The sequence below is a fragment of the Coturnix japonica genome, chromosome 1, assembly GCF_054131305.1.
Source record: "Coturnix japonica strain WE chromosome 1, WE-NBRP24, whole genome shotgun sequence".
NCBI classification, from domain to species: Eukaryota; Metazoa; Chordata; class Aves; order Galliformes; family Phasianidae; genus Coturnix; species Coturnix japonica.
This window is the reverse complement of record NC_140663.1, coordinates 63,194,453-63,266,541: the sequence shown is the minus strand read 5'-3', so window position 1 is coordinate 63,266,541 and position 72,089 is coordinate 63,194,453. Positions and strand designations below refer to the sequence as shown.

The 72,089-nt window shown below is 38.4% G+C and overlaps 1 protein-coding gene and 1 long non-coding RNA gene across 3 annotated transcripts; both read left to right on the top strand.

The window, feature by feature from the left end:
- Positions 1–35,591: 35,591 nt before the first annotated feature.
- On the top strand, positions 35,592–47,902 carry LOC107316697 (uncharacterized). The gene is made up of 4 exons (XR_001556519.3): positions 35,592–37,603; positions 39,860–39,886; positions 40,950–41,004; positions 45,946–47,902. It is a non-coding gene; the product is annotated as an uncharacterized LOC107316697 (long non-coding RNA).
- A 6,108-nt stretch (positions 47,903–54,010) lies between these two features.
- Positions 54,011–57,501, top strand: LOC146762473 (E3 ubiquitin-protein ligase Topors-like). Of its 2 annotated transcripts, XM_085542888.1 has the most exons (2): positions 54,011–54,334; positions 55,562–57,501. In XM_085542888.1, the coding sequence occupies exon 2, from the start codon at positions 55,632–55,634 to the stop codon at positions 56,688–56,690; it is 1,059 nt and encodes a 352-aa protein (XP_085399014.1). In that variant the 5' UTR covers positions 54,011–54,334; positions 55,562–55,631; the 3' UTR covers positions 56,691–57,501. The 2 variants fall into 2 exon arrangements, with proteins under 2 accessions (XP_085399014.1, XP_085399006.1); XM_085542880.1 differs by having other exon boundaries at positions 54,011–57,501.
- The last annotated feature ends 14,588 nt before the right edge of the window (positions 57,502–72,089 follow it).

Genomic DNA, 72,089 nt, shown 5'->3' with positions numbered 1-72,089 from the left:
GTTACTCTGATAAAGTGATGAAAATGTGCTTTATTGCAAGAGAGACATGATTCAGCTTCTCTTACAAGCTAATCCAGAGTGTTGGAGTTGGTGACAGTCTCTTCAGGGATTTTTATTCTGTGAAATTTGCATGTGAGCTGACTTCTGTCTTGTATCCACTTAGGAAGAAGAAAAATTGAGTGCCAGCCCAAACATTCAAAGCACCTTTTGATACAACCTCTAGAGAGGCAAATAATATTTAAGTCTTTTAACAATTGTAATTTAATAACCTACTGCTGCTAAGATTGGCACTTGACAGCTTGCATCCACTCTGATTCTGGCAGATGAGGGACTTGGCAAGTGAAACATTAAAATTCTTTTCCTTTGAAGTCCACCGTGTCAGTGCTGTGCTTGGATACAAAATTTGTTTTAAATTTCATACCTGCCCTCCAGAATCTGGCCTTGTTAGCATTTGAGGTTTTGGGTTCAGGCTTACTGTTAGCGAGTGCATGCTCTGCCTTTATGAACCCCAAACCATCCTGCAATTAGGTAACTTCAGTTGTTCCTTTACTCTAACATCTTCCTCATCCCAGTCCTGGTCCTAAAAGTGAAGAAGTAGCGTATATTTCAGACCCACTAGAAAATAACTTTTGACATATGATAGTTAAAGTTCAAGATCACCATATCTCATCCCACTGTATATTTATATCTCTCTTGAATTCCAGCACATTTTGTTTTGACATTTTTCTCAAGAGTTACCAAGACAAATATGAGTAGTTTTAATCTATTCCAAAACTCTGATGCAAAATAAAAGACACCAAAGATTTAAATGATATAAACAGCTATGCAGTGAGTACTTAACCCTATAATAACAGTAGAGCTCAGGGACTTAGTTTTAAAATGAATCTTTCCTCTTCAATATCTGTTTAATGCACGAATTCGAACTATGAAGTGAAGCACAAAGTCTTGATTGTACAAGAAACCCTAAAGGTGTTATTTTAGAGCTTAAAGTCTAACTCTTGTGTGGAAGATCTGCTGGCAGAGCAAGTGCATTTGTGGAATGGTCCCTTCCCTCTTCTCTCTATGGCAGACTCTGCTGAGGATCCCACCTCACTCAGCTCTTATAAGACTTAAAACTGAAATTTGTTGCTTCCTGTTTAGATTGGGGAAGGGCAGCAGATGTCTTTCTCCACAAACTTCTCTGTAAGTGAAAACAGAAACTTTCTCCATACTACTGGCCAGTGCTCTTGACCTTTCCCTTACATGGTGACACAGACAGCGCAGATTAGATCAAAAAGTGTTTTTTTTTTAATTATTATTATTTTTTATTTTTTTTTCTACGTCTTTTTTTGCTTAGCTGTCCTAATCCTCCCCAGGTTGAACCATGGAAGAGGAAATGACTAAATAGCACTTCTCTTTCCAGTACTCAGGGCATGCCTGCAGCCCTGGTTCTTTGGGACATAGGCTATGTAGGAGAAAGCAGCTGTCTCTTCGCATTTGTTCATTCAGATGCATCTAAGTTTACTCTGCAGTAAGGGAAATGGTAAAATAACATGATTGCTTAATCTTTTGCAGCAACCCACCAATGTTTTCATCTGTTTGTCAATGAACCTGTAGAAAAAGCATCTCAAAAAATCTCAAGGCTACCAGGATCTGTAGCAAGTGAACAGTTAGGAGTGCCTTTTCCTAGCACTCGATACTAGGGTGCTTTTGTTCAGCTTCTCCATCAATTACCTGCATGGTGTGTCATTGTCTCAGCAACTTCTTGGGTAATATGACATGGAAGAGAGGCGTAATACAGATTGGAGGGGAAGAATGCTGCTATTCAGAAGGGTCTAGATGTGTTGGAATTATGGGCCAGCACAGAACACCTGAAACTCAACAAACAAAAATGCTTTCTGTTGAGTAGTAAGAACACATGCAACAGCATAGGCTAGAAACTGACTGGAGAACATGTTTGCTGAAAAGCATCTGGAAGTTCATTTAGACACAAATATGAAACTCTTTTATAGTGGGTCCAGTCAAGCACTGGAACAGGTTGCCCAAGGAGGCTGCAGAATCTCCTTCCATCATTGGAGATATTCAAAACCTGACTCCAGAAGATCCTGAACAAACTACTGCTCTACTACAAAATACTCTAGGTAGCCCTGTTTTAAGCTGAACCAGATGGCACACAGAGACCCCAGAATCTACTACTCTGTGATTTTTGCATCAGTGAAGAAACATTGCTGCGATGAAGTCTTACTGAGCTGCATTTGTGAGATCTAACCCAGCAAGTCAAAGGTATGTGATTATGCCCCCCTGCTTAGATCTAGTGTCACAGCCTCTAAGGCATCATATTCAGCTTAGGAATCCTCAAGTGTTAAACTGATATGATTGCTTTTATTTTTTTAGTCGTCTTACAATTAGAAGGGTTTGTGTGTGTTTGTGCATATATGTATAAACATATATTTAGCTATTTTTTTAAAGACATTTGGATCTACTGTGATCTTTGTTGGTCAAGTTGTGCTTTGCGCAAAACTTATTCACTTATCTCAGTCTTCTGGTGTTAGTGTTGTATAATTCGAGAGAATTTGCAGCCAAACTAAAATTAAAAGGCCAATGATTTGTCAGTATTAGGCATTTTTCCCCTATTTTTACAGAACTGTAGGATAAAATATCATTCTAAATTGAAAAATCCCTTCCTTTTAGGACAGATTACAAAAGGAAGAGCTCTTCCAAAAGGTCTAATTGTTGTTGTTTCTAATTTCTACCTGAGTAAATGAGGGCCCCAGTCAAAATAGCGTTCATGTTATCCCAGGCATTAGTTTAATACTTACAAGTAGTTATTGTCAAGTTCATTTATATTTAAAAGAGACAATGAAAATGGGTTAAGGGAAAGAAATTTTTATCTATTCTTTTGCAGGGAACTTGAACTTTGCATTAGAGAAGATTGCTAACAAATGAAAATTTTATTAAATTAAAGGAACAACAGTCACAGTTATCTAAACAGACGTAGCAGATATAGTGCTAGAGATGAGGTGGATAACCATAAAATGTGCTGTCCAGAATTCTACCTAGACCAAAATCACATGGTATAAAAGCACCATGCTTTTCATCTTCCCTACCATTCATTGTTTATACCTTAGCAAGGGATTTCAGTGCTACTCATCAAGCCTTTTTTAGTGACTATGAAATAATTCTTGTCTTTGGAAACCTAATTCAGTGATTTACCAACAAGATCACTCCTCTTTCTTTTAAAAAATAAAATAAAATAAATCAGGGTGAGTGCTTCATATTCATTTCATAAAGTAGCAGTTGGTACACATACTGAACAGAAGTGATAATTTAAATAGTAATTAAAAATAAATGCATCTTTGTTAACATCTTTCTTATGGTATGAAAAAGGTACTGCCTGATTTTGCTCTATGTTTTTATGAAAATGATCAGAAGGCATTTTTAAGAGGAAATGCAGTTAAGAACATCAATTAAGCTCTTATTCACTTTCTCTGTCTGATTTTAACCACATCTCCATATATTAACTGTCTGCTTAATTGCTATCTCCCAAGCTGAATATTGATTCTGATTTAGGTTAAGAGAGACTATCTCACATAGAACATCTATGTTCAAAACATGTAACAGATATTGTTGAGCTTCAAAACAAATTCATTATTCATATTTCAATTTGATTACAGGTCTTTATAATTTATTCTAATTCTATTCCAGTGGTTTCAATGGGGTGAACTTCATTGCTATCTCTGACCCACTTCCAATAGTGCATTAAGCTATGTGATTAACATCTGTCACATATTGTTTGTTCTCTCATTTTCTCCCCAGGGATGTAAGTGTGTGCAGTGAAGTGTCCTGTTAATTTGTTATTTTAAATATGCATGTTGCTGTGAAGAAAAAGACAGGGAAATGGGCCTTATATTTGGACCATAAAATAAGAAGTCTTCTAATGCATTTTTTCCTCATACCTGATGTAAAATAATATTGCGAGTAAAAGTAATGTAGAGATTTAATTTTATGAGAGTGATGAAATATCTGTTATTTTACAGGTTCTGTCAGTGTTCTGTTTTACTACATCAGTTGTCACAGAAATGCATGTCTACCAGTGAATTGTCCTGAATCTAATACACCTTTTGGATCATATATTTTTATTTATCTGCAGTAGCAATACTGAGGATACCATAAGCATTTATATATATATATATATCTCCTTCAAGGGTTTGAAATGCTGTCAGACAGTTCCACATATATATATGTATGTATGTATATGTATATATGCATGTATGTATGTATACAGTTCCATATACGTATACATATACATATATACATATATATATATATATATATATGGAACTGTCTGACAGTATTTCAAACCCTTGAAGGATTAGGAATGCAAGTGAAAAACAGTCCTCTGTTCTGAAGTGATGGGCACAGTTTAACAGCAATTTTGATTTTTATCATATTATTTCTCATTTGTGGTTTCTGAAGTGGTTCCTCTGTGCCTTGTCTTTGCTTTATTGATTTTCTGTCCAGTTTATTTCTGGTCTGCTTGGCCTATACAAAAAGCTAGGAATTATAAAGTATTTGATTTAAAAATGTAAAAGGTTGATTTTGTTTTTGTTGGGTTGTTTCAGACTGAAGTGTTAGAAACAGCTGGGAGGCTAATCAGTAACTTTCTGAGAAATTCTAATTAATGAAAAATCCAGTGGTCTGGAATGCTTTCAGAAATAGAGGCTTGTTCCTTGTCAGATTTCTGCATCCGTGGCATGTTTGCTTTGTTATCCAAAGATGGCTTTCAAGATGGAAAAGTTTGAAAGAGAATGCTCAATAATAGAAAATGAGAGTATTATAAATATGAACTCCAGCTTTTTTAAGCTGAGTGGCTGAACTTTAGTTAACCTTAATAGGGCCAAGATTTCATTCTAAAGATGTTTGTTAATGTTTTTCAAGCCAGAGTATGAATGCAAAGCAGTATTATCAGTGACTTTAAAGTGGAGCGTGATAATAATCACAATGTATTTTATGAAAGTGAGACATTTTTCTCTCTTTTTGCACTGTCACCAGAATTCCCTAGCGGATTTGATTTTCTCTGTCACATTGGCAACTCTTAGAAGCAATGATGATTGTAAATGTTGCACATCAGATGTGGGTACTGCTCTTCTTCAGTCTTCATTGCATGGTCTAATGTAATATTTCATCTTGTTCAGTTTTTCATTAAAATATCTCATGAACTACAAAAATATCAATCAATTGCAGAGTAAGTTAACTTTATGGTTCCCTTGTGTTTCATTTCCCAGTCTAAATAAGACCTCTCACCCACTGTTGAGTGCAAGGACAAGCTAACAATGACAGCTAGGATTATAACAAACAGGAGAGACTATTTGTCCCTGAAAATCAATTGCATTATTTACCAAGCTAGGCTGAGGTGCTGTCATTCATTAAGCTGCTTTAATAAGGTAAGTTTGATTGACTCTATCCTAGGGGAGAGTAAAAAAAGATTGAGCTATTCTGTCAGAAAGAAAGCCAGAACTGAGAAAAACTTTCAAAGTTAAAAAGAAAAATCACTTCCTGATGCTAAATAGAAAACCTGTCAAAACTTCAAGAACATACCTGAATTAATCATAGAATAACCGGGGTTGAAAAAGACCACAACATTCATCTAGTTTCAACCCCCTGCTATGTGCAGGGTTGCCAACCACCAGACCAGGCTGCCCAGAGCCACATCCAGCCTGGCCTTGAATGCCTCCAGGGATGGGGCATCCACAACCTCCTTGGACAACCTGTTCCAGTGTGTCACCACCCTCTGTGTGAAAACTTCCTCCTAATATCTCACCTAAACCTCTCCTGTCTCAGTTTAAAGCCATTCCCCCTTGTCCTAGAACAAATCACCCTCATTAACAGCTGTTGCCACTGCTGTTGATACTCTCCCTTCAAGTACTGGAAGGCTCCAATAAGATCTCCCTGGAGTCTTCTCTTCTCCAAGCTAAACAATCCCAGTTCCCTCATCGGGAAGGATGAGGGAGATAGGAGAGGAGCTCTGATCATCTTAGTGGCCCTCCTCTGGACTTGTTCCAAGAGCTTTGTGTCTTTCTTGTGCTGGGGGCCCCAGGCCTGGACGCTTTGCACTTGACCATGTTGAACCTCATTAGGTTCACTTCTTCAGCCTGGATGGCTCCCCTTCCCTCTAATGTATGAACTGCACCACTCAGCTTGGTTGTGTGCAGACTTGCCAAGGGCACACTCAATTCCATTTTCTTTGTCATTGATAAGGATGCTGAAGAGCACTGATCCCAAGACCAACCCTTGGGGACACCACTTGTGACTGGCCTCCACCCTGACATAGAACCATTGATCACAACCCTTTGGCTGCATCTGGCCAACCAATTCTTGATCCACTGAACAGTTCATCCTTCAAATTCATACCTCTCCAGTTTAGAGAGAAGGATGTGGTGAGAGACTATGTCAAAGGCTTTGCAGATGTCCAGATAGATGACATCTGTCTCCCTTCTCTGTCCTTCAATGCTGTTACTGCAGCACAGAGGAACACCAGATTGGTCAGGCAAGATCTACGCTTGGTGAAGCCAAGCTGACTGTCTTGAATCACCTCTTTGTCTCATATGTGTATTAATGTAGCTCCTAGGAGGATCTGCTCTGTGATGTTCCCAGGCACAGAGGTCTTTTCCATAATCCCTCCTCCATACCAGGCACTGAGGGAAGTGACCACAAACAAAGATCTAATTTGTGCCATTGGCTCTCTTCAGTCTGTGCATTAGCTGCATCTTCTGAATACTCTCATACTCACTAAGGGTGGAAAATGTTAGGCAAATAGTCTTTCACTTGCAGGAATCTAATACATAAAACCATAACCTAAGAATAAATATGACATAACCTAATAATAAAAACATAGGATACCCCCAAAAACTGTGAATGCTGGACCTTCAACTTTTGTGCTAGGTACGTAAACATTTAGCTCACAGGAATTTCGTGATTAAAGGTAATACTGAACACAAGTTGTCATTTCTTCCTGCTGAATATTATCATAGGGGTAATTTCTTATGTAGTTAATTATGCTGACTGTCAAATTAGAATTTGTCAGTGTTGATTATAATTGGTTGTGTTTTGCTGCACTTAGAAATTCTTAATTTGGCGTTGTTTAAATGATAGTTCTGGAGAACCAGTTAAAAAGGATTCTTCAGAGTGAAGAACTGGCAGCCATAATTGTATAATGAATTAATTGAAGCAGGTTAGGCAATTAAGGAATTCTATTTATAGCCAGAGCACATTTCTCACTCTTTTTACCCTTCTCCATATTTGTTTCCTTATGTACAAGAGAAGGAAAAAATGCATCCTGTGCTTTCACAGAAATTATGAGTGGCTTGTATAAAGATAAGTTTAAAAGGCAGTATTGAGATCTACATCAGACCTAGGTCAAAATTTGAGTTTGTTGCACAAGTCTGGACCAGGACACAGGTTCTTATTAATGAAAGTCAAAGGGTTTGACAAACTTCTTGATGAAAACTCACTTCAAAATGATAATGCTGTCCTTTCTGCTCATTTTCTTGGGACAGTCCTCACTTGTAGCAATATGGATCAGCTGCTGCTCCATGAAATTTTGAACTCTGATCTCCATCTCTGGAAGGTGACAAACTGTTCCTTAAAGATTTTGGCAGTAGCTGAACCTCACTGGAGGACGTGCCTTTGCGATGTTTGCATAGGATCCAGGGCCAAAGCCATGAATGTGGTTTATGACTTAGGGACCAGAGTCGGAATGACGTGGAGGAATTTGTATTTGGAGTTGAGTTCTGTTTTTGCCCTCTTAGAACAACTTTCTTAGTTTCATTTCTTATGAATGGATGGGGTGTCTGAGCAGTATAATTTACAGGGAATCAACAACAACTATATATATATAAATGCCAGCCTGGGACAAAGAATGTGGGTTTTTTTTTTTTTGTTGTTTTGTTTTTTTGTCTGAAGACTGCTACCTACTTGTTGGTACCTGTTTCATTGTTATAAGGAAGGAAGACAGAGTCCATGTTTCATGGGATGAGAGATTTTCCTCAGAGCAATTAATTATTTTTATTCTTTCCCACACCATTAAAATATGCAGGAAATAGAATTACTGTTGTGCCTTCGAGAAGCCCAGCTAACTTGTAACTTGGATAAAGGAATCAAAGGCTTGCGAAGGAATCACTGTGCACAAGAGAGCACCATTGTCCTGCGCTTTGGATACGTTTCCTGGGGAGGCAACCTTGTGCCCCTAAGAGATGCTATATTCTACTTTGCAGAGAGCTCATCTGGAATTTTCCACTCTTACATGGCTCCAGCAGACAAATTGTTACAGGATGACATTCTATCCTTGTGATTTCTGTCACACTACTGCTAAGACAGGCTCTTATGCTGTTGCCTGCTTGCACTCAACACTAGGTTTCCACCTTACGCAAGGTGTGATTGTGCTCTAAAAGTAGGAAGTCATTGCCTTGAGTATACCCGGTAGGTTTTCTGATACTAGATGAACTCTGGAGGTTCCCTCACACTGTACCCTCGCACTTAGACAATTTTACAAAGGGCCACTGATGGTGTCTCTGAACCAAAATCTAAATAAAGAACTCAAATGTTTGCAGAATTACTCTGGTTACTACAACTTTGTTTTGTAGAAGTCACTAATCATTAAAATGCCTTACTGCCTGTTGGCAGGGGAGGTCCTTAGAGAGGGATTTGCCAGCATATAAAGGTCTTTGAATATATCAGGCAACTGCAGTCCAGGTCTGCACTCATCTATTACAATGAATAGAGGATGCTGCTGACTATTAGCTGTGCATCTTTTTGAGGTTGTGATACCATTCTCAGCTATTTGTTCAGAGGTGGATTTGAAGCACCTTTTCTGTTCAGGAATGATGACATCAACTGAACAAAATACGAACTGATTAAGGGCTTGTCTCTTTTCAGGATTTATTTCAAAGGTAAGCCAACAATTCATTCATACTGCTGTGTATGCAGTGATAGAGTTGCTTGTATGCAGTAATTGAATGCTACACAAAGTGCTTATGATGGCACATTTTTTTGAGCCAGAAAAATATATTATAAATGCCAATGTGTAGAGATGACTGCCATTACATATGCCAGATTTTGCTTTTCCACCTGCAGCTGAATTTTCAGTGCTGGAATTCCTCCATGCCTTTTCAAGCCAACCATGTCATGAGGAATGTCTGCCAAGGATCTATCTAGATCTTGGCACTAGTCCTTGGCTGGGTGGGGAGGAAGAGGTTGGCCAACAGAGTAATTGGAATTGAAATAATTTTTAACTCAGCAATGTGATCTCTCTGCTTATGAAGAAAAGCTTCTACTTGTAGATATGTTGGAACATTCTTGTTCCTGCAGGAAATCAACATCTTATTTGGGTTTTAGCTATATTGTTTGGAGCAAATTCAGATTGCACCTGAAAATATTGAAAAGAAGTTGCATATGATGATCTGAAAACACTGTTACTATGGTCACAATTGAATTCGTCAGTCAACAATAATCATAGAATTTCCATAGGATAAATTTAAGATTCAAAATCCTGGCCTCTTCTTCTGAAAGATGTTCCAAAGTGATTAATGTCCTATACAAAATAGCTTGAACTGATTTTTACTCTCATCACGAGCATTCATTTAAACAGTCTCTGCTGGCTTTTTGCAGATCACAGTTACTGAAAGCATTTTATTTGACATCAGAACTGCCTGCAGTCATAGTAAGTTCAAGGACTTTCCCAAAACCAACCTGTTTTCAACTCTTACTGCATATCTTCTCCAGGGAAACAGTCAGAACAAATGGTTCACTCAGAGGTGAATCATAGAATCATCCAGTTTGGAAAATATCTTTAAGATTATCAAGTCCAAACATCCACATAAAGCTTCAAGTCCTGCATTTTCCTAAGTGCTGCATCCACAAGTCTCTTAAATACCTCTCAGGAAAGCAACTGCGCCACCTTCTTGGGCAGCCTTTTCCAATGCCTAGCCACTCTTTCTGTGAATAGTTATTTGCTGATATCCAGTCTAAGCCTCCCTTAGTGCAACCTGAGGCAACTGTCTCACATCCAATTTAAGACTAATCAAGCAAACAAGAATTTTCTTTACCCTATTCCGTCTGAAAATCGTGAAACAGATAAAAAACAAACTATGAATTTATCTCTGTCATTTTATGTTTTTTGTATTTGCAAAGCAGAAAAACCTGTAATTGCAAAAATCTGTGATGCTGGACCGAATTAATTTCCTTTAATCCTTGACTTCCAAAGTGTCAAGCGATATGCAGGAAAATCACAGCAGAAAAGAGGAAACATTGATGGTTGATTAAGTCATCTGTAAAGGTAAGTGATTTCACATATGGACAATTGAGATAATAAAGCTAGTGTTCACTTACGATGTCCCGTTGGCACACACAGCAGTGTTTTATCTTGATGCATAAAAAGTTCTCAAACTATTTCATTTTTGCCTCTCTCTACTGCTATAGCAGCAGTATGGGATATTAATGAGGACATCAGTCACGGTTTTTTTTTTTTAATTTAATTTTATTTTTTTTATTTACCTCATGCTAGTGATATTCCAAAGGCCATTTTCTCTTGCTGTTGCCTGCTTCAATTATAATTTATAATATAAATAATATAATTTTCTCAAGCACAACAGGGAAAGAGAAAATTTACATGAAACAGAGTTATGGTATGAAAACACTCTGTTAATTCAGTTATAATGTCAGCAGAAAGAGAAATGTGTACATAAATCTGGAAGAAGAAAGATGAGGTAGGACAGTCAGAAGGCAGGATAGACAGGATCTAGGTGACAAAAAAAGTGTGAATAGCATGTAACATATGACTAAGATGGCAAAAATATTATTTCTTGCTGTTGAGCTACCAGCTGAAAAAAAAATAAAAATAAAAATAGGTTACGCTGGCATTCAAAGACCTAACTGCTTACACAGAGATGGTATTTCTTTGCTGAGACTCCCATAAAGAATAGATGGCTGTGGCTGTTTCCTCTCAGGGGCAGAATGTTTCTGCTCACAACTACTGGAAATTCTTTACAGGTGTTTCTCTGTTCACCTTCTTTGCTTTGTTTACTAGACTTGCTAGAGCCCTTAGGTTCTCCCATTGGAACTTATGGGAGGGAGGAAGGGAGAACTGGATTACCTCTGTGCCTAGAGTAATAAGAGGATTTGTTGTTTCTGAAACTTCTCTGTCTACCTGTTAGTGACCCTGTACTGACTTCTTACTAAGTGTTAACTTCTGTTCCTAGCATGAACTAAACTTCCTTCTCTGAACTTAGCTTGGTAAATTAGTTTTGACATGGAATATTAGAAGCATAAACATTCTATAAAATTACAGCAAAATGGTCTCTTCTTGACATTAAATTAACAAAACTAAGCAAAACTACTGAATGCTGTGCAGCTGTATCTAAGCTGAAGAACATGAACTCCTGCAACAAGCTTCAGCATAGAAATGAAATAAAAATTTCTGTAAGAGTTTATTGATATTTCCCATTATGACATGGTGCATATAGTTCAGTTTGTTTAACAAAGTTTTATAGAAAAAGAAAATTGACCTATAATTCTGCCATTAACTGCCAATAATTAATATTAGCTCTATACAAGGAATGTCCTCGTAGTTTCATTCTTGACAACTCAAACACAGGAATCAGCAATTTATCTTTATTGCATCAGTTCACCTTAATCAAAACCAGAATGCAACTACTTAAAATTATATTCTATTTAAGAAGAATACTTCATATTGGTAATTGCTTATGATGGAGGGAAAAAAAAGTAATAATTCTGGTCCCATGTAGGAAACAACATACAGATAGCAAATCCCTTAATCACTTTTTTCTTTTGACTAAACTGTATTTCTGAAATATTTTGAAAATTAATACATGATTTTTCCATCTTAGTAGTGCCATGCTGGAAGTCTGTTTTATGTAACTTTGCCATGACATGCCTATGAAACCTCAGAAAATACTAGAAAATCTCTACTGACACTGCAAACATGAGCCAAGTTAATAATTTTTTTTTTCCTTCTGGCTATAAGCTACTTGTTCACTTACTTAAAGACTATAGAATTTGGAACAGATGAAATCAAGAGAGGAAAAATGAAGCCAGAAAGTTCACCAGGAAAGAAGTGCCCCAAAATCTTTTTGACTTTGCAGGAGAAAATGAAAATAGACTTAGCTTTTTACTGTTTTTCCTTTCAAAAACCATGATGCAAAATTTCCTGCAATTAAGGATATTTATAAAACCTTCTTTTCTGTCTACAGTAAAGCACATACGCTACAAATAATGTCTCGCCTATAGTGGGTAAGACATGAGAAATCATAAACCAAAGAAAAAATAAAAACAATTTCTAAATATTGTGAAGTTTATGTGTGCTGTAGATGAGTTTTGTATTAAAGAGATTCAAAGTATGTTTGTACATTTTTGCCACTGTCTCGCTGGGGGTGATAAGAGGTGTAGATAGTCAGAAACACCGCCCCAGTGCCAGGCCTGCCATCCATCTGATGTATTACTCAAGGTTGGCCATATATCCTCACTGAAACCCAGAAGTACTTTCTGGCATGCCCTGAAGTCCTTATCCAGTGATCTGTCAGACTGACTGGAACATGCTGTATATCCACTCTGGTCCTCTCTTCTTTCCCTAGGAATAAAGGTTTTGAGAAGTATTTGGTATGTGCCTGGATTTTATCACAATATGGAGCAATATGTTGAATTTATTTATTTTTTAAGCACTCCCAGAAATGAAGAGGAGTTGCAGATTGACACTGATAAGATAAGATGAATTCTTCTACTGGTATTTCATATATTCCAGTACTGAAAAATAGCCCTAAACAATGATCCCTGAGAGATTCAATTTCATTCAGTCAGCCCAACGCTGACAGAGTTTAACCAATGCTTAAAGGAGGCTGCGTAAGAAAACAATTTTGTGGCACTGTCCTGTTTTGGGAGCAGTGTAGAAGGAAAAAATCTTGTGTCAACCTTACCCCACACACCTTCTAATCATAGTTTGTGTGCTGCTGTTAGATATTAATTTTTAAAAGCACAGAGATCTGATAGGTCTAATGAACTCAAAGAGGTCATCTTGCCTTTAGTTGACTCTTGTCAATTTGTTGAAATAATTTTGTAAAACCTCAATAGATGGGAATTTTCTAAGTTTGCTACTTAATAAGTTCCCTTCCCCCCCCCCTTTTTTTTTTCTGACTCCTGTTGAAATTCATCAGCCTTAACCATGAAGAAAAAAAAGTTATTCTCCTTCTTTTCACAACTTTTTCTATAACTGTAAATTTCTGTTGGGTGCTCTCTCTTTATTATTTTATACTGTAGATAAAACAGCCTTATTTTCTTCAGCCTACTCTCATATGTTATAGTTTTTTCATGTACGTTTAAATTTGCTGCTCAGTCCAGATCCTTTTCATTTGAATGACCTCTTTCTTAAGCTATGACCCCCCCCCCAACCCCAACATTTACAACTTCTGCTGGACCAAAATATCTGGATAAGATTGTGCCTTTGCTCTGATTGCACATGCGTCGTATTGCAGGTCTTTCCCACAGCAGCTCCATGGTATGCAACAGGAAAGGCAAGGACAGCTGCCTCTGTGTCTTCAGAACCCAGCCAATGTTTTCTCTCTATCTGGTTCATTTTTAAGCACAAGGTTAGACGTATGGTTTTTCCTGTGGAACACTGCCATATTGTCCCAGCTGTTTATTTCTCTCTCGTTTTATAATTATGATGATGTACCTCTTCGGTAACTTCATCCAGCTGAAAATGAAGACTATTCTTGCTTAATCCACATGCAAATTTCTTTTTAATACTGCCACTGAATAATGCCTGTGCATCCTAGAAGTCAGAGAGGTGCTCAGCTGAGATGTCTGAGAGCTGGTATTGCAAAGCACTGTGTCTTGACAAGAAGTCGCCACTAGAAAGTGTAAACATACACCATTTTCTGGACTCTGATGATGTAGAGAGTACTCTGAGTGAAAAATAGACCATATTGTCATATTAGTGTAGGATGCTGCCTGAATTTAGTAACATTTACATGGTCAGTGGATCCTGTTAAGTACTTAGTTCTCAGAGTTAGCACTGGAGGTTCCAATGACTACCCTTAGATTAGGTGCCTAAAATTAATTGTTGTGGCATTTCCTGCTATGCTCCAACAGTTTTGTGGATGCAGTTTGTTTCATCTAGGTTTAGCTGCTGAGGAGCTAAAAGTGTCTCGTCTTTCAGTGATCTCTAAGACAGACATCTAAAATTACAGCATTGTTGGGGACCCTCCAGAGTGACCTTTGTCAGCCCCAAAACTAACCTATGGATGAATTGTTCACTAGAAAAGCTTTTTATGTATTCTTGGACATTGAGAGAGCTAGACTGAGACAGAATGAGCATGGGGTTATGTTTGAGGATATTAGTATGTAAAGCTAGATAACTATACTTGCTTCATGGGAAGGTGCAAAGCCTAAATGGTGCTACTGAAGGGGCTTGTTTGATGAAGTATTTTAGAAGTGTGAAGGTAAATTAAAAATACAATATAAATTCTGCATAGTTAGGCACACAAAGGCTTGTTTTACGAATGATTTTGGAAGCGGTCCACAAAATGGCAATGAAAATAAGCGCCTCCTGATTTAACAAACAGGACATGCATTATACTTTGAAAAAATCTGGGACCAAATCATGGAAAAATATGGTAAAACTTTACAGGTTGAAGCAGGTTTTGCAAAAGTTTATCTTATATGACCTTTGTCATCTTTTCCTTTTGTGGGATTCTTTAGCCAATAGAGGCTACCCTAGTGCAATTAAGCTTTCAGAAGCTTGGTTTTGTTTGCATGAACTGAATTCTGTCCTGCATTTTGTATGTCAGAAAGCATTTTGAGCTGACATGTTCTTTTAACCTTGTTTAACATGCTTTAAATCAATGACTGTCAGTGAGGATAGTATGATAATGCTGCAGTAAGTTATTGATAGTCAGAGAAGTGAGAAGAAAGTGGGAAATGAAAAAAAAGAAGCAATCATTCCTTCTATTTTAGATGCTGGCATTCAAGTTCAGCATACAAACTAAGCTGTACCATTTATGTGGTGCTGATACCAAACTGAAACAAATTGTCTTTGTTTTTGTTTTTAATTGCGAATAAATGAACAAAAAGAGAAGTTTGACTGTTATTTTATGCTGGAAAAATGCTGTGAGATGCGAAGAGGATTATATAAGTTCCTAAATAAATGGTTGTTTTAGAACTGTTGTTACTCCATCTAATAGAAGTTGAATTTTCATATTTATTACTTTCCTGTGTAGTGGAATATGAAAAATGAGTTTCTGGAACTGAAATAGGCTACTATTTTCATCAGAAACTTTATTTATTTATTTATTTGTTTAATTATCATTATTATTTTTTCTGGAAATGCTAAAAATTATAACAAAAAAATCTGCTTGTCTTGTGCTGAATAAGGTAGTCTAAGCAATCCCATCTCTAGACATTACCCACATTTTTAGAATTCATCTTTGCTTTTATGGAATTTATTCTAGCAGGTAATGGATCCCAGCAGACAAATCAGAATCTGAAATCAGCAGGAAAAAAGGAAAAAAACGAATCCTGATATAATGAATATTTATGGCAATTCTGATTAGAGAGACCTTTTGCTAAGGAAATTATGTCTTGGCTCAGAATTTCTAAAAATTTGTAGGTATCCATGAGTTAACAGTTGGGTAGATTAGTTCTGAAAGTCTGCATCCATTTTTCCACTCTCTTGTTTAGTAGGCTTTTGGATTAATCAGATTTTATGTCTATATGAAAAGCACATGGTGTGAAAGTTCAAAGACAGAAGCAGCCAAAAATCCAACTAATTCTTTCCAACCTGGAAAATTGACCTCTAATATGTAAGTCTTACAAGATTTAGTTTTGCATATTTATCCCAAAGACCTGATTTTTTTTTTTGATTTTTTTTTTTGTCATTTAATCTCCAAATTCTGAAACAAATATTCGCCCTGTATTTCCAGTCTATTACATCCCTCAAGACGGTCGCTGGGTTTCATGCAATGAGTCTAGGGTATTTCACAAGACTAAACTAAGAGTAGGAAAGCAGCATCAACATAACAGGCCACAATCAACCTTTGAGGTCTATAATACAAGTTATTGATGTTTCTTTGCTCACAAAAAAGGCACCATTCAATTTCTGTATTTATATTTCTACTTGAATGTCTTTTACATACTGAATTTGTAATCTCCTAAGTTCCTTTCTCTCTTCCTTTCAAGAAAAATGTTTGGCAGTTGAGATAGAAAAAGTTTCAGACACGCTGTGTGAACATCTGGGAAAACTGACAGTAAAATGTTGAGTTCAGCAGTCAAGTAGTTGGCTGAGTCCTTTGTACTGCAGTTACTGGGTTATCTCTGTCCTTGGAGACCAATATCAAGTGAGCCTTTTCCTAAGATAAGTGGTAGAAGTATCATCATGGAAGCATTTGTTAAATATTTCTGCCACTTTATGGAGTTCAGTGAGTGGTTGGAAGAGGTTCAGAACAAACACTGTAACTGGAGACTATCTGTTTTGTGTTATGGCCAGATACATTTCTGTCTCTAGACTTAATGTGGAGGTGGCACTGAGCACACACATTGTTGATCCTCAGCTGTTTCCCATGTGTTTCCTGAATTTCCTGTTTGGGATATATGCTGCATGAATCTTTCTCTAGTTGCTTCAGAATTCTGCAGTTATGTCAGGCAACAAAATGACCAGATAATAAGGCCAAAGCCTTATTCCCTGTCTTAAAATATGCCAATTGTATGCCATTGTTAGCATTCTTGCATGCCCTGGTCTAATGCAGATGGGATGCTGGGTATGTTGCAGAAAATGTTAGTGAGTGTCTTGGGACATGCTGTGCAGGCAGACTTTAGCCTGGGCGCTCCTCAAGATGGAAATCTTAAAGGCACAGGAACAGGCTGTCCCTGAATGCTGTAAGGCAAGCCATAGGGGAAGAAGACCAGTGTGGATGAACCAGGAACTACTGTTGAGACTCCAGAAGAAAAAGAGAGTCTATGTCCTCTGGAAGCAGAGACAGGCTACCTGGGGAGATTACAAGAAAGTTGCTAAGGTATGCAGGGAGGAAGTTAGGAAGACAAAAGCCTGACTCAAATTTGGATTGGCCATTACAGTAAATAAGAATAAGAAATCCTTCTACAAATTGTAAGAGGAGAACCAAGGAAAATGTCCACCCTTTACTTGATGCAGTGGACAATGTCACCACTGAGGATAAGAAGGCTGAGATCCTCAACACCATCTTTACATCTGCCCTTAACAGGCAGATCAGTTATCCTCAGGGCACATTATGCCCTGATCTGAAAGTCTGGGATGGAATGCAAAATACATCCCTAGTGATTCAGGTGGAGACAGTAAAAGAGCTCCTCCTCCACCTGGACTGCCACAAGTCCATGGGACTGGACATGCTCCACCCTCGGGTGCTGAGGGAGATGGCAGGAGTGATTGCTGAGCCACTTCTTGCCATCTACCAGCGCTCCTGGTTAACTGGAGAGGTCCCAGAGGATTGGAGGCTTGCCAATGTGACTCCCATCTACAAGAAGTGCCGTAAGGAGGATCTACAGGGAACTACAGGCCTGTCAGCCTGACCTCAGTACTGCAGAAAGTTATGGAACAAATCTTGAGTGAGATCACATGTGCGTGACATTCCAGCACGGTTTCATGAAAGGCAGATTGTGCTTGTGCTTCTACAACTGGGTGGCCAGACTAGTAGATGAGGGAAAGGCTGTTGATGTAGTCTACCTAGACTCCAGCAAAGCCTTTGACACTGTCTCTCACACTGTTCTCCTGGGGAAACTGTCTGCCTGTGGCCTGGACAGGTATACCCTTCTCTGGGTAAGGAACCGGCTAGAGGGCTATGCCCAATGGGTAGTGGTTAATGGAGTTAAGTCCAGCTGGTGACCTGTTACAAGTGGTGTCCCCCAGGGGTTGATTCTGGGGTCCATCTTGTTTAATATCTTCACTGATGATCTAGATGAGGAGATTGAGCGTACCCTCAGTAAGTTTGTAGAAGACACAGAGCTGGCAGGTGGTGTTGATCTGCCTGAGTGTAGGGAGGCCCTTCAAAGGGATCTGGATAGCCTGAATTGCTTGGATGAGGTCAATTGAAAGAGGTTCAACAAGGCCAAGTGCCAGGTGCTGCACTTTGGCCTCAATAACCCCATGCAGTGCTTAGGTTGAGTGGGTGAATGACTGTGAAGAGAAAAGGGACCTGGGGGTGTTGATCAGTGCTCAGCTGAATATGAGCCGACAGTGTGCCTAGGTGGCCAAGAGGTCCAACAGCATCCTGGCCTGTATTAGAAATAGTGTGACCAACAGGAGCAGAGAGGTAATCATACTCCTGTACTCAGCACAGATGAGGCCACATCTCAAGTATTGTGTTCAGTTTCTGGCCTCCTCACTACAAGAAAGATATCGAGGCCCTGGTATGTATCCAGAGAAGGGCAACAAAACTGGTGACGGGTCTGGAGCACAAATCTTATGAGGAGGAGCTCAGGGAACTGGGATTGTTTAGCCTGGAGAAGAGGAGGCTCAGAGAAGACCTCATTACAATTTACAACTTCCTGAAGGGAGGTTGTGATAAGGGGGAGCTTGGCCTCTTCTCCCAGGCAACAAACAGGACTTGAGGAAATGGCCACAAGTTGTACCAGAAGGGGTTTAGATTATACATAAGAAAGAACTGTCCTTTCCAGCCTTGTGATTCTATGATTCTATAGTTTTAGGAGTCCAGGTCTTTGTCAGACTGGGTTTCACTGGCTGCGTTTCTATTACTTCTTTCCCCTTTCCCTTGCTTTGTGCTTTTTTCTTTATTCACATGAGTAAAGTAGTTTATCATTTGCCACACTTGCTAACATCATGTATTTTGCAATATTAAGATGCACTCTAAGTAGCCAGATCCCCATATTCATCAGACATGAAGTAGTGACTGCCCAAGAAGGGAGTGTAATAAAAAAATAAAAAATAATAAAAAAAAAAAAATAAGAAGAAAGAAAGAAAAAAGCAGTGTTTCCATTCAAGGTGACCTTTCTAAGAGCAGGCAATATCCCTAGATGCACTCTTTCTTCTGTCACTGTTTCTTCATGGCCATACTGCACTACAAGATCCCAGGTCAATCTAGCCTTTCTTTTCTACTGACTACACTACTGCACTGGCACTTTTTCACCAGAAACCAGGGCTAGATGAGGAGTTAAATCTTTTTTAGCTCTTCCCTCACTAGGAAAGGAGAATATTTTAGAAACTTCCATTGGGTGCGCATTCTACAGTTATCAAACACTTTTTAAACATGCAGACAATAATACTTATCTCTGGAGACCTTGGCTATTTATGTGTCTGAAAGAAAAAAATCAGTAGAAGCACTCTAAAACTGATTAGTTTAACCAATATTGGAATTTCATGAGAGTATACTAACAGTATACTAGCAGTTTGTAACATAGTCGCCATGATTAACTACACATTTTCACCAGCAGTGTATGTTTCCTTTTAGTTTTGCATCTCACTTGAACAGGTTACTTAGCATTTATTACAACAGGCAAAGAATTTAGTACAGAATATACTAACATTTTTCTTATTACAAGGAGCCAGCCTGGTTCATTGTTATAACTTAATTGCTTTCCCTATAAGCTGTGGAAGTATTTCTTACGTTGTTGTGATCTTTTACAAGGACTAGTGCCTACCCAAACCTTCAGTCTGAAATTTTGTTCATCTCCTATATATTTGCCCCTTTATTCTAATTAATTTCCACTGATATTGGATGCCATAAAAAATTGCCTGTATTCTCACTTATTTCAGAAATCACCTGAAGTTTTCTTCCTTGCTAAAAATTATGGTCTCTGAGGATTGAGGCCTTCTTGACTTGCTTGTCTTGTTACATTGTACTACTAAAACCAAGTAAACAGACAAAAAGCGTGAAAGCATGTGCTGACATGGTACATGTGAACACTTGACACTTTCATGTGGTATTGCTTCTGTTCTTCACTCATCGCATGTAGAGACCTGGAGCCTTTAAATGTTCCCAGACGGCTCCTTTCAAGTAAAAATACTTTTATTAGCATGCTTTTGCAATGCAGCTAGATAGTTACAAGGAAAGCTTGAAAACATCACCAAACTTAACTCTTAAATGATGTTTTTAAGGTCTTTGTAATGTTTTCCGTATGATATGATAAAAGTAGAGGTACAAGGAATAAAGCTTCACCTTTTGATTTTTTGCTAAACGTAGTTATGATAAACTATACAGTTATTCTGAGAAAGACAACTGGAGTACTGCAGGTATTGTGTTAAGCAGAGTGAAAATATAAAGGAAAAATTAAGAAAGGGTATGAAAGAAATCTGAATGTTCACACTGTACTATTAGCTGGAACAGTTAAATCAGGATATTTCAGAGGTAAAGAAAATAACAAAGATTTATTAACATATTTTGTGTAAGTAGTACTAGTCTCATTGACATGGATATGAGTCTTTATAGAACTTAATCATGAAGGGCACCATTCCAAAAACTTTTATGCTGAATGGAGCACCAGCTTACATTAAGTACACATCCACACCTTATTTCACGAGTACTGTTAGTGATCCAGTATGTTTGGCATTTTTGTTACCTGTCGCAGCATACTTAATATGCTAATTGCCAGAAAACTATCAACTGCTTGGTAGTTTAAATTTTAAAAATACAAAATCATTTACCAAAGCTTCCTGAAACCTGACCTGATTGATTTTTAAGCTCGTGATCTGATTGCTATAAAACTTACAAGGGGATTCCTGCTCTGATGTTTCTTTGTCCCCTGTTAAGAAATGAGCTATCCTGCCTCTCTTTATTATAAATACCTGCTGCAAGCTTCCAGTGTACCCAAGAGGCCTAACAGATCCAGGTGCATCAGGGGAGAGAGACAGTTTTATAGGCTGCTGTACTAGAGAAAAAGCTTACAGTTGTGTCCCTCTGTGCATAACAGCAAAGCTCCAGCTCGGATGTGGCCACACATACGTATGCAGGCAGGTTAACAGCAGGGCTGAAGCAAACTGAGTCATTATATACCTCTGTTAGCAGATTGGATGCTGTTTGAATATTTTGTTTAATTATTTGATTTCAAATGGGTGGTTTTTTTGCTTTTGAAAAAAAATCCTCAACTTAGTCCTACAAAGTGCTCTTCTTGGTAGTATACTTGGCTCTCATCTCTGCGAGAAGAAAACTGAACGATCTTGCTAAAACCTCTATGCTTTAGAGCTTCTTGTTCAAGTTCTGTCTTAACTTTTTCTTTATTATTTTCCAGACTTCACAAACAAAAAAGTCCCCCAGCTGAATTATGCCCCTTCGTCACGGAGTTCACACCCCACCCCCTCCACTGACGCAAACCTCAGAGAGCAGCTCCATGGAGGATAACCTAAGTGCTGCCTGCAGAGCTAAGTGTGCTGTCCTTGCTTGTTATTGTAGCATTGATATACATATCTTCCTTTCCTCATTTGTTATATCCTAATGTCATTAGGACAAGCCTGCAGCAATTTAAATGCTGGCTGCACAACCTCTTTGACGTCATTACAGAAAGGTCTCGACTGCAGACCCTGCATATACTGTCTGTGATATAGTGTATAAAAATCCATGTCAGTGCTGGCTCTCAGGGAGAACTGGAAATGATTCAACTGTCTGGAATGGGCAGATGGCTGCTATCAAAGTTTTATTATCACCATCATTATTATTATAGTGGTTTGTGACACATGCTGAACTTTAAGACTGGTGTAAAAGCTTAAGTATTTGAGCAACACTTTCTGAAATTCAAGCCCTTCAAATCCTTTTCAGTCTAACTCCAAAAAGCAGGAGTACGTTTCAAGCTAATTAGACATATTTCTTGGTTCCACTTCCAACTTTCAGAGTAATTATCTCAAAATTCTTGTTCTCATGTAAACGCAACTGTTCACTATTTTTAATTGCCTTGATTTATTGCAGAACTTAAATTCAGTACATGTTGAATGTTCAGCAGGGTGGAAAGAAAATTTGAGCTTGCTTAAGGGAGGACATGGATAGGATTGTGTACCGTTGTCTCTGTTTAGAAAAGCTCACCGTTAACATAGGCTAACAGGAACTGCTTGCTGGAGGCATCCTCTAAAACTTACCATACTGGGGAGCATAGAATTAATCAATGCTGATTCCTTCAACTTGCAACGTGAATAAATTTACTTGGATGTTGTAAGATTGGCATTTTGTTTTCAGCTCCGTAGCTGCTACCTCTGCTGCTTTGTGTATTTGAGTATTTCAGTTCTCACAGGGTTTTCTTCTGACGCATCGGTAGACAGCTGAAGGTTTTTCTCGGTCATCCTGAGACTGGCTCAGACTATGTTATGTTGGCTGTCTGTCTGTGCTTTGTACTTGTCTTTCATACAGCCTCCATGGCTCACCAGCGTGAGGTATAGATGAACTAATGCTGCCTATGCCATTGCCTTTTGTGATTCCTTTTTGTGGTTATATTTAGACCTAAATGCTATGGTATTGGCTTTTGGATTTTCTGTTCTGCCAAGTTTTTTGTTTAAGTTGTTCTTTTAGTTTTACTGTAACTGGGCTGTCAGCAGGGGTCCTCTTAGCACAGTAATGACTCATGAACATATTTCCATTTCCAGGAGGGCGTATTGTGGTTGGCCAGCACTGCTAGGCAGACATCTTATCCTTGTTCTGCCTTTACCATCAACATCCACATTATGATTTCTTAGGCCAGGCATCACTTTGTGCTTTCATTTATTCCCAAATCTTTGAAATCAGCTATTGGGTACTGTGGACCACTTTTTTCAGTATGGCCTGTTGGAAATGCATCCAAAAAGTGTTTTCATTTTCCTAATCTCATTTCTTTGTGGTATGTCCTGAAAGTGGGCTAGTAAATTCTTGTAGTGACATCACTTTGGGAAGTGATAGCAAAGAATTGGACCTAAGACTTTTTTCAAAAGTATTCCTTTTCTGTGGTTGTAGCATTCTCCTGCTGTCAGGCATCAAGGCATTTGCCCAGTTTCTACTAGATATTTAAAACAAGGCCAGAGTTTTTTTCACCAAGACTGGCTTTATTCTGATTTAAGTAACAAAATTTTGCATCCAGATAAATGTACAGTAATTGCATGAATCACAGAATAGGTTAGGTTGTCTGGGGAGGCACCTCTGGAGTCCATTTGGGTCAACCTCTGCATAAGCAGGGACATATCCAGATGGCAAAGAGACACTCAATCTATAGTTGTTGTAACAAACCAACAGATTCTCCCCACAGTCCAAGGAAATTCCACTTAAGCAGCTTGTAGGATTTTTTGTTGAAAGTCAAAGATAATTCGTAAGTAGCTAGTGAGAAGCATGCCAGCAAATGTTTGGAACGGTCAGTAGGTTGTTGGGATGGTACAGTCTAAGGCAGTGGAATAGGAGTAAGAGAAAAAAGACTGATAACACTAATGCTGTATGATAGTGCTAGAGCAAACTGTCTCTATTTGCAGATCTTTTACTTAACTTTATTTTCTACAATTGAATGTCGGAATATGTTTAGTTTTTTTAGTTGTTTAGTTTTCCACTGAGGCCAGAGCCTAATGATTTCTTTTGTTCCCTTAAAGTATATCCAGAATATTTAACAGAGTGGCCTTCCAGCTTATCACAGGCTTCAGGTTTCTCAGTGACTTTTGGGGAGATAAAATCATCATTGAGTGTAAATGCAAAAATCTAAGAGAATCAGTTCCCCTGTGCTACACTTGTAGAAAAAACTCTTGGGGAAAAAAAAAAAAGTCTGATTTTAAAGTGGGTTGGAGGGAAAAAAAAAGGCAACTGTATTACCTGACTGATCAGGGATACTTTAGTTTGCATTCACTAGATTCACTTATATATGATATTTTTTTCCCTAAAGCAGTGTTTCCCAGATATTGATTGCTGTCACTGACAAAAGCTGTGTTTGGTAATGGATGTAGAGGCCAGCCAGCTTCCAGTGATGCAGTTTCTAGGAATATGGACAGTGCCAATCTGAGCTCCAAAAATCCATCACACAGAAAAGGTTTATGGTTTGTAACTGTCAGAAATAGTGGCAGCAATGTGGCGTCGCAGGACATCGCCCTGTGCCTGTAGACAAAGTGTGTTTTCCAGAAGAGCAGGATCTTTCCCTCTGCAGTATTTTGGGTACCTCATCTGTTACCAGAGAGAGCAGAGCTGCTTAAGAGCTCATGGGAGGAAGGACTAGAGATTGCCATGCATATCTCTTTTCCCTTTGTCATAATTGCCTGGGTAGTTGTTTCTCTTCCTAACTGCCAAAGCTGTCCATGTAACACATAGCGGGGCCAGCGCTCATCTCCTTCTGTTTCTCAGGGAAACTTACTGTGTCTCAGCCTTGTTCTTTCCCTTTTTTGTCTGAAAAGCCTGGTTCTTTAGTGAAGGTCAAAAGCACCACAAATCTCAAAATGGGAAGGAAAAAAATATGTTACTCACTATTCCAGATGCTGTTGCTCTCATAGGATCATTAAATGTTGCTTATCACACCGCATTTAAGTGGAATGGAATCTCTTGAGAGATTTAAAATAACTTTATCACCAAATGAAGGCAAGTTTAGTGAGCCTGTCTGTGCTGTTTTCAGTTAGAATCTCTGGCAGCACTGAGCAGTCTGTCCAGGGAGCTGTGTCTGTATCGCCTGAAGTTTCTCTTAAACTCTGCACCCATTTGATAGCAGGTAATGAACAGGTTATTCTGACATGCTTCATATACATTCTTTCACCTTTCCATAGTAATTAACATGACAGATAGAAGCAAAGAGAGGTAAAGTGTCTCATGCAAACTAATGTGCTCAGTGCTTGGATTTCAATGAATAGCTTATGTAAAGATATGTATGCTCTCTTCTATCCCCTTACCTGAGATATTTAGTCCACCTTCCTCAGATTCCTACCATGACAGCTTGCTTTTATAGTTGTGAGAGCATAAGCTGCCTGCCCTGTCTCAGATGTGCATCTGACCTTGATTTCAGAGGCCAAAAAAAAAAAAAAAAGACTGAAAGATTTGCAGCCAAAATCAATCAATAACGAGGTGAAATTATGTAGGACAAATTGACTTTAAACAGATAAACTAAGTCATGTTGAGTTGTGTAAGGTTGCAGTCAGTCTGTTTCCCCCATCCAAGCTAGTTCATTAAATTTGCCTATTTCTGAGACCATGGACTTTTGAATAGCAGTTGCCCCCCAATCTACATGCCCAAATCTTGCAATAAGAACCACAGACATCTACTTACTGAGCAATAAGAAGGGTGATCTGGGGGTGCTTTCCATGCAGATGATGCTACCTCCTGAGAGATCCTGTCACTGCACCCTAGGGCAATTTCTGGTGTGCAGCTGAGTCCTGCAGCAGGCTGGCAATGCCCATCTTGGCAATTCCTTCTGGTGTATTTCCCTTGTAACTGGGATCTGCATTGCAAACACAGTACTGCTCTTGGTCATGGCAAAGCCATGCTTAGACTGTTCATGGGCAGCATCTGGTTTGGCAGCAGATGCTATCCCTCTTAGAAAAGAGAGGTCCTGGGCAAGCCTGATCTGGTACATGGCAGTCCTGTCCACAGCAAGGGGGGTATAAGCTCAATGATTTTTAATGTCCCTTTCAACCTAAGCCATTCTATGCTTCTAAACAGAGAAAAGAATGAGGGAGGAAATTTTTTTCTGCAGGAGTTGTGTCCCACTCAGGCACATTAGCTTATCACCCAACCATATCCAGCAAGTAGTACCACTGTGCGGGGCTCCTAAATTCCAGCCCTCAGGCAGCAGCCTGCTTTGTGATCTCTCATTCATCTCCAAAGACAAGTGTAGTGGGCTGGAACCAGGACAGACAGTTCAGATTAATCAGACTGTGAGCCTAGAGTTTACGTGGTTGGGGGTAAGTGTGTTCTTGAAATAGGATTGGCCCAGATCAAGGAGAAGTGAAGCACAGTTTGTATGTTTTGATGTAAGACTGTAGTCAGAGAAATGTGAACAAAAACAGACCAAGATTTTTAAAGATGTTTGTATTTTTATTTTTATAGAAATCCTGACTGTTTTATTTATTTATTTATTTGTATTTATTTATTTTTTTCTGAGTGCTCTAAAACACACTGGCACTTGACCTACATTCTTCACCTACCGACGTTTTCTGTAGTCCTGGAGAACGTCAGCTGCAGGCTTGAAGAAAAAATGCGCTAGTTTCATAAAATTACAATATGATCTCTTTGTTTGTCTGGTGAATGCATTGTAAAAGGTGTCACAGCCAGGACACAGAGTCAACTGCAATAGATAAGAGGGCTGCTCCAAAAGTAAAGCCTTCTATTATTCTATTATGGTGGCTCACAATGTCAGAATCAGATGTTGGTGGGATGGCAGTAGAGGTTGAACCTTCCCACCCATGTTCCATTACATTTTGTTACTGTGAGACAGATGGCAGCAGAATGGAAGTGCATATGAAGCAAAGGAGTGTTGCTGAATTCCTCCATGTGGAAAAAAATGACATCCATTCACGTTCATTGCCACCTGCTGAACATTTCTGGATATCAAACAGTGAATGTTGGCACAGTGAGGCTCTGGGTGTTGCTTTTCAGGAGTGGCAATGGTGGGTCAACACCACTAGTTGTTGTAGTAGGCGTTCTCGAACATTCGAGCTGTGACGTGATAGGCCCCCCCACTCTGTGATAGGCTGTTAGCAGTGAATATATAAGGAGAGGTAAGACACAATAGAGAAGACAGAAGCCATTTTTGAAGCAGTTCAGTCTGAGACTGATGGTGTTGTATTTGGCCCTGGGCAAGTGTGTGACAGTATTCACCGAGACGAGCTCACAATACTAGTAATCACTGCAACAACTAGTACAGATTTTTATAAGTGCAGAATGCAGGCTTATATTCATCATTGCTAAAAATGCAGTTACTTGTAGTGACTGAGTGGAAAGATTTTTTGTAGCAGAGAAATTGCTCTGTCAACTAGTATTATTGTGCTCTGTTGTAGTTTCCATGGAAATAAATAGGAGGCATTACTTTCGGAGTGATCCACATAATATTCTCAGGCTTGTTCACATAAACAAATCCATCCCTTTCTAAGCCACAAAAGTGTCTGTGCATGTGTGTGGATGTGCACAGGTTTGATATACAGAATTAGCTGTAGGGTAAGTGAAGTGGTATTTTGAGAGAGGAAATAAGAAGGAAGGAAACACTGAGGTGCTCTGGGAGGCAGAAAATGCTGTTTTTGTTTAACAAAATTATAAATGTTTGAATTGGAATCAGTATGGTATGAGTATCTAATTTCATAGATATTTAATGTCACATATATTGTGCACTCATAGATATTTAATAAACATTATTCTTGTACACGCTAGTAACATGCCACAATATAATTCTAAAAATCACAAAAGACAACATTAAATGGATTTTAACTTACTTGATTTTCTGGGACTTCACTGCAAGAATAACTCCAAAAGCTAAAAGATAACCTGGTGTTTGAAAGAGATAAATGGGACCTTGATTGTATGGATATTAATTTTCATCGAGATCATTTTGCTGCAGCATCCAAAGAGAACGTTCTCATTAGTTGTTGCTCAGTTAAAATATATTAACTTGGGGAAAAAAAGGCAAATGTGACTGAAATACAGTGTCTAAATGCAGCTAGACTTTTGGCCGTCTTGTCTTCCCGGTTTTCTGTATTCTATGCACAATACTTTGGCCAGAACAAATGACTATAGATGTGAGAAGAAAACGTACTATATCTTTGTGATCTAAAGCACATGTCTCAGCCACTCCATCTTTCCTCAGAATTCAGCCAGTGGCAACACATTAAAACACTTATGAGTCCATTCAGTACAAGGCTGTGTTACACATGTATGCTGGCCTATTCATTAAAATTCAGAGGTTGTAAAGCGTTAAACTTGCCTACTACAAGGATTTTTTTGTATGGATAGTCCAGACAGGCTCATAAAAGTCCCCGCTGCTTTATATTCTAGATTCAACTCTACAACAATAAAGCTCCTTGAAATTACACATATATGGAACTAAACTAAATACCATGATGTAAAGAAAACTGTCAAAGGACTACACTGTGTTCTTAAATGGCCAGCTTAATCACTCTCTGTAAGGTTAGTATCTGTGCACTGGCTGAATTAAGCAGTTCTTATATTTCACAGCTAAGAATTCCAGTAAAATTGGAGCATGATATGCAAATACTTTCCATTGAAGATTTTACTAATAGTCTCACAATTAATCTTTTCTGGAAATCATTGTTGTGAAGAAAGCTAATATGAATAAGTGTAGGGCATACAAAAGATTGCCACTAATCCTTTTAGCTAATCCATCTATTTTATCATTCTTGCTAGAGAAGAATCATTTTTTTCTTCACCTTTCACAAAAGTTTTAATGTTAGATTTGCACATTCTACGAAATATTTATGTGTGTAATACAGCAAGTATGGGCAGTCCTGCTGATGCAATAACCACTGTGAATGAACTCTCAGACCTCATCAGCATCAGCTGTGTCACTCACAGAGTTGGTCTGCAGGTAGGTGCAGGTCAGGCAAACCAAGGGCTTTTCAGATTTCACATTTTTAGAAATGATTCACAGAGAACTTACTGGGACAAAGTAGCTTACGATCTTGTCTAAATAATTCTGACAAGAATACACGATATGATTTTCCTAGCTTAAATGACAACAGTAAAAAGTAGGTAAATCACTGAATCCTGAATTATGGTTTGGAGGTTGTTTTCTTTTTATCTTTTTTTTTTTTATTATTTATTTTTAAATAATTGTTTAACTTAAATCCTCAACCATTATCTTATATCTATGAATGCTTATACTACATATGCATATGCTTTAGCTTCTATGTGCACATTATGAATTCTTCTAAAGACGAGTTCCTTTACTAACTCGAGATTTTGTAGCAATCCCTGTAAACTAGAAAATGCAGCAATGATGAGTAATTAATGGATTTCCACGTGTTTTTCATTTTGGCATTTACAGGGAATTTATATTTAAAAGTTCCTTACATTTTCACTTTGACATTTCCTGTGTCCCCTTCAGCATCGTCCTTGTTGGAATTGCGGTGACTAAAATTGAATAGTATCACTTGATAATCAACCTAATGCCTTATTTAGGACTCCCCTCGGTAGAGCAATTATGACTTTTGACACTGTTCTAATGCCAAATATGGCACAATGGGTTGAAGTTACTTTGAGGGTGTTGTAGCTGCATTGAGGAAGCCACAAATCTGCAGGTATCTGCTTGCAAAAATAGGTAAAAACTTGTTGCTCTACCAAGGGGAGTCCTAAATGGGGAATTAGGTTGATCGTCAAGTGATACTATTCAATTCTAGTGAGGGAGAAGAGACCCTTCATTTTTATTGCTACATGAAACTGGAGGTTATACAAACTTCAAATTTCACCTAGCAGCATGCTTTTGTTCTAAATGATTTAAATAAAACTGTAGACTATGTGTGGAGACGAAGCAAAAAATGTCTTTTTCTGTCCCTCTTCACTTCCTGATAAAGTTGCGGCATTTTGCAAACAGCAGGGCTTTTTATAGGCAAAGAGATTGTGCTACACAACTGGTTGTGCAAATATAAAATATTAGGAAAGCCCGGTCTCTGTAATTTCCTCTCCTGCTGCAGCCAGAGAAGATGGCAAAGGAAAGGTTTCTCCCTCCCAGATTTTTCACCTTGTGAAAATCTGAAGCCTTTCCATTCTCGTAAGTCTGATGTTCATTCTTCCATGCTGCCATTCTCTGTTCTCCTGCTCACCCTGCTTATTTGCTGCCAGCTTAGGCCTTTGATGTGGCTGGATCTTTGACTGACTTTCTTCATACCTTTTCTTGTTGCATATAGCTCTGTCAGATCTGAAGTAGTCAGAGTGGATTTTACCTGTTCATATAGCTCTGATGTGAAGATTACTCCATGACATTTCTGAAACTATCTAGACTGAATGCAGGAGTTCTGTTCCTCCTTCACAACTCCTTATAAGTGTTATAGTTTGGAAGAAAATAGGTGGCACTTTTTTTTCCATGTAGGCTATCTGGGAAAGTCTTACTTTCCCACAGTAAATATTGAAGTATCTTTCAGTTTTGACCAGTCAGGCAGCTTACTGACAGGACCCTTGTTTCTGGTGTGTGTAGCAATTGCAGTCTGAAATTCTTACACTGTCCATCACATTGTTATTAGAGGCATGAATTTATACAGTATATATCTGTTTCAAATAACTTGCATGGCTATGCTCTTGACTTTCTTTTCTGCAGCATCTGGGATCCATCAAATTACTATACATCTGGTTAGATATAAAATACATTCCTGTGCTCACTGACTGTATTTTCTGTTTCTGTGAATTACTGGTGTTTTACTGTCTCTTTGTTTAAAACTAAGAGTAAGGAAAATTTTAATACTTTCTATTTGTACTGTATAGATGGCTTAATTTAGTAACTTACATTGTGATAACCAAATTCCTCTAATAGAGAGAATTAGGTGACATTTTATGCTCTGATTTGTTATGAGAAACATCAGATAGTGTAATGCCACATAGGTACAAGTAGATAAGAAAATACAAATTAATATTGTTTTGTTTATTTGTTATTAGAAAGAAATTGCATTTATGTTCAGAGGTCCAGCATCAATGCTTTTAATGCTGTGGTTCAGTGGCAACTTCTATGAATGCCTTTAAAATGATGGGATCTAACGGGAGAGAAAAGTTCATCTCAGAAGTTCTCTGAAACTGTGATGGCAATCAAACCATAGGAATACGTACTTCCTCGCTGCGCTTGCCCACAGACTGGAAGCAATACATCAACACTAGTATTGCCAGCTTCCATGACCTCAGTATTTAGTGATGTTTTTCTTACAGTCTTAACATTATTTGAATCCCATAATTTTTTGAAGCCCTGCTCATAATTTTGGAATAGTTGAGGTTAGCAAAATGAATGTTCACCATGGGTAGTGACTACAGAAGGTGTATGACATTCAAGTTGTTTTGGAAATGCAGGAAAGGCTTTCTTGCTGTCTTCCTTGTAGTGCTATATGTATGGATGGTCTTACCTACAGCAGTTCAGATGTTTCAGTCAGAAAGATAGGAAGATCTTCTCTTTCTGCCTACAGTGCCAAATATTCTATGTGTCTTTGCAATCATGGCACAGTGTTGGCTCTCTCATTGCTGGTGGGAAAGTTAAGGAACCTTCCAATGATTTTTAGCTTCATGAAACAGTGCCTGGCCTTCTTGGAATCATGAAATATCAGGGTAATAAAACTGTTTCAGACCAGCATGCTATGAGAGCTTATGCGGCTTTGTGATAAGAGATTCATTGGCCATCATTAAGAATGTGTGATTTAGGAGAGTCTTAGATGAGGTTGGCAAGCAGAATCTCAACTCTTAAATGCAGTTTGCTGTAGGATCACATGGTGTTTGTGCAGTGATGTATTTGTTGACAAATGTGACATAAAGAAATTTAGAAGGAAAAAGAAACCACATTTTCTTAAAGCATTTTAGATCACTTAGTGGTCTAACCACATGCTCAAAAACTTCCTGAGCTGGAAACAGTCTCCAGATGACCTACAAGCTTTAATACTTACCAAAACAAAAAGTTCTCTACCACAAAAGCATTCCAATGGTTCTATTCTGGTAGAAGACAGTTTCTCATCATACGCTTTATTATTGAAAAATGTTCTGTTTCCTTGTCACCTTTTCTTCTTCTGCATAAAATGTAAAGTTGTTGTAGCTTAAGACAGCTTTTGGCTAATAGGATAACTTTGTATACACTGCAATAAATTGGGGTGCACAGTAAAACCTTTTTGTAACTTGCCAAATTATCTCCATCGTCAGCCATGCAGAACTGTTTTTCTTGGCATTTATTTCAGTGGCATTTAAACTGCATAATGCACACTTCTAACATCTCTTTGGTAGAAGTAGCAATTTCACTGGAAAACTTTACTCCACTGGGTATTTGGGGAATAATTGACCACCATGTCCAACAGTACAATTTAACAACCTAATTTATTCATGATTTCAGTGGGACTTTGAGCTAGAGAATTTATCATTCAAGATAATGTAGTAGTCTAACTCAGGGCTGATAATCTAGATCTCCACACAGCTGATATGACCTGCTGAAAAAATCTGTTTCTGTGCTGCCAAGTCTGTGTTGTTACTGATACTGGAAGGAGCTGGTTTAAGGCCAGTTTGGAAATGTTCACACGAACTATTCATGTATTTAATTACATGGTAATTGTGGTGGTTTTACATCCCATGACCTGCAAAGTACCACCATGATTCTCTCACTCGCCCTCCACAGAATGACAGGGGGAGAAAATACTATGAAAAAAGTTCATCAGTTGATATAAGTAGCATTTTAATGACAGAAGAGAAGCAAAAGGAGATAAAAATAATATTTTCTATTTCCTAAGTAATGCTTATCTACTTCTCGGGAAGCAGGGTCTTAATATACAAATTAGTTCGTCAGGTAGACCAATGCTTTCTTGAAAAGTCTCCCTCTCTCTCTTTTTTTCTGCCAGCTTTTATTGCAAAGCATGATTTCATATAATATAGGATATCCTTTTGGTCAGTTCAGGTCAGCTGTCCTGGCTGTTCCCATCTCTTGCCCATCACCAGGCTACTGGCTTTTTTAGGGGGATTCAGAGAACTCTTGCTGCTAGGACAGCACTGCTTAGCAAAACCTGAAAAACTGATGTGATATCACTTCTGTTCTAACTACAAGTGCAATGCACAGCACTGTCTGGGCTGCTGTGCAGAAAGATTACTCAGTCCCAGCCAGATCCAATATATTAACTCTTACTGAGTTGAATGATTACTGAAATCCAAGCTCATATTCTTCCTGTGGTCCTTTCCATCTTTCCCTTAGGTTCAAAGAACATAAATGGAATGCATGATATATTTGTATAGGTCTACATGATACTGAAGCAGGAGTAAATGATCAGAGTTTAAGGCTTCTTAAGTTAATATTTTAAAATTATTCCTTGTTCATGAGTACATTTATGCAATCATCTATAAGCTTGCATAAGCACATGTCTTCAAGAACTATGGGCACAGTTGCCTAAGAACTATAAACATTTACTACCTCTTTACTGCTAAGCAGTTGATGTACTTGACTCTGCTCATCTGAGAAAATAAACCAAGGACATCCTTCAGTCCAGGTCCTTTCAATTGAGTTAGTGCTTTTTTTGTTTTGTTTTGTTTTTTCACCATCTGATCAGGAATCAGCCTGGTGTGTTCAGTCAGAAAGTATCTCCTCTACACAAAGGTCTTCAGTTACCTAAATTTCACACGTAGCTTCACTTCTGCTCCTTTTTGTTTGTTTTCAAAATCTGGAGGTAGATTTCATCTGCAATTCTTCGAAGTCGAACGGTTCAACAGAGCAGCTTCAGCTTTTCTATAAAGATAAATATAAACGATCTAAAATAAAAACCATAAGAAGTTTCAATGTAAAAAATGAATAAACTATTTCTCAACACCCTTTAACCTGTCAACTTTTAAATCTTAGGTTGGTGGTGGAGATAGAAACCTACAGAACTTGTAGTATTTGCTAGTATTTTTTATTTCTTAGAAACAGTCTGTAGACTGCTGGAGTGAGATATCATTTCTTTTAGAACTCTGAGAGGTCTGTTTCTTGGGAACCATTTGAATCTCTGCAGGAATTCAGTCTCTGCTTTATGTTAGTTATATGACCACCCCAACGGGTCTGGGCTTTGGGAAACCTGGTCCAGTGAGAGGTGTCCTATAAAAGGGGGGGCTGGAACTAGATTATCTTAAAGGTCTCTTCCAACCCAAACCATTCTGTGATTCTGCATCCTTTACCTTGTCTTTAATTTACCGAAATGTACAGATCTGTGGAAAGGCGTTATTTAGCTATTCCCTTGTAAGATGTATCATGAAACATGATTATGAGAGAAACAGGCATGTTTCAGAATAAAAGGCTAAGTGTATTAAAATTAAGCAAAAGTGATTTATTCAACACAAGTAAAGCTGAAAATGAGACTTGAAAAACCTTAGTGGCTGTACAAACTGCATCTGGCACTTTAAAATCTTGCAATTCTGCAAGAAAAAGTAGCCATTATAAATAAAGGATTCCTTTAGTGTCATTTTAGGTACTAAGTAGCAAAATGAGGATGCTTCTTGAAGTTTAATTCCTTTTTAAGTAATGCATGCATTTAAAATATTACCTTACAAAAAATTGTGACTACGGGAAATATAATCATCACAATTCTGTAACATGGTTCATATTTCATTGAACTTTATAACACATCTGACCAGCTGTGCTGCTGTACCCACTAAAGCTTGGACTATGCTAACATCTCAGGAGAGGACATGCCTTCAGTACATTCTTATTATGCCTGCAGTGTGAGATCCTGTCCTCCATTTCGAGCCTCCCTGAGTTTCAGTTCTGGTGCACGTAACACTTTCCTGAACTTTGCAGCGTGTTTTTTTAATATGCTTCGTTATAGTGGAACACAGTAGAGGTTTCTGCTGGTTTAGAAGTGAGTGTACAGTCAACTGTTCTCTCCAACAAAATGAAACTATTAACTACCACTTGACAAATTGCCATTGCCAATTCCTGATACTTTGTGTTTCATAGTTTCATAGTTTCATAGTTTCGTGCGTGTTCTGGTAGTACATCAGCTTGGATAAAAACATAGCAAATGATCACACCCACTTTTTAAAAAATTATTTTTATTTTTTTATTAAAACATATTAAATGAATTACAGGCTACATTTTGAAACTTGATCTTTTTATATTATTGTTTCACCAGGCATATTCTCTGCTATATGTGAATGAATGGGACAAATATATCGGCAACAGAGTTTGACAGAATGGTGTTAGTAAGAATTTCTGCACTGTTTATTCTGACTGATTCAGTCCTACAAGTTCACATTTTCTACCCAGAAATCTATAGAAAGCGTTATAGTCTGTTGCTCTCTCCTCATCATAGAAAACTGGTGAAGATGGAAAGTGTTTGTCATTCTGTGTACTCACTGTTCAGTATAACAGTGTTGCTCAAAAATTCTGCATCCAACACTTTTGGGTTTGCTGATATTACCAAATTTATGACCTACTGTATATGGATGTGATCTTTGAATAATAACCGGTTCAATTCCAAACATCTTTTACTGGGAAACTTCTGCGCTCTTGTGTCAGCTTTTTCTGCCTTTAAAAAACCTGAACCCGTGGTTCAGGTGTAGTGTCTGTTTCCCTTGTGGACTGGTGGGAAGTACATTTGGTTTTATATTGCCTTGTATGAATCAGATCAATGTAAAATGAATGACATCCCTGGATGCTGTTCCCTGTGACTCGTGTTTCCTGTGGCCTGAATTTTTATAGTATGTAAAGTGTAAAGCAGATATGCAACATATATACAGCTGGTTTCAGTATCATGAAAACGAGAGCTTGTGGAGCAATGGATACTGAGCTTGCACTCCTTAATCTAAATGACTCAATGACTTGTTATGGGCAGTTTCATATGCTTGACTCTTTGACACACCGTTCATGTTCATACCCAGGAATTTCCAATTAAAAAAGCTTATCTTCCTTGCAATTTTTCTGCAGCGTGATCAAATGTGATTTTTATTAATATAGTAATATTTAGTAATGCACATGAATAATTTTAGTAATGCACATGATTTAACAAAAAAAAAAAGTTTTCCTCTCTTTAATTTGTCACCAGTTTCAAAAGAGATAAAGCCTTTTATGGAATCCACCACAGACTTGGGACTTCTCAAATATAACACACCCTTGAGTTCACAGAGGGTCAAATGCGCTTCTGTGCAGTGGGTTAGCACAAATCTTATCATCATGAAAGTTCCTCATAAATCTTGGACACGGGATTTTTCTCTTTATGGAGATCATTTTTGCCTAACTCAAAGTACATTTTGTAGTGAATAGGAATGTGAGTGTTTGAAGAGGCCTTTAAACATCGGTTGTAGTTTAGAAGCCGAATAGAGTGCAGATATGGACATTGCAATGCAGACTTTATTAATCAGTGATCACACGTTGATTTCTTCATGAAGTTAAAAGCATGTAAATGTGACCCACTAGATTAAATTCCAGATGTTCCTTAGTCTCTATTCTGGATTTGCCATTGTTTTGTACCTATCCAGGGTTCAGTCACTTCAATTTTTTTAAGTATGGAAAACTTACAATATAGGATATTTCCTTAGTGCCTAGTATAGCAGCAGATGTTGATTAATGTGTCTGCAACTTCACGAAGCCCATACAATGCACAGAAACATAACTCTTTGTGTAGCTCTTTCCCCAGGGTACAGAAATTCGTGCCTACTTTAGACAAATTTTATTTTCTCCTCGACAGCTTTGTTGATATTAAATGACTGGAATTCAAGCTGTGTTTATGGGTTACAACTGGTTGCAATCTGTAAGACTTGTTCATCCCTGACTATGCAAATTTAATTCTGATCCTATGTTTCAGAGAAACTGCTTGTTGGAGCAAGATTTAGAATTTGTTTCCCATTAATATTTAAGCTTGAGCTTAAAATTTTCACTAACAAACTTCAGATACACAATTATACCTAGAAGTCTAATATGGAAAGGTCAGTAAGATGGCTGGAAAAAGAAAAAAAGTCCTGAAAACTCAAAAAAGTATTTACAGGAAATATTAATGTACTTCTTACCTGGATCTAGCAGAAAAATTAGAGGAAAAATGTACTGTCATGTATTTTACTCCTCTCCCCTTTTATCTGTTTTGTTGTAGTTCTATGTTTTTTGATTGTTTGTTCACTTTTTTGCTTGTTCAATTGTGCTTTTTCTTGGAGAGTGGATTTATTGACTTTCAAGCTACTACTGAATCACAATATTTTTAAAGTTGGAAAAAAACCTCTTGAGATCTCCTCCAAACCTCCTGCCCAAGGATGGTTAGCTAGAACTGGTTGCCCAGGACTACGCACAGTCAAGTTTTGAGTATTTCCAAAAGCAGAGACTCCACGGCCACTCTGGACAACATAATCCCATGTTTGATCACCTTCCCAGTAAAATATGTATTTTTTATTAAGTTGGAATTTTATATGTTTGGATTTGTGACTTTTGTTTCTTGTGCTGACATTGGGCACTTCTGAGAAGTAGTCCAGCTTAATCTTCATTCCTTTCCATTGTGTCATTACATAAATTGATAAGATTTCTTTGTTACAATGGCATATTGCTGCCTCATGGTCAGCTTGTTGTCCATCAAGACCCTGAGGTTCTTCTCTGTAAAGTTACTTTGCAGTCAGTTGTGTTCTGCACATAGTGCTCCCTGAGGGTTATTCCTCCCCAGGTGCAGGACTCGGCATTTCCCTTTGTGGAATGTAATATGATTCCTGTAGGCCTGTTTTCTAGACTTCCCAGGTCTATCTAAATGGCAACACAACCCTATCACATATCAGCTAACTGATAAAATCTCCCTGTTTTATGTAAGCTGGAAACTCACAGAGTTTCCTCTGTCCCCTTGTCTAGGTCATTAAAGAAGATGCTAAACAGTGCAGACACAAAATCAACCCCTGGAATATGCTGCTAATGACATACTTCCAACTGTTACTTTCTGTGGCTGAATACAGAGCTCTGGGCTTGGATGTTTAGCCAGTTTTCAATCCAACTCACTGTCATCAGTTTGTCTCTGGCTACGTTATGGGGAGAAAACATTACTAAATTCAAGGTAAAAAGCATATTTTGCTGTCCTGTTATCCATCAAGCTAGTTACCTCATTGCGGTAGTCTATCAGGTTGATGAGGGATGATTTTTCCTTTGCAAACACAAATTCACTGTTTGTGGTAGCCTTCATGTACTTCAAATGAGGGTAAGCCTTTCTTGCTCCAGAAATAAGCCTGTAAGACTCAAAGGAGAGCAGCATGCAGCCATTAGTACTGAGCCTTTTGATTTAATCTAATGTGACATTATTTATTTATATATTTATTTATTTCCATTTGAGTGACACTGAAAGATACTGAGCATCCTTAATTCCTCCTGCAGTCTCTTGGCATCTGTATTCTTGCTGTCATTTTCCAGGATCATCCTCTCCAGAGTTGCATATGCATAAACTTGAGAAATGGATCTAGAAGATATGGCATACATTTTGTTTGTTATTTTAGGCCACTTTATACTTGATCTGATCTTCAAGGTCAGTGTTCTGTTCTATTTTTTGGGATAAACAAATCTGTATCCTTCTTTGACCAGGACATCACATCCTAAAAATATGTATGACAGAGCTGCAGTTTACATTATATTTCTTTCGTCAGTTGGATTTTATAGCCAATAGAAAAGAAGCATAGCGCTGTTCCCTGCCTGGATTTATGGCCATGCATTCATTATTTCTGAAATTCTTTATAGCAGCAAGTCCTGGGAAAGTTTATATTTGACTAAGATAGGTGATAAAGCAGTGGTAACATCAATATAAATAAGCTGTAATCTTAGGTTGCTCCAAAAGTAGTGCCTCCTACTCTTCTCTGTGGAAACTCCAACAGAGAGTATAACAATAACACTCGTTGACATACCAGCTATAAAACATGATTTTTCAACATAGTCACCATCATTAGCTGTTTATTTTTGCCAGCAATGAACAAAAGTCTGCATGCTGTGCTTGTAAAAATTTGCACCAGTGGCAAAGAGCCACTGTTACCGCTGTCACTGCTGAAATGCACTACCCATGACTTCACTGTGCTCACATTTACTGTTTGGTCTCCAGAAATGTTCAGCAAGCATCAATGAATGTCAGTGCATACCATTTTTTCCCACATGGAGCAATTCAATGACACACCTTTGCTTCATCCACACTTCCATATCAGAAATCAGTTTATCAGACTGCCCCTCTGCTGCCATCTGTCACATAGCAACGAAGTGGAACGGAATATTGGTGGGAAGGTTCAACCTGTTTTGCCATACCACCAGCCTCCATCACTGACACTGTGGGCCAAAATAATAACATAGGAGGCATTACTTTTGGAGGAACCCTGGTACAGACTCTTCACACTTAAGAATACTTTTAGGCTACTTAAAAATTTCTATGCAATATTTTCTGAATGAATCTGTGGCTAGTTACAACTGTTCTATATAATTGCGTGTTGTGAGTGTTTACAGGCAATTTACAAATGTATCAATGCATTTGTAGTCCAGTTTTTGTTTGCATTTTCTTTTTCTTTTGTTATTTTAATCTTCCCTCACTTCTCAATTACTTTATTGTGACTTCTTAGAAGTTTTATTGTGGTATTTCACATGGACTGATTTATTTAAATATTTTACGCTGATTAAGATATATTAAAATTAGCACATTATTTTAATTTTACGTATTTCTCTCTTGGAAATCTATCCCTTTTGTTATTATTTTATTAGCAGCAGCATTTTACCCAGATTTTTATGTGGATTTGTTTGTATGTGTGTTCTGACTTCTGAGAAAGAAGAGTTAGGAAAAAATCTCTATATTTATAAAGAGTTTCATCCTGCGTCTGTAATCTGTTCTTCCTCACTTCTCTTGGATATTTAAAAGATATTCTGGATATGTTAACAGAAGGTCATTTCCATGGGAGACTCTGCTGGGAAGAGCTGGCAAACTAAATAAAAGGAGAAAGAGCGTAAGAAATGTTAATGTCACCATTTTACTGATGGGGTTATGATAAACACACTGAAGTCACAAATTAACCCTGATGCAGAGCCAGCAACTGAACCTTGCAATGCAGTCTCTGGCATTAGAAAATCATAGCATCTTTTTATAAGGAGTTTTGTAACGAGTGGCAGTGAGTCAGAGGTAGTAAAAAACTAAACTACTTGCTGTTGATTTTTTTATGATGGCTTATATCTTACACCCGTAGCAGCAGTACTGAAATGCACTTATAACAACTGTATTAAGTGAAGTTGTTGTCTCAGCCTTCATCTATTTCATTAGGACGACTGCATGTTATAGCACTTTTTTCTCCCACAGATATTCTTGGTAAAGGTCTGACAAAAGGTAATTAATGGAACACTGTTTCCTACTTCAAACTGTAAGTAAGTTTATCCCTCTGCTTCTGAAAGCTACTGTGGTAGTGAAGCAATGAGAACTTCCGTCTATTATTTGTAAACTGCAGGAGACTAAATAATCTATTGCATTATAAGCAGCACTCTCACACACGGATATTCACATGCACTACAAAAGGATTTGTGCTTTGTCTGGAGTAAAACGAAGTCCCAGAGGTAATTTCTGTACAGTGTGGGAAATCATGTCTCCTGCAGGAAATTTATAGCTGTGATTGTTTCAGAGAAATAAAAAATATAGCATTAAATGTTTTTAACAAAACTATTCGATTGTTTCATATTTTGAATCTTACTTATGCCACTGCAGATTTAAAGTTGTAAATCCTGGACAAAGTTTTATGTCGCTTCATAAGAACTAGTTTGACTAACTTCATGATATTGTTTCGGTCACATTATAAAGTGATTTATTGCATACATATTTAATTTGAATTCATTGCTGGTCTACACTAAAAATAATAGGGTTTATACTAAGGTTCATATAAAACTATTGGGAGCAACATTAGAAAATAATTAAAAATAATCATTTATTTCAATTTATAACTGAGAATAGTTGTGCAGAAGTAACAGATTATTGGTCATAAGAAGGGTTTTTTTAACATCTTATTTAGGTGTAACCGAATCCTTTAAGAGTGATGACCAAACTGATGAAAACCTGTCCTTATGTATCACAAGGCATTTGTTCAGGTCTTGCCCTGGTCTGCTGCAGGCAGCCAGTTCCTATGGTCCTGCTATGGTTGGATAGGACGTATGGAAGTGGTCAGTCACGGTAACAGTTGAATGTTTCCTTACCTGCTGTTTGCTGTAGAAATTAGCATCAGCATGCTGATGAGTTTTCTCATCTGCTATCATTAATTTACTGTATGGAAGAGGGGGAAATTAAAATTTTTAGACTTTTCTGCTTTTTCTTTATGCTTGACTTTATAAAATATATTTTTAAAATAAAAAAGTATATCAAAACAGAATATGGTAATTATTTATTTTGTTTGTTTGTTTCCCAGAAAGAGCAGGAAGGTGCTTTCCTAATCTGACACTACTCTGAAAAAAAAATTACAAGTAAGTTTTGTTATATCTTTTCTTCCATGTATCCCTCGCACACTTTCTGGGATCTGGGACTAAATCCATTCTTTCATATTTACTGCTCTTCCTCTTTCCAGCTGCCCTTTCTCTCTTACAACGTATTTTTGAGTACATTGTTTCCCTTTTGCTTTAGCTTCTGTGTCAGTGGAATGAGCATATAAACGGCTTACCTTTTCCACAACAGCTGTGAGCCAAAGCTGATACACATTAAGTTCAGTACATGCTAGTGTCGAATAAGGACAGGTTAGTAATTGTTATTTATGTGGATATTTATAATTAGTTGATTATAGGAATAACTTAAGTGGACTTCAGTAGATCTGAGAGGCTATGGTAGTCTTGTCCTCTGACTTTCTACCAAGATGAATTTTATCCCCAAGTACAAAAATATTCCAAAAGTAACACTGAATGGATCTTGTAATATGTATGAAAAACACTACGTTCCAACTGTCACTTAAATTATTTGCTCCTTTTTCCTCAAGTTCACCTTTATTTTCATGTGACTTAAATACAAAGAGCTCAGACTTTTACCATCTTGCAATTGCCTTTTAAGGGATGCCTGGAGTAAGAGAGAAGCACCAAACTGTTGCTTCAAAGCTATCATTCACTCTCTGGTTTTGGACCAGGCAAAAGGCTAGCAAACTTACTTTAACTCTATTCTTAAAGCAATTCTTTCCAGCATCACTTTTTTCCCCTGCTGCATTTAAATCTCTTATTGTAATCTGAGTGTTCCACTAAGACCCAGAGCAGTTCTTACTTGTTTTTAAGGATGTTGAGAAAAAACGGGAAGCATAGATGGATGATGCAGGCACAGCTAGCTGTATTCCTGCAAAATATCTACCCCCCAGCTATACCACCTCTCTTGCCTAGTTATACTAATAATTTAAAGATAAACATCAGACATTTTTCAGCAACCCCCACACTGAAACAATTGCATGTTTCATAGTTTCCTAAAGCCTCCATGAAAGTCAGCAGATTTATGGTTTAAAGAAAAACACGCTATCACATTCAACAGCTTGCAAAAATAAACTTCCTCCAAATTTGACGTTCCCTGATTGTGGTGTAATTTTTTTTAAAGGGCAGTTACAGCGTAAGACTTCTGTAACTGTTCAGTTGAAAGTTGCTTGCTGTTCCTGTGAAGTGTTCACACTGCCTGTTCATGTAGTTCTGGTTGCTCCTGCAGTCCACTAGCGCTATGCTTGCTCATAGCACTAAATGCAACTCAGTGCTAATACGTTCTGCAAAAATTAATCTCAGTAAAGAAAACATCTTCAGCCCTTGAAAACTCATGTATTCTTGTGGAAATTGCTTTCACTCCCTAGAAGCTCATCAGGTCTTTGGGGATGGACTACACTTCTGGAGCTCCATTCTAACCTCAGAAGATCACAGTTCTTCTCACACCCCCTTGATGTTCTTGAGCAGTTTTGAAAATGGGGGAGATTTTTTTTAATATTCAGGTTCTCAATCCAGTCTCCCACATGCAATTATCTCTATAACATTCATTTTCTACCCAGTGCACTAACATGGCACAAGGAAAACAGTGGTAGACCTAACTCAATGTCTGGCTAAAAATAAAAATGCAGAGTGATTTGAGTCTTTAATGATTTCTGTCTCTTCCTGATAAAAAAGAGTTGTTTTCACTTTGCATACGTGATCTTTGTTTGCCTAATGCATGCACTTGCCTATTATGACCCCAGTGTTTCCCTGTACCTATAGGAACTACTGCTTTTACTAAAAAAAAAAAGTTTGACCTTGCTTGTATGGCCTTGGATCAAAATGACAGTGTAAGGAACAATGCATTCAGTTGCTCTGCAAAACCCATAGAATCCTGCATACTGCTTGGAAATGCAACCGCAGTAAAATCAGAGAATTAGGAGACGTCTCAATAAAACATATCTGGACTCCATTTCACTTATTCTCTGAGGTACTATTGAAAACTTGGCTATGTCATAAATGTATTTGTTGAAATGATTTATATGTCTGATGGAAAGTGGCACTTCAACAGGATCACAGTTCTGTTTTGTTTTGTTTTTTTCTTTTTCCTGGTATATTCTAGATTCACTAAAGTATTTCTCAGGAGAGATTCTATGACTGCAAGGCACAATTTAATGGTACTGGAACTGGAGTTGATTGCTGAGGATGCTTGTACAGAGGCCATAATGTTTGTATAAAATGTTATAACTTGTAATCATATTCTTGGCCTAATCCAGCAGGAGTGATATAAATACCAATGTTCTAGCTTGTCTGGGATAGGCATTAATTTACCTCCCGCTTTCACTGATACAAAGAGGAACAAAAAATATATATACAGCCAGTAATTATACAAGATACACTCCAGTAGTAATGTCACCTATTTTATGATGCTGGTCATGGTGTCAGAGGGGGATGTTAGTGGTATGGCAGTAGAGCTTGAACCTTCCTGCCAACATTCCATTCCATTATCTTGCTGAGGGATGGTTGACAGCACAGGGGCAGTCTGACAGGATTTCATCTGACATAGAAGTGCATATGAAGTAAAGGTGTGTCACTGAATTCCTCCCTGTGTTGGCACCCACTGATACTTGCCTAATATTTCTGGAGACCAAACAGTGAATGTGAGCACAGTAAAATGGTGGGTGGTGCGACGGCAGAGGTGTCAGTGACAGTGGTTCACATCTGCTGGTACAGATTTCCAGGTGCAGCATGCAGGTTCTTGTTCATGGCTGACAAAAATGCATATCCAATGGTGATGACTATGTTGAAAAACTGGGTTTTGTAGCTGAGAATTTGCTTTATCAAGTAGTGTTATTGTGGTTTTTTGTTCTAGTTTCAATGGAAATAAATATGAACCATTACTTTTGGAGCAACCTGTGTAATTTAACTGGAAAATTTAAACCTATGTGTAACAAAGAGAAGATTAATATAAAAGAATAGCAAAATCCTAATATGATAAAGCCCAAATCCTAATTGAGATAACAGAACTCGATCTGCTCATGAAAGGGATTATGTATGTGGTTGTCTGTAATTGCCCATTCCCATCTCATATTTTTAAAAAGCCTTCTATATTTTTGTATTCATTTTGCTACCAAATGAGGATAGTTTTTGAGTATAAAATATGATGGAAAACTTAAACTATTCCCTTCTTAAGTCCTTCATACAAACAGCTGTAAACTCAATGTTTGTAAAAGTTTGAGTGATTGGTTGAGTTGCCCAAATGGCAACTAAGTTTTGTGCATTTTTATTAATTTGCATTTTTAGTTATGCTTTTATTTCTCAGTGTTTATCACCTTTAAAGGAAAGAAGTAGTGACAAAGAGCTGATATGAGAGTCAGAAATTATCAACAAAGCAATCCTAAAATGCTTAAAAGTTTTTCTCATTAGTATGAAATTTCTCCATATTCTCCTTCCTGCTTATTCCAAATCTGAAAGACCTACAAAATATTTTTAAAAGGGAACGCACTAGATTTTCAATAGTAAAATTTGTGAAACCATGATAATGAGATCTTACATTACCTTTCTCTTTCTTTGAAATGACAGAGATAGATGATTAAGAACTTATTTATATGTTGTGTAACTTTATAACTGAATCCATTAACAGTTATCTGTGAAAAGACTGTGGAACAGTTGGTCCCAGTTACCATCACTGTCATAACCAGGATAGAACTGATAAAAATTCATTTGCAGGTCCATCAGCTGTGGGCATCTAAGAAAACATTGGTTCTTTTGAATTTAGGAGTATTAGAAAGACATATAGCTTGTTCCAAACTCTCAAAACTCTCCTGAGAAAAAAATGTGCAAGAGTGTAAGAACTAGGAAGTCCATGGTGATATAGTTGTATGCAGTACTTGTTTTCAAACTAATGCAGGAAAACACAAAGATTTATGATTAATTAATCTAAAACAGAAACAGGTACATCTAATCTGACAAGTGGTTTGTCATTCACAGTCTGTAAAACTAAACAGTTTTAGCATCTAAAATGCTAAAAGAATGACACTTATCTGATAAGGTGTACTAACAAACATTCATAAAAATAGGTATTGGATAAGGTGAATTGAGGTCTGTAACAAAATAAATTTACTATTAGTATGTTTTCATTCTTCCTGTCACCTTTGAAAATACAGAGATATTTTTCTGTCAGGATATAAAACAGTCCATTTCTTCTTATGTGATTTATGAGAGGTGGAAGGTCAGTTTTAGTAATGTGTCCCAGATGTATCATTTTTAGTTGTCAAAAACAAACAAATAAATAAATAAATAAAAGTAGGATTGTACCAAGTCTTAATTTAACTTATTTGTGCCCATAAAATATCTGACATTGTAAATAGAGCCCTGTTAATCAACCTTCCCTTCTTCACAATGCTTTTAGCTTCCTGTGGCAAAGCCCTGATCTGTTCGCTGCTAAGCCTTGGAAATTTGAATTTGATTGGAATTTTTCTTTATAATTTCTCTTCTGCAAGTGTAAAATACATTGGATAAGAACTGGATTCATGGATTCTAATTTTGGCTGTCCAAATGTTAGGCCTCGGTCTAAGATTGTTGTCAATGCTTCTGACTTTAAGTTACCAGAGAAAGAAGCAAACTGTCAGAAGGTAGTTTAACCAAATTCTTTTAAAGATGTATTCCAGGGGTGGAATTGGTGTTTTCTTCTTTCTCTATTAGTCACACAAGGAAGTTTTGATTAGTTCACAGGGCTGTAGATGCTTCTGCTCCTCCCAGATATGCACTACTTTTAGTTGAATTCCAAGTGAGATCTTCTAGCACTGTGGAGCTAGCACAGTAAGTACAGTCTGGATGGCTTTCTGAAAAGTCTGGCTCTGGAAAACGTGTGAGGAGACCGTGTACTTCTAAATATTGCTCTTTTCTCATCACTGACTTTTTTTTTTTTTTTTTAAACTACAGCCCAGGCTTTGGTTGCTCAGGTTATTTTTTTGTGTCTTTTAGGAAAAGCGTGATCACTATACACAGAATTACAGATGTCTAGGAAGGCTGCTTCTCTACTGTTCCTGACATCAAAATGGACATGGGAAGAATCTATCTATCATGGTTGTTGGTTTGTGCATCCTGGTACATGAACAATTTGAATTTCTTCTGCCTATCACATTTCTATTAAGTCCAAGAGTTAATCTGGTGATTCTGAGAATGCTCATGAACAGTGGAATGCATAGGTTCATTAGTAATTTCATTTCCTTGAGACGCTGTAAGCTTTCTCAGTCAATTTTAGGCTTTAATCAAATTTCAGGTGCCTATTTTGATTTCATTTCTGATTTTCAGTACTTTGATCTTCTGTACAAAAGGTGGGAGGGGGTAGGTAAATGGAGAGCTATCCCTAAATGGAAAAGGTTGTTTCCATTATCAGTCACATCAGAGGTGCTGGTAGTACTCAGAGTGAAGAAATTAGAAAGACACTGAGACCACATGCTAGTATGTTATACATATTTATACTGGTTAGAAAAAAGGCAGGAAGATTTCCCAAATTTGTTTTCTGTAGCTGGAGGAACATCTGGGCACCAGGTCTGTGGTTTGAGGACCCAAGCTCTATTTTCACTTCTGATAGAGCTTTCTTGACTCAGTGTGAACAATTTACTTTTTCTCAGACTGCTTCTGCATGTAGAAAATTAGAATACTCCTGAATAGAATTGTTGGAAGACTACATTATTCTTTGTGGGGTGCTCATACATGACACTATGTGACTGCAAAATACAGGTTTGTCAGGATCTGATTGACAAAAAGTAGCTTCAGTTTTTTGGTCTATTACTTTTCCTTGCATGGCAGAGTGGATATTGGTTGCATGAAAATTTTAACAGTATTCTGTGAAAGCAAAATAAGAAGGAAAAGAAGAAAAGTTCTGTCAAGAGAACTTTCCTGGGATCTGATCCCTCTTGCAAATAAAATAAATCGTGGCATGTAGTAACATGTTGATTTCCTTATAAAATAGTTGAGCCAGTTTTTAATTGTCTGCTTACAAAGATTTGCACTGAACTAGAACTGATCTTAGTATCATTTCCCTTTCAAGGAAATACACTGTACATATTTTCTTGACTGACTGCCTACTATATATTTTTATTTTTTTGTCGTATGCTAGAATCTGATATGTTCAGTTAAATACTTTGTAGTTATTACTGTTCCCTAGAATGAAAGACCTGGACTTCAGAGCAAAACATATTCCTTCTTCTATTATAAACTCCCAAACTTTTAAAAAGCATGCAGTTAAAAATAAAGAAAACAAAAACAACAAAACATATGCACCTTGACTGCCATTTCTGGGAGTGAATTATCACATACTTTTGCTAAAGTGTAGCAAAACAGCCACAATTTTTCTGATTAATTTTAAGTGTAGTGACAGAGAGACTGTTAAACTGAGAGACAGACGATGTAAATCCAGAAGCAAGTAATATGTATATTTCAACCATCTGGGCTTTTGCTCGTTTCAATATTTGTTTGCTAGCTCATTCTCCTATCTGTAATCTAGAGGTTTATGGCAAAGTAAACCTATTAATCCTAACAACCGTATTTTCATTTGGAAGCTGGACCAACTGTCAGTAAACATCGAAAGAACTGCTCAGTCTTCAGAAGACATGTTAAAGGAGGGGGTTCATGCATTACACAATTGTTGGAGGAAAAATTCTGTATTGGTTTTATTGGTGGCTGCTATTGCTTGTGAACCTTGCATGTCTCCCCAGATTTTGGGTGGCTGAAGACTTAATATGCCATCTCTTTGAGGATTTTTCTGTGTGTGTCTTAATTTAGACCTGCATTTCAGCATGGTCTTCATTTTTTGTATTAATCAAAAATCTTTTTAGCTCTAGGACTCTGACCCTTTTAATGGCATTTCAAACTTGATGAAAGCTGGCTGATGTCAGTGAATATGCAAATACTCAGCTGCAATCTTTCTACTGAATTCTGTGCATTCTGTCTCACTTCCTTGGAGTGAAACACATTCTGTGAGTAACATAAATACATCTTTCCCCTGAATTTTTAATTTGATTCCTGAGACTACTTATGAGATCAACACAGTAATCAATATGAGAGTGAAGAATCTGCACTGAATGTTGTCATTACCATCACATAGTCCAGGATTTAAATGTATCCTTTCACTTTGTGGTATTTTGTGATCAGGAAGTAACAGAGTAACAGTTTTATTTTGGGTCTATACTGCTTACTTGTGTTTGAACAGTCTACACTTTTACACTATTTATGCACCCATGGAATGTGTGATATGTAGCTGAAAATGAAAAGGCATATCTAAATTTTACCTTTTAAGGTTTTGCAAAATAAAAAAACAAAACCAAAACCAAAAACAAAACCAAAAAAAATAACCCAACCAACCAACCAACCAAACAAACAAACAAAAAAAAACACAACAAAAAACCAAAACCAAAACCAAAACAAACAGAAAAAAACTATAAAATTTAAGGCACTAGAATTACAAACGTAACATTGAAATATTATGCTATGCTATGCTACACTACATTATGTTACATTATGTTATGTTACGTTACATTATGTTATGTTATGTCTGTGATCTGATTTTCAAAACTTCTCAGACCTTTGGATACAATAAGATAATCATGACATTTAAGTATCTTGGCAAGTAATAGTTTTGGATTTGAAACGTAATGGATTTTACGTTCTATTTGTGTGCAAGATTTCTTGGTGTCAGGCACTATTCTTACATGAAAGTTGATTCTCTTTGGTGCTAGCAATACAAATACTCATCTACATCTAAAATTCTTCTTCAAAATGCATATTAGCTAATGTTTATAAACAGCCTAATACAAGATGAAAAAAAAAATAATAAATTAACATGGAATGACACCGACAGCATTAATGTTATCTCAAGTGATGTTTGCCTTGCATTTTCACAGATGATTTCAGAATGGCTTCCTGGTCAGACCATATTGTTCTGCTTCTTAGGTACTCCAAGTCATTGCCATTAAGTTGACTCCTGTGATTCTTTTATCTTGTACACCAGCTTTGGAGTCAAGGTAACTGCACAATGCAGCAGCATTCTCAAACTCACTTGCAAGTAAGTCCTCCACACAAGAATACCATGACATGCACACCAATGTAAATGGCACAGGTTTTCAGGAGCAGTTGGACAACTGCACTCTGCCCAAGTTCGCTAGCATACAGACTGCACTGACACATCCTGGACGCCATGTAGACCTGCCCATCAGAGCCTGCCATCTGAGGAGTATGAGAACAGCATCCAGTAATAATATTCTGTGATGTTCAACAGCAGTTCCATCTGCGGTTATAAACAATTTGCAGCAAAACAGAAAAGTGCCTACTGTTCCCATTTTTATTTTCATTTTTTTTTTTTTCCCCCTGCAAACTCATGCTTCTTTAATCTTCTTAGGTTTTTTCTCAGTTTATTTTTCAGAAGTTTATTTGATTTATGGTTTTATTAATTTTCCAAGAACTTTTGCTAGTAGCATGATTTGCCTGTGTTTTTCCAACAGGAAATGAGATCAAGACTGGTGCATGATGCCAATTTTCAAAATTTTATTAACAGCAGAGAAATGTTTCTTGGAGAAAAGTTGGGTTTTGCCACCTGTGTTCTCAGTCCTGAAGATAGTTTTCTCTGTGCAAATCTCTTCACAGCACTCCACCTCAGTTTCCTTCTTTTTAAAAATGGGGATAATAATACTTGTTCCCACCTAGAAAAACAGTTGAAAGTACAAATGGGAGTGATAGCTGTTATATCTGAGCCAGATCTTGAAGCCTTGTTGAGGTTTTCATAAAGTAGCTTTTGATGTCCTTGTTCATCATTCTCCAGAGTTTAGGAAAACAAAACAAAATAAAACAAAACAAAACAAAACAAAAAACAAACAAACCATGTAACTGAATTTGATGAAGTCCTTCACTTTTCACTTGCATAGCATCTAAATTGTCAGCCAGAGTTTGCTTATGTGCATGCTGAGCAAAAACTATTATGCCTTTATTGCTGAATTCTCTGGAGGAGTAAGTCACTTTTCACAACAGTCTGAGAGAACTTCCCCTCTGTCATCCACTGGATTCTGTGTGTTGGATTGATTGTTCAAGAAGAAAAAAGGCAACCAAAACCCAAACTGAAATACCACATTACTCAATGGAAATTTACTTCCAAATGTTTTCAGTGTTTTTAGGGTTACCCTTGTTACAGAACAGCAGTTGCTTCTTCCAATTGGCTCTAACACAGTACAAGATGTCTCCTTGCACAAGCCTAATGCTAGCAAAAATTTTACTTCTTTACTAAAACATTCTAGCTCTACCGTGATTCATTTTTTACTCATAGCACATGATTACATCTTTTAGAATGAGTATCAGTCTCTTGATAGATGTAAAATACCAGAGTCTTGTCCTGTCTTCTGGAATTTTTGTCTGATAGCTGTTCGAAAGTCTGGCCCCAAACCATCAAATTATTGAATTTAGAGCAGATGTTGAGGGTGTTCTAACTCTCAGTCTGCTAGAAGTAGTATTTAAAAAAAAAAATAAAAAAATCAGAACAGGCTAATTAATCTTAAAAAGAGTATTCAACTCATACTTTTTCTTCCTAACTCCACTAGTGAAAGGAAAAATATCAATTCCAGTTCTAATCTTTCCTTCAACCACTTCGGGGTGAACAGAGAGCTTTTCTTGTCACTGAAGAATTGACTCACAATCATACTTTTTAGAGCAGGTTATTTTGATTGTGCTTTCTGCATATAAAACTTCCTTCTTTAACATGTGTATATTTGCATTCCCAGTTTATTGTACTCCAGTTGCTGTTCTTAGTGGACATGTAATGTTTACAGAGTGAAAAGAAGAGGGAACTTGTTTTTAGTACCATATTCTTTGTGTCATATGACACAATAACAGGGAAGACTGATTTGGGTGTGAAAGCCGTGCATGGCAGGCCTGAGATAATATGCTGATGCTGTCTCCACAAGGACGATGCAGAGAGAAAATCCTTGGAACTCCCTATAAACAAGCTCACTGTTTTAATGGCAGTATGTATGTGGAAATTCACATCTAGTCTCCAGAAAAGAGCTCTTTCTTCTGTAAGACTTTTGGAAAGATTTGGAAAAAAGCAGTGCAGGTAGTAATATTAATATATACTAATAGATCCCAAAGCACCTTATAAAAGCATCCATCTATAGGAAAACAAATAAGCCTCTGGATGGTCGCAATGTGATCCCCACAGATAACCAGTGTGGATTAAACACAGATAAAATATTTTTTTTTTCTCCACACTTATTTTTTATCCTTAATGAAACAGCCTGCATTTTCAGTGTGAGACATACATAATCATGGTCGTCAAGGTTTCTTCAGTAGTTCTGTTAAAACAACTGAAGTTAAGCAGGTAACGTCAGGTTTATCAGTCTGGATTGTACATGTTGAAGTAACCAGTGGAGTTGAACAGCATAACAGAAAGCTTAATTGAGCCCATTTTTAATTAACTGATTTTTAGGGCACCACACCATTTTAAAATTGAGTAACGTGTGAATTATGAATAATGGAATTTAAAATTGTGAATCTAAGTAGATAGTACTCTAAGGGCTACCTTAACTGTTAAGTTGGAAAGAATCTTCTTAAAGAAAAAAAAAAGTTAAGTCTGACTAATGTTTCATAGGAAGTGAAGATTGTGCCATAAGTTTTTTTATATGGAACAAAACCTATTAAGCACCTCATGATGTGAAAGCAATTCCAAATTATATGAACAGAATTTTCTTGATTTACAGGCAAAGCATTCTTTAATGTTATGAGTGGCCACCAGGATGGTTTGGAGCCAAAACAGTGTTCAAGTAGTCCCACCCTTGTAATTTTCTAGCCTGGTTTTGGATTCAAACACTTAGAATTCCGTGTCTAGTGAAAAAAAAAAAAAAAAAAAAAAAAAGGACAAAAGAAAAGACAATAAAGGTTTCTTCTTCGTAGTTCAACAGTGTTGTCTTTCTGAAAAACTAGCTCATGTAATTCAGTCATACTTTAAAAGGAAACGGCCAACATAATCATAATCATAATAATCTTTTTTATCTCAATCATATCTCTTTTTAAGAATCTACTGAAAAACAGTTCATGCAAATTCATTTTGGTCTCCGTGACGCACACAAGATAGGGCAGGACTGACCAGCTGCAGTTAGCCTACTGCTAAGCTCAGCCAGTAGATCGCTCCATACTCCAAGCAGATGTTTCTCCTTTATACTAATGGAACTCTTGTAGAACATATCCCTTTCCAAGAGAAAACACCAGCACAGTTGGAAGCTGGGAGGACTCATCTCAACAACAGAAACAAGGTGCCAGCAGCATCAGCAACAGTTTATTAATGAAAATTCATGAAAAGAAGAGCACTTGCATTTTGTTTAAAACAAAACAAAACATCTTTTCTTAGCTTTTTTCTTCTGTGCAAGGCTCTATTAGAAGTAGCATTGCTTTTTCCTGTAGCAATTTATATCTGGGTGAGAGGAGAGGTAGGGAATCTCTTGTGATTATCTGTATGGTTTCTGTACACTGATCAAAAAATGGCAGACTGATCTGCATTTATGCAAATATATACTATTAAGATTCAGGTATCGTATATGATAACTGATATGCTTTAGCTACGTTCTTGTCTAAAATAAGGCAAATTATTCTGTGAAAATCTGTGTGAATTTATATGTGTTTATGTCACTGTTAGAAAAGGGTAATGCTTATTAAGTCTTCTCTAGAGGATGAAGGACAATGAACAGACCTAGGACTTTTTAGCAGACTGTGAATGAGAAATTTTTCTAGTTCCTGGAAACATTTTCTCTTCTCTTGGGATTTATATACCTGATTTTTTTCTCCCTTTGTCTCTCCCCTACTTTGGTCCAAAGATAACCTGGCTCCTACAATTGATATATTTCTCCTGGAGAAAATAATAATAATAATAATAAAAAAGAAGGAGAAGGAGATGCTAAGAATTTCCTCTAATATCAAGAAGACAAAAGTGAGAACAAGTAAGATGTCAGTGTCAGAATATTGCTTACTGAAGTATAGGGAAGGTAAAGCACCTAAGAAAAGCAAAGCACAAAATGGGAACCAATCTTCCTTCCAGCCTCTTGGAATAGAAGTACTTGTTGCTCATTTTCTCTTACCATATTTTCTTTCATGTTGGATTGTGGGCTGAAAGAGCCTGTCAGCCCTCATCACCTCTCAGATGTGTGAGTTATGCTAAGCAATGAGGGCTACCCTGTGATTACCAGCATCATCTGCAAGCTGCTTTGCCTCGTGGAACCTCTGCTTCTGATGTTGAGGGGATGAGTAAGAAAGTAACTAGCTTCCATTATAGTTCAATTGAAAGGGAATGGCAAACAACACTGTCTCTCACATTTCATGGGCTGTGCAAAAGCATTAGCTTTTAATAGCATCTTCTTAAGATTATTTATGTAGTCTGTTTGCCATTATCCATATCAGTTCATGCCCTTTGTGAATTTTAGATAACACTGTCGTGTTTCCTTTGACTTAACTCTGTGAAACTGCCAATAGTAAGAATTGTTCTGGGCTCCCTGTGCAGATCTCTTAATAAGATGCTTATTAAACAATTACTCATTTTTTAGATTGCACATTCAACTTTCACACTGGAGGTCTCTGTAGCTACACTAACAGGTTCTCTTCCCTTGTGTTTCTTATGGGTAAATTCATATCTGCTATTTACATTCAGAGAACTCTGTCCAGAAGTGAAAGGGAAGAGCTCAGACAAGGCTCAGCGTGCTTTCAGACTGATTCTAGGAGCCTATGCAAAGGCCAAATCTGAAATTCCCTAAACCTTAAGCTTGCTCTGTTTTGGGACTTAATGTTTTCTTTCCTTTACAAGTAGGCCACCCACATGAGTTGTAATCAGATCCAAAAGTCTTCTGACTGCTGTATGAGTCTCCAGCCAATTTTCTCAGAGCATCCATGAAGTTCCATTGAATGTACTATACAGAGTAGCATTGTGTGCATCACTAATACTGCTGAAGAATATGGTAGGTTATGAGGCACAATCTGAATTAAAAAAAAAATAAAAATAGAAAAAGGAAAAAAACAAAAAAAAAAAAAAAAAGAAGATAAAATCAGCACTCAAAAAATCTAATCCCAACTAAATACTTGGCAGAAATGAATATAAATGTGTCTGGATTGCTAATGACTTGTGATTAAAAACACAGGGAGAAGAAATAAAAGAGGCTTGCAGGCTCTACACAGTCTAAGTGCTTTCTGTACCTGCATAAAGTGGTTTCACAGTTTCCCTTGCATGCCTAATAGAAATGCAAGAACTGTATGCAGCAAAGACAGAAAACAGCTGTTCTCAAAAGGCAGGCTTCTATGAATCGTCATGATAGTTCATCCCTTCACTAAAGAGTCTTGGTACTGGGTAAGTACAGTCTTCTAGGACTTCTGGAGGCTAAGAAAAGTATCATTATGTATATGTATTTTTTTCTTGTGGACCTAAGACTCAATGTGAATATGATAGCCCTATGATAGTCATGAAACATCAGGAGTTGTGTTGACAACAAAGAACATTGCAATTTGTTTTTAATTTCTAATGTTTTAAAAATATTTAAAGTGCTATAGCTTAGACCTTTTTTTGCATTACAAGACATCCCGCCTCTACAAAAAGAAAAACAATTGTTGGTATAGAAATTTGTCCTAAGAAAAACTTCCAAGAAATTAAACAAAGGAGGAAAAAATGACTTGTTTCAGAATCTGTGCTGAGAACTCCAAGCAAACTGCTTCAGAGAGAATCCCCAAGAAGCCACTTATTTCTTTTAAGGACAGTGGAAGTCAGATAGCATGAATCTGTTCAGTTAAAAAAAAAAAAAAAAAAAAAAGATAGAACCATTGGAAGCATTCTAGGTCATGGCTTCCTAAGCAGAACATGTGCAGGCAGAGGAAGGTCCTATGGTAGACAATCTCCTGCTGCAGGTTAATCAACATGGTATTTATAAGCATTAGTAAGATCCCACGTTGCTCTTCTCTATGCTGAAAAGTCACAGATCTCTTATCCTTTCCTCATATGAGTGATGCTCCATGTACTGACACATGAATGCAAAGTGCAGCTCCCCATGTGCAGTCACATGAATGCAGCGCTGCTGGGGTGAGTGCTGTGGTGGAACAAGGGCTGCGGTGACATCACTGAGCAACAGGCTGTGATGCCATGGAGCTTTGGGCGCTGGCAGGGCCTGGCCCAGTCAGTCTCGAGCCTGGACTCCTGCCGAGCGAGTGTGTGCGGCCTGGAGCGAGGATTTTGTTTGTGTGTTGGGCTGTGCTTTGGGGACTGTTGGCAGCTGCTCTCAGTGCCCATCCCTACAGCCATCACCTGGAATCCCCTGGCCTGCCTGGTTCAGGCAGCCAGGGACTCACGAGGTGCACGTGCAGCAGCACAGGTGAGCTGGGTGGGGACGTGTCCCTCAGGGTGGTAAGGGGGTGAGCTCTGGGATGGGGGAGCTGCCAGGACCAGGGCAGCAGTCTGAGCCTGTGAGAGCATCAGCCATTGGTGGCACAGGTGTGGGGTTAGGAGGGTTTCCTGCTGAGGGAGCAGGATGTTTCCTCTGCCTGTCCCAGAGACAGAGAATGACCACGGCCTCTCTCCCTCTTGCAGTGCACAACTTTCACCGCTGAGGCGCTTTCAAGGGAGAGAAACTCATCTTCACTCCCCATCAGGCCACAGCATGGAGACCATGGCAGCAGAGGAGGCGTGGACATGTCCCATCTGCCGTGACGTGCAAAAGGACATTGCCTACGCAGTACCGTGCCGTCACGAGTTCTGCCTCGGCTGCATCCTGCGGTGGGCCAAGCAGAAAGAGACCTGCCCGCTCTGCCGCAGAGCCATGGAAGTTGTTAAGGTTGCTGCGTGGGACGACGACAGCGACCTGGATTTCATCATCTGTCCCCCAGCACCACCAGTTCCTGCCTGCTTCCAGGCAGGCATTGCTCAAATCTACAGCCCCCAGCACGATGCGCCATCCCCTCCACCCCTTCTGATGCTGCCAGAGGAGGAGGAGGCTGTGGAGGCAGAGGAGGGGCGTATGGTGGGCGGTCTGCTGCTGGAGGTCTGGGCAGCCCTGTTCAGGCAGCACCAGGAGATCCTCGACCCTGTGCTGCCATGGCTGCGCCAGGAGCTGCGAGCCGTCCTTGGGACACAGTGGTGGGAGGTAATGGCAGTCGAGAACCTCATCCTCAACACCCTGTGTAACATCGGGCTGGACAGCGAGGCCCTGATCCGGCTGCTGCAGCCTGCCCTGGGGGACAGAGCGGAGACGCTCATCCAGGGCCTTGTGGATGCCGTTGTGAGCCGGTGGGGAGAGGAAGCCCACGGGCAGCTGGGCCTCCAGGGCGTCCACGTTTCCAGAGGGCAGGAGGAGGGCCCTGCAGCCAGCGGGCAGGAGGACAGCATTGAGGCCGCCCCTGGCCCTGCAGCCTCTCCACAAGGCACTGTTACATCCAACGGCAGCAACGGAAGTCCCAATGGACAGGAGCAGCCCAGCACACCACAGGCTGTCATTCCTGGGGATCCCAGTCACACCCTGTCTGCCCACATCCCCAGGGAACGGGAGGAGCCCCACGAGGAGACGGAGCAGCTGGCAGCAGCAGATTCCTCTGCTCAGGGCAGCAGCCCCTCCGCTCCTGGCTGTACAGCTGTGAGGGCCCGGCGGCCCCGTAAGAGGAGGGCTGGCAGTGACCTGGACCCACAGCAGCCCTGCAAGAAGCCACCCCCTCGGAAGCACTAGCAGGGATGGCATTTCTCTTTAGTAGAAAGAAAGAATAGATAGATAGATAAATATTATACAAAATTACAAAATTTTTTAGCTTGGAATGGACCTCTGGATATCATCTATTCCAGTCCCCCTCCCAAAGCAGGTTTCCTCTAGTATGTTACACTGGAAAGTATCCAGTTCTGTATGTGTCTGGAATAGGAGACTCCACATCATACCTGTGCAGCCTGTTCCATTGTTCTACAACCCTCAAAATGAAGAAATTTTTGCTCATTTTCAGATGGAACTTCTTATGTTCCTGTCTGTTCCCATTGCTCCTTGTTCTGTCACGGGGCACCAATGAAAGAATTCTGGGCTCTTATTTGACTTCAAATTCCTAACAGGACTGATCCTGTTTCAGTCTTTTCAGGCTGAACAGGCCCAGGTCTTTCAGCTTTTCCTAACAAGGGAGGCCCCTAATTATCACCTTTGTGGCCTTCTGCTGAATTGTCTCCAGAATTTCTCTGTTTTTATTGAAATGATGAACCCACGACTGAACACAGTACACCATATGAGGCCTCACTTCTGCAGAGTAGAGGGGGAGGATACCTTCCCTCGACCTGCTGGACACGTTTTTTAATTTACCTCAGGATACCACTGGCCTCATTGGCCATAAGGTCACACTAGCTCATGGCCACCCTCTTGTTCAACCAGGACAACCAGGTGCTTCTCCACTGAGCTTCTTTCCTTCAGGTCAGCCTCTAACCTGCACTGATGCATATCATCACTCCTCCCCGTGTGCAGGACCAATGTGAAATACCAATGGCAATTTCAGTCAACAGTATTAATGAATTTTGAATAACACAAAGATCTATGATAAAATATGGTTTCATGTTGCATGCTTGTGATTTAATTGAATTTCTCTGAGTATGAATACTAAAAAGTAGAAGGAGTTGAGATATACTCTACTTTTTTGTGATAATGGAAAGCTGGAAGGGTATTCAGTATACTGTGGATTTCAGGACAGAGTTCACATTTACTCAATTAGGAACCACTCCTGTTTCCTTCATCTATTCAGCAGATAAAGCCACTATCTAAATCAATAGCTGCTAAGTTTAAGATATTTCCTATCATAGTTCTGGAACAAAATCATTTGTTTCAAATTGGAGCCATTCCCAGTTCTTAGTTGTAAAACAAATATATATGTACACATGGCACAAAGATACATGCAAAGAGTCACTCACGCAGTGGAGTAAGTCTAGAGGTAAAATGTGAAAGCTCTGAAATATTTAACATATATTTAACCTGTATGTTATGAATGAATCATAACATCCACAAAAAATACTAATTACCAGAGAAAATTGTGTTCATTCACCAGGCAATTAAAAAATGAATTGGCAACTAACATGACAAAGAAATGCTTGACTTCTGAGGTGTTTGGAAGGTTTATACTTTCATGAATACTTATACTACTTTAAGTTTTTATTTTCACAGTAGTTGAATTCAGTGCTACAGCTGGGATTTTAAGAGATGCAGTCAGGTACAGTTTCAGGTGAGTCTGCTTCCCAGAATCACAGAATCACAGAATTGTAGGGGTTGAAAGGGACCTCTAGAGATCATCGAGTCCAACCCCCCTGCCAAAGCAGGCTCCCTACACCATGTCACACAGGTAGGCGTCCAGGCGGGTCTTAAATATCTCCAGAGAAGGAGACTCCACCACCTCCCTGGGCAGCCTGTTCCAGTGCTCCGCCACCCTCACTGTAAAGAAGTTCTTCTGCACATTTGTGCAGAACTTCCTATGCTGTACTTTCATCCCACTACCCCTAGTCCTATCCCCACACACTACTGAAAAGAGACCAGACTCACCACTATGGCTCCCACACCTCAGGTATTTATAAACCTGGTTCAAGTCCCCTCTCAGCCTTCTTTTCTCAAGGCTAAACAGACCCAGTTCCCTAAGTCTCTCCTCACAGGGGAGATGCTCCAGGCCCTTCACCATCTTAGTGGCCCTCTGCTGGACTCTTTCCAAGAGATCCCTGTCTTTTTTGTACTGGGGAGCCCAGAACTGAATACAGTATTCCAGATGAGGCCTCACCAGGGAAGAGTAGAGGGGGAGGATCACCTCCTTCGTCCTGCTGGACACGCTTTTTTTAATACACCCCAGTATGCCATTGGCTTTTTTGGCTACAAAGGCACACTGCTGGCTCATGGTCAATCTGTCGTCCACCAGGACGCCCAGGTCCCTCTCAGCAGAGCTCCTCTCCAGCAGCTCTTCCCCCAGCCTGTACTGGTGCATGCAATTATTTCTACCCAGGTGCAAGACTCTACACTTGCTTTTGTTAAACCTCATCCGGTTTCTTACTGCTCAGCTCTCCAGCCTGTCCAGGTCTCGCTGAATGGCAGCACAGCCTTCAGGCATATCAGCCAATCCTCCCAACTTCGTGTCATCAGCAGACTTGCTGAGGGTGGTCACTATCCCCTCATCAAGGTCGTTGATGAAGATGTCGAACAAGACCGGACCCAGTACAGACCCCTGGGGGACGCTGCTAGTAACAGGCCTCCAGCCAGACACCGCACCGCCAACGACAACCCTCTGCACTCTGCCAGTCAGCCAATTCTCAACCCACTTCACCGTCCACTCATCTATCCCATACTTCCTCAGCTTTGTTATAAGAATGTCATGGGGGACAGTATCAAAAGCCTTACTGAAATCAAGGTAGGCTACATCTACTGCCCTCCCCCTGTCCACCCAGCTAGTGACATCTTCATAAAAGGCCACCAGGTTGGTCGAGCACGACCTCCCCTTGGTGAACCCATGCTGGGTACTCCTGATAAACTCCTTATCACCCAGTTGTCTGGAGATGGTATCCAGCACAAGCTGTTCCATCACCTTCCCTGGGACAGAGGTGAGGCTGACTGGCCTATAGTTACCCAGGTCTTCCTTCTTGCCCTTTTTGAAGACTGGAGTGACATTGGCCGTCCTCCAGTCTTCAGGCACCTCCCCAGTTCTCCATGACCTCTGAAAGATTACAGAGAGCGGCTCAGCAATGACCTCCGCCAGCTCTCTCAGCACCCGTGGATGCACCCCATCAGGTCCCATGGATTTATGGACCTTAATGTTTCCTAGGCACTCACGGACCACCTCTTCCCTGACTAAAGGGAAATCTCCCATTCCCCAGACTCTCTCATCAACCTCCAGGGTCCAGGATTCCAGAGGGAGAGCCCTTTCACTAAAGACAGAAGCGAAGAAGGCGTTCAGTATTTCCGCCTTCTCAGCATCCCCTGTTACCAGAGCGCCCCCCTCACTTAGTATGGGGCCCACATTCTCCCTAGCCTTCCTTTTGCTGTTAATGTATTTAAAAAAGCCTTTTTTATTATTCTTTATCTCCTTAGCTAGATTCAACTCCAGGTGGGCTTTGGCTTTCCTGGTTGCATCTCTGCAGTCCCTGACTACATTCTTGTATTGTTCCCAAGTGGTCAGACCCTTTTTCCACATATCATGTACTTTCTTCTTTCCGCGGAGCTTGCACATGTCCTTACTCATCCACGCAGGTCTCCTTGCACCTCTTCCCGATTTCTTAGTCACAGGGACGCACCGATCCTGAGCTTGGAAGAAGAGCCGTTTAAATGCTAACCAGCTCTCACAGGCCCCCTTGCCTTCTAGCACCCTGGCCCATGGGATAGCCCCAAAGAGGTCCCGAAGGAGATCAAAGTTGGCTCTCCTAAAGTCCAGGGTAGCAATCCTACTTTTTGCTTTGCTTCCTCCACTCAGGATCTCAAACTCCACCATCTCATGGCCACTACATCCCAAGCTGCCCCCAACTTTTACTTCCTTAGCAAGTCCTTCCTTATTGGTGAGAATAAGGTCCAGCAACGCCCCACCCCGTGTCAGTTCCTCTACCACCTGCATCAGGAAGTTATCTTCAATGCACTGCAAGAATTGTTTGGACCGCGCACGCCTGGCCATGTTGGTCGTCCAGCAAATATCTGGATAATTGAAATCCCCCATAAGTAACAGTGCCTGGGAGTGTGCCGCTACTTCTAGTTGCTTATGGAAGGCCTCATCAACCTCCTCCTCCCGATCAGGAGGCCTGTAGTACACACCCACAACAGTGTCCCCTTTGCCAGCCTGGCCCTTGATTCTCACCCACAAGCTCTCAACTTCTACATTACTCTCCCCCAGGTGGAGTTCAATACATTCTAGATGCTCTCTCACAAAAAGAGCAACTCCACCACCCCGCCTTGCCAGCCTATCTGTCCTAAAAAGCGCATAGCCCTTCATGACAACATTCCAGTCATGCGAGCTGTCCCACCACGTCTCCGTGATCACAATGAGATCATGGCCACGTGACCGCACGCAGAACTTCAGCAGCTGCAGATGCTGTTTTGCTCTTTACTTTTGGATCTGTCCTGGGTCAGGTTTCACTTTCTTGTTTTTTTCCAAAGAAAATTCCCTGAAAATTTTTTAAGATGTTGCAAGCTGCCCTATATCATGTGAAATTATTATCTTAATTTTCTTCCTACTTTGCCTTAATTCTGGAGGACCAATAGCTCTACAGCCACTATGGCCTGTCATGGAAATCTAAACTTTCACTCATCAGAGCACCACCTTGAAAGATCTTTGCCCTCTGCTTGCCACAGTCCTTTCTCCAGAGGCTGTGAGCCTTCACCTTGCTCTTCACAAATACGTACGATCATTCTCTGTCTCCACAAAATAAATATATTTTTTCAAATCAGAGTCTGTAGCACGTAACTGACTCAGTCATGCTAGCTGAAATTAATAACAACTCTACCTTTTCCCTCTTTTACTCCCTATTCACATAAGCCTATCTTTTATTCTACTACAAAGTGTTGTGCCTTGCAGAGTAACCTACACCAGTGTCCGTTTATCAAAGCTTCATTTTAAATGTTTTGCTTTTTTTATCCTATCCATTTCACTTTGAAAGGCTGTTTCAAATTCTTTTCAACATTTAATACTGAATAATTTGTAGCCTACAATAACTTTTATTTAGTATATACTCACATTTCAAATTGTACTATAGCTTGAGTAGACCTTAATAGCGAAGTATTTACAGATGTATCCCTTTAAATATATATTTAAATAGATAATTTCCTTGCTCTTTCTGAAAGACTGGATCTAAACTTGCTACAGTTTCAATTAATATTTACTGAAAATTAATAATCACAGCTGGAAATGTATCTACTAAATTCCAACTTTCCTTCATCCAGTCTTCTCCCTCTATTGTTCCCAGCCATATATGTGTCAAGCTCAGCCTTTTTACTGATCTATTCTTGATTTGATTACCTTTCAAATTTATATCCTGATATCCAAACAATGAGGGCTTTTTGGGGTTGTTTGATTAGTTGTTATTTTGTTGTTTTTGTTGTTTTTCTTCTCTCTTCAGTTTCAGTCTTTGACTTTGGACTTTTGCCTGTCTCATTTATAATAAAAGCTTTGGTGTAGAGTGTGATTATGTATCTTATTAAATACGGTAAGAGGAATTCCTTATAATTTTAATATGTAATTTTCAGATATTTGTATGTTAAAGAAATATACTGAAACTTGTTGGAAGCTATGAAAATATGCTAGATCCATCAGGTAGCAGATTCTGATGCAGTTGTTAAAGCATAATGAAGCAGGAGGGAAGAAACACATTGAAACAAAAGCATAGATGAAAAAGGAGTGTGTTTGTTTTCATTCTTAGGTCTATCATAGTTTTCCTATAAATAAGAAGAGCAATTTAGCCTTCTGTTTCCACTGACTTTATCTTTAAACACTTTTCTGTGTATAATTATTTCTCCCCGCCTCCTGCCTTATAGGTTAAAATGTACTTGAAATGAGGCTATAGTAACTTGTATACTTGCTGGTCCTACTGTTTTTCTCTCGAGTCATGGCAAAAATTTTTATATTCCTGGCACCTATTTTATCCGTGTTTCTTTGAGTTCTGTATGAAAGTACTTAGCTTCAATTCCTTTTGGTTTAATCTGGTTGTTGTTGTTTTGTTTTGGTATATAAACAGAAAAACAAAAATTATTGTTGGGAAAGCACAGGGGTGATACCATATTGATCCTGGACTCCTTCATTGGCCAAACTGTGGTAGAGTATGGGTTGTGCTTGCAGAGTGACAGTGACTGGTATTAGTTTGTTCTTTGCTTCCTGACAATAGTCAGATATTTTGGTAGTTCTCTACAGCTTCTGTGAAACTTGAAGCTGAGCTGACATAATAGTGTTTATTAGTATGACTCTGTGGCATACATTCCTGGAATACTGTATTGCTGTTTCCATAAATACATGTGTGTTACTCATTGTGAGGTATGCATTTCCGTTTAGTGTGTGCCAGGAACTAATGGGAAGGCTTTGTCCTGCAGTTTCATCAGTCTTTAAAATAAGAGTTGTTCAATATGCTTATATAGAAATCACTTAGCCCTATAGATTCAAACAGACTCCAAAAGAATCAGTGATCACAAGTAACCCTGTTCTGTGCTCATTGTTTAAGGACATGCAAGTTGATGTAGGTCAACCAGAATGTTGTTAGTCTGTAAGTATTTAATGAAGTGTTTTTGATAAGTATTTCCAGAGCTCTGGACTAAATTTATAAAGCAGAAATAAGAGGGAAGATGCTGGATGACATTTGTTTTTTTAATTTTAATTTTATTTTATTTTTTCATTTTGATTTGGTAAGTCTGCACACATTAATATTTTCTAATCTATGTAAGCATTTCCTTTATTGATGAAGCTTCCTTTGGGCAACGATGACATATTAGGGATACAAAATTTGTGGTTTGTTGAAACAGAGCTATGTTGACTGAACCACTTGCTTCAAAATCATGCGTGCCATTCAATAACAAAAAATGTATCATGCTGATCTAAATGTTTCATCAGGAACAATTGAAGCATGTAAGCTTCTGTTAAGGAGGAGGAAAGCTCTTCCATTCTCTTTCCATGAAAAACTCAGGAACTATTATGTGAGTATTTTCAAGCACTGTGAAAACGCTAGAAATCAAGGGGGCCCTTCTTGGTTTACTGTAGAGCTTAGAGAATTGGCCTCAAAGCTGGGATCTGTTGCTCCTTTTCTATGTTGTTTCATATGCTTCTTTAGTTCTTCATGCTCTTCCACTTTCTTCTTGCTGGTGTGATATAGTGGAATGTCAAAGCATCTGCTGTAACCGTCAGAAGCTAATAGTGTCTGTGATCAAGGCTGGCAGCACAAGACAGGTTTATGTATATCTGTGTGTTTGCTCAAAGCTAGTAAGCCCTGCTGCAAGGAAATGGTTCACGTTGCACTGTTTTGGAGCAAAGTGTGGTGAAATCATGACTAAATAACCAATCTGGTACACAGGCAGAGACAGGCTCATTAGCATATTTGTAATTTGTTATTATTTTGACCAATATGTAGTTTTGTAAGGAAATCTCATTTTAATTTTGCTTCCTCTAGAAAGCAAGATGAAAGAAGCTAAGAATGCATACTGTAGAAAAAGTGTTTAAGTAAGGAATTTGATGTGACTTTTGCTTGATTTTTGTTACTGTAGTAAATAATTTCATTAGAATCTCTGTTAAACCACTGAAAGGAAATGTTAGAAACTATTAGGAAAGCAAGAGAGATTAAAATAGGAGACATTGTTGTGCCAACATGGAAATCCATGGTTTGTCCATCCTTCTGAGTAAACAGTATGTTTATTTTCCCTTAATAGGGCATCATAGAAATAAAGTGGGTTAAAAAAATAAAAATAAATAAAAAAAAAAATGCAGTAGGGATGATAGTTGCATAGCATTTGTATGAGAATGCCTGAGTAATTTGGATGTTTCCACCTTGAAAATATTTTGGAGGGGATAGCCTAAAGGTCAGTGATGGTATCAGACGAGGTTTTGGATAGTTTCCCATCTTTTTCAATTGACTGGACCTAATTGGAGACAAGCTCAGATGTGGGATGATTTTTTTAAATTATTTTTTAATTATTATTTTTTATTTTTTCAGGAAATCGGTAGCAGACTTGTGGAATTTTTTCAGAAAGGACGTGGCTCTGGGAAACTGGTGCGCCAAGTGAAGCCTGAATGTATATTCAGAGCACTCAAATCACATCAGGCTCAGGAAATAAGTTGAGCTGAAACTGTCAGGTAGAAGGATACTTAGTAATAGTACTGTATATACTTTCCTTCCTCACTCCCTCCTTATAACTGCTGTGGATTGTGAATAGTTTTTTGGTCTTTTTTTTTTGTTTTTGTTTTGTTTTTTTAATTATTATTTCTTGTTTTATGGGAAACATATTTCGTCTTGTGATCCTGGATTAATATTTGTACTAGTTTAATGGTCTCTTCCTGAGCATATGCCTAAAATTTGTACATGGGGATGTTTTGTACTAACATGTGGAAGAACTTCTTTACAGTAAGGATGATGGAGCTTTGTAACAAGTTGCCCAGAGGTTGTGGAGTCTCCTTCTATGGAGATATTCTAGTCCTGTCTGAGCACCTACATGTGCAGCCTGTTGTAGGGAGCCTGCTTTAGTAGGGAAGATAGACTTGATGATCTTTTGAGGTCCCTTCCTGTGATTCTGTGTGATTGTGGCATCCAGATACTCAGTTAAGATGAACCAAAGAACCGTTGTATTTGTTATAGATATTCAATTTTTGCTTTTACTGTCTTTGCTTTACCTGTATTCATCTTATGGTAATGAAACACAATTTTTCATCTACTAATTTATGCACAAGGAATTATCTGAACCTTATATAAGTAAGCATCTTTAACACTGAGACTGTTATAATCACTTCAGCAGGTTTTCTTTTGTCTTCAGATGCTTCATAAAGCTCTTTCACTAAGACTGGTTTATTGAACGCATTTTGAATATGCTCTTCTTTTAATATGGAGTATCAGATGTACTCTTTTATTCCATGGATAACTAATCTGTAGTGGTGTTTTTTTGTTTGTTTGTTTGTTTGTTTTGGTGTGGGGTTGTGTTGGTTTTGTTCATTTCATGCTTCCTTTAATTATGTACTCAAACTTTTGTTCAAGGTATTATGCTTGTGACCAAACTGAAGAGCTCCTTGTTCTTTATCTTATTATTTCCAGAACTGATATTTTTTTAAGATGATGCAATCTTACAAAACAAACTAACTAACTAACTTGTTGAATTCACATAGAAAAATCCTCAAAGTAATGTTCAAATAGCAGTTACATTCATACAATCTTAAATTACATTGGTGAATGTTAATGAGTCATTTATTTTCTGTACTGCTTAATTCTATTTAAAATATTCCTAATGAAAGATACAGCCTAATTTCCAGACTTCACTGATCATACGCAGTTCTAGGAAAACAGAAATAAGATTTTTGCCCATTTCTAATGCAGGAGTGAAAGCTAACACAGTTACCGTTTTACCATACCACTCATTTTAGGACTCTTTGCCTGAAAGAAATCCAAATACTCTCTAATGTTGATATTTAGGCATCATTCAATCAAAATAACAGACCTAGGTTTAAAATGAGGGTCAGTGCTTGCACAATATAGTAATACAGTGCTAGTACCTATAGTATCCAGTGCCAGACTATAGTTCTGAGCTGGCATTTACTTTCTCGGTGGTTATGCTCTTTTAGTATTTTTCTTTCTCCTTTTTGTTGTATATGGCAGTGAAGAAGATACATCTGCTGTCTATATGTCATTTAGAAGCACTTATGGATGCCTCAGCAAGCAAAATAATGTTGTAATTCAAATTATTATACTATCAGTGATTATAATAATGCACCACAACATGCTCTTTTTGAAAGATTATGGTGATTCAAGCTAGTGAGATGAATAATTCAAAAATCTCTTCTTTCTTATATCCAAGCACATTTTGAGCTTTATGATGAAGTTTGCACACAAATGGTTGCACTCTATAGAAAGGTAAGTGGTACCATTTCTTAGCATTACCATGGTATAAGCTTACATGGCTCTTTTCAGTTTTTCCAAAATCTGGGAGCAAATTGTTACGTTTTTATGTATGTCATTAAGCAGGGTTTTCAAAAGAAATAGCCCAATGTAAAAATGCTTGGTTACATTACAACTTCTAATGATTAAATATGTCAAGAAACATGAATTTACAAATTAGTTAACCAATTTAGCCAAAGTAATTCTCATAGTTAGGGCTATTACAATATATCTGAATACAATTCTAACCACCTCACTTATGAATACTTCTGCGGCAAGAAATTTGGGCCAGAATTACCACAAACTGACTATCCAGAATTTATGTGAAACATTAAAAATAATTATCCATGTTTAAATGAAATATTTTCTATAATAAGTTGTGTTATGTTTTGAGAAGAGGAAATATTGTTTCTGCCTCACCTGGTCAGTTAGTATTAATCTGCTCTGTCTAACAAAGTGTGCTGTACAATAGTGTATGAAAGATTTTTTCATCCTTGCTTTCCAAATAACTTTGTTTCAAGAATAGGTTTCTCTTTGCACTGGTAACAAAATCATAGGTTTCTTTCTTCTGCTGCTGTATAGTTTTTCTTATCAATTCCTTTTCTCATAAATACTCATTCTGAAATACTCAACAACCTTAGGAAGCCATGTGACCCTTTCCTCCCCTTTATTACTGTCTACCAGCAGTTGGCTCCCACTGTATAAAAGGAGAACTTTAGACCATTCATAGCTTATCTTATTTGCAATAAGCCAACAGATGAGGTTCCTCCTTGACCCTGCAGCTGATCGTGAAACTGTCAGGGGAGAGTTATGCACTTCAAGAAGGCATAAATCACTTAGTTAATCATAATTAAACCTGCGGAAGCTAAGAATCAGTTAAAGGCACAAAACCTTTCTAGCAGGCATTGCAGCTGTCCTTTTTTGCAAATCCATCATTTGGAACAAGATAAGCATCCAGGGAAAAACAAATGCCTTTTGCTTAAATGCACAAGATTTCCAAGATAGAGGTGGCTACCTTGAAATCCCAGCTCTAAATAATTTAATTTGCTTTATTCAAAACATAAATTAGAGATGAGGATAGGCAAGGGATTGATTATTTATTTATTTATTTGTTGTTGAAATCATACTTGTAATGTTGCCTGTCCTGCTCAACCCAACAGAAATTGTTTGATGAGGCTGTTTTCCAGACTTGTAAAAATATATGAGAATGAATGCGCTTATGGAAATGAACACAGACCTGGACTCAGAGAGAATGTGCACGACAGAAGCCTGAGCCTTCCTTTTGCAACTGAAATTCTAAGTGTAATATTTCCTGCACTCAGATATTTGAGTCCAATATTAAAATACTGGTTAAGAGATTTTCCTATGCCTTTTACCTCAGGGACATGGAGCAAGTGCAGCACTGCTCTATCCAAACAAAACTACTAGAAGTGGGACTTGGCACAAAAACAATATACTTCTTTATTAAAGGGGGGAGAGCGGAGAATCTAGTTCCATGCTAGGATAAAATCAAGCCTGTTACCTTTATTTTCTGTTTTTTAAAAAGTGACCATATCGAGAAATGAGGGAGGGTGTTGATCAAGAAATCAAGAAGAAAGACTTGAACCAGAATCTTCCTTGTTTAGGATGAGTGCCAAGGTCCACTGTATTACTGGCTTCTCTGGCATATTTTTTTCTATGAACATTTTGAAGTAGTTTCATTTTCTTTAAAGAAACATTTACTGGAGAAGGTGGTTTATACCTCATTGAGTCTGGTGTCCATAGTAAATGGACGTTCTGTGACAACAGGATTGTGGGACCATTTCACATTAAGGCCCAGTGGGCTTTAGCTGCTTCCAAGGACAGAAATACTGCAGAAAGAGGACAAGAGAACAGACAAAAAGTATCCAGCAATAAGGCCAAGCAACTGGCACTAACATTAAGGTAACTTCTGTAAGTACTGACAGGGGACATGGGAAAGGGAAATCTGAAACTCCCTTGTGTTATGGAGGTAGTATGAAGGGACATGTTTTAGTGGGGAAGTATTGATGGTAGGTGGATGGCTGAACTAGATGACTTTGGAGGTCTTTTCCAACCTTGGTGTTTCTGTGATTTTAAGTACCCTAAGTACTGGATTTTTCTGCTGTTACTTTACTTCTCCATGTCTGTTATTCTGTCTCTATGGTTTTAACTGGAAATTACACTTTTCCTAATGAAACTTGCTTCATGCCAGGTACTGTTCCATGAAAAGTTTTGCTCTCTTATGAGTCAATGGTTTCTGACAAAAGTAAACCCAATCATTAGCAAACCCTCAATCAAACTGCTTTTGGCATGCTGCATCACATAACATTTCTGTACAAAAAGAGAGTGCATACATCTGTGCTCTACTCCAGCAACTCCAGGTACCACATAGTAATTTATGGCATAAAAATTTCTTTAATGTTTGCTCTTTTGTCTCTACATGATTTGGGGAATAAAATCTTTGATGCAAACACTTCTCAAATGCTGTCAGTTCGGAAACATCTGGATTAATGGTCTGTGTTATTCAGGAAATCAGATTAGATGAACGCATTGCTTTTCTGGTTGTAGGCTCTATTTAATAGTTTCCTTGACTCCTTTCAAAATGTGGGACGTGGGCTAGACACTGTGTAAGAACTCTGTCTGGAGCACCACCTTGTCATCTCCCTTTTTCAGCTGACTCTTCCTAGAAACAATCTGAGGTAAGAACGTGTAGCAGAGATCTACTGTGCCAGGTGAGTATGATCACCTACGAGAGGAGTGAATACAGTGTGTTTAACTCCCTTGAGAAAAGATGTGTAGAAGTATTGGGAGTTGAAAAGATGTTGGCTAGATATTGCTAAAGTGCTGTGGATTTGGACAAACAAAAACAACCAACAAACCCCTCAGACTGACATTTAATAAGGACTTTATCTTTCTACAGAGATTTTGCTGGGGGAAAAATAACCTGTTTCATTTTAGAGGATGATTAAAAAACTCAGAAAAGTGGATCTTTTCACTGATGGCCTCCAGCATCTGCTGATGTCCAGCAGAGGGTGCTGAGGAAAGCTGATGTTATGTATGAAAGCAATAATGTTTATTACTGGATATGCTTCTCCCCATTGTTCAATGCACTTTACACTGACACTGCTGCACGTGTGCTGAGTGACATGAAGGAGGGTTACTCAGTCATCAGCCACTGGAGATGGAAAAATGATAGTTCTGTTCTCTAACGAGGTACTGTAACCTTCCTCAGGAAATGCAATGCTGCACTTTTCATTTAGCACACATCCATAGACTACTTTGTCTATTGTAAAACTGTAAAGCCAGCTATAGGCAGTTTGTGAAATGCCTCCTGTGCCCTGATAAACTGTGCCTGAAGTAGTGCACCAGTATCCTAAACATCACGATTTTGCTTTGCAGAAATTTACCAGAAACCTTTGATTTGCACCAAGAATCATCTTATTAGCTAGCTGGCAGAGCTGACTAAATTAAAGAATCTGAAAGCACTTCTGACATCAAAAGATGAAATGATTAAATTCACAGGCTATTTTGATTCTCGTGTTTGTGTCCTACACTTTAAAATACTGAGGCCAACAATTCTGGAAGCCTGTGTAGCTCAAAATCTTGTCTAGAGCTATCAAGTCTTCTGTAGATGTAAACAGACTTTGGCATGAGTCAAAGCTGAGACATAGAGTAGCTGCAGACATTGTTCTGTAGGTGCTGATTCAAAGTACTTGATGGAAAGGTTCTGAATGACATCCCTATATTTACTTAGAATAGCAGGTCTAATATTTATACCATAGCCGCTGTTGGTCTAATAGTTAAGTTTTCTAGATATCTGTGCAGAGTGACTACATAAGTCCTGTTTTACGCTTTGAGAAAAGCAAAGACAAGCTAGAACAGAATTGGAGCTATGGAGGAAAGAACAGAAGTTGCAGAAACAATGTGAGAGGCCCATAGTATGGGCCTCATGGGAAAAGCAGCGGGTGGGTGATACCTTGGACTTCAGGAAGCAAGATGCTGCCATGAAGCAACCCAAGGAGAAAGTGGAATAGGAAGTAGCTCCTGCAGCTAGGGCAGTCACTTGTTTTACAATGATCTCCCCATTTGGAGACCTTTCAGCAGGACTTACCTGCCTGTTCTTTACCTAGATGGGAAAAGTAAAGGATGAGTGTCCTGTGGTCAGCAACTAAGGGAAAGGCTGTCTGATGACTGATATTAAGGCTTGCATTAATTTCCCTGTTTTATGTAAATTTCCCCTGGATATAAGGAAAACAACCTCCTTGTTCCTAACTTTGTTATCAGACATATTAAAGGCTCTTCATTATTTCAGCAAAGACTTAAGTTGAAGAGGGTGAAGTTCTCTTCAATCAGTAGTGAGGTACACATACACTTGGAAGATAATATGTTTTTCACAGTGGGGAATAGATACTGTTGGAGACAGAGAAGAAATATCTTTTAAAATGTGAATTGAATTAGGAAAGTCTGCAAAGGTAATAATCTGATTTTTAAAGACAACAGTTTTTTTTTTGTTTGGTTGGTTGTTTGTTTTATTTTTTGAAATCCAAGTGCAATCAAATCAATCAAAGTTGTTTCTTTCTGTATTGGGTTTTTACTAGCTTGATGTTAATTACTTACTGCAGGCTTAGCAGCCATTATATTTATTTGTTTTGTTATGACTCTAAATTATAAGATTACATCTTGAATTACACTGACTTAAAAAAAAAGGTTGGACAGCTGTGTTCTATAACTTGCAGAATGAAATGCAGCATGTGCATCCTTATTGGAATAATTAGAATGTTTAGCACCTTAATAGAGGGTTCAGTAAACTCACCTATCAGTGCACACTATGCAATGAAGTTCAGTGAGGAGATTCCAGGACTAGTGCTGACTACAAGGCTTTTGCTGTACCACGTTGGAAACCAGACTGGTGTCCTTGCAAGTATGGTCACAGTAGTGCAGTGGATCTCTGCACTAGCAAGTTCTGCCTTATAAGTAATCGCATGCCTGCATGTTTGATCTGGTTTGTGTGTGTGTGTGACTTTCTGCAGGAGTAAATACATGCACACAAGGAAATATCATAACGGAAGATTAATATTGTGATTAATATTGCTGCAGACTGGGAAGCAGATGGTGCAGAGGCAGAGGGCCCCAGCGGCAACATGCGCTGTGGGGTAGGATCCTGAACACAGCCCTGCCATGCCTGGGGAGATGTAGCAGGCATTTCTCCCACAGTGTGGAGTTATTATTTTATCTGGCCAGAATCCATGGATGAAGTATAAAGCCCTCACCTCCATCTTTATGGTCTGACCTGTTCTTTGTACCCACAGCTCGCTTTTGTTTAAGTGACTGATGGCACTAAAAGGGCATATGTTTTCATCCATTAAACTGCCTTTTCTAAAACACTGTATATTCAGCAGTGTTAAAGTGTATGTGCACCAAGCTTTTTGTACAGTCAATGGAAAATGACTTCAGTATTTTTGAGAAATGAAGAGCCATCTGTATATTTCAAACCAAAACGACAAAATAACTTGATATATTTTCCTAGCACAGT

Bases quoted from the DNA above. Each gene is read 5' to 3' on its own strand.
- LOC146762473 (XM_085542880.1), top strand. From the start codon at position 55,503: ATGTTTCCTCTGCCTGTCCCAGAGACAGAGAATGACCACGGCCTCTCT.